The sequence below is a fragment of the Arachis hypogaea genome, chromosome 12 (genome assembly GCF_003086295.3).
Source record: "Arachis hypogaea cultivar Tifrunner chromosome 12, arahy.Tifrunner.gnm2.J5K5, whole genome shotgun sequence".
In the NCBI taxonomy this organism is placed as follows: Eukaryota; Viridiplantae; Streptophyta; class Magnoliopsida; order Fabales; family Fabaceae; genus Arachis; species Arachis hypogaea.
In genome coordinates, this window is record NC_092047.1 from 25409119 (window position 1) to 25481207 (window position 72089).

Below are 72089 nucleotides of genomic sequence, written 5' to 3' on the forward strand. Positions count from 1 at the left end.
ATGGCACCTAAGGCTAGAGAAGCCTCTAGAAAGAGGAAAGGGAAGACAAAAGCTTCCATCAAGGGTCTATAGCTCAGTGGTAGAACATGTGACTGCAAATCAAGAGATCCCTGAGATACCTCAGGGGATACATTTTCTTCCACACAATTATTGGAAGCAACTAAGGGTGGAACATCAAGAGCACTCCATCATCCTTCATGAAATCAGAGAAGATCTAAAAGCAATGAAGGAGGAGCAGCAAAGACAAGGAAGAGACATAGAAGAGCTCAAGGACATCACTAAGGTGGACTCATTCCTTGTTCTTACTTTCTCTGTTTTTCATTTTCTATGTTATGTGCTTATCTATGTTTGTGTCTTCATTACATGATCATTAGTAGTTAGTAACTTTGTCTTAAAGACATGAATGTCCTATGAATCCATCACCTCTCTTAAAAGAAAAATGTTTTAATTCAAAAGAACAAGGAGTACATGAGTTTCGAATTTATCCTTGAACTTAGTTTAATTATATTGATGTGGTGACAATGCTTCTTGTTTTCTGAATGTATGCTTGAACAGTGCATATGTCTTTTGAAGTTGTTGTTTAAGAATGTTAAATATGTTGGCTCTTGAAAGAATGATGACTAGGAGACATGTTATTTGATAATCTGAAAAATCATAAAAATGATTCTTGAAGCAAGAAAAAGCAGCAAAGAACAAAGCTTGCAGAAAAAAAAAATAGGCGAAAAAAAAAATAGAAAGAAAAAGAAAAAGCAAGCAGAAAAAGGCAAAAGCTCTTAAAACCAAGAGGCAAGAGCAAAAAGCCAATAACCCTTAAAACCAAAAGGCAAGGGAAATAAAAAGGATCCCAAGGCTTTGAGCATCAGTGGATAGGAGGGCCTAAAGGAATAAAATCCTGGTCTAAGCGGCTAAACCAAGTTGTCCCTAACCATGTGCTTGTGGCGTGTAGGTGTCAAGTGAAAACTTGAGACTGAGCGGTTAAAGTCAAGGTCCAAAGCAAAAAAGAGTGTGCTTAAGAACCCTGGACACCTCTAATTGGGGACTTTAGCAAAGCTGAGTCACAATCTGAAAAGGTTCACCCAATTATGTGTCTGTGGCATTTATGTATCCGGTGGTAATACTGGAAAACAAAGTGCTTAGGGCCACGGCCAAGACTCATAAAATAGCTGTGTTCAAGAATCATCATACTGAACTAGGAGAATCAATAACACTATCTGAACTCTGAGTTCCTATAGATGCCAATCATTCTGAACCTCAATGGATAAAGTGAGATGCCAAAACTATTCAAGAGGCAAAAAGCTATAAGTCCCGCTCATTTGATTGGAGCTATGTTTCATTGATAGTTTGGAATTTATAGTATATTCTATTCTTTTTATCCTATTTTGATTTTCAGTTGCTTGGGGACAAGCAACAATTTAAGTTTGGTGTTGTGATGAGCGGATAATTTATACGCTTTTTGGCATTGTTTTTAGTATGTTTTTAGTAGGATCTAGTTACTTTTAGGGATGTTTTCATTAGTTTTTATGTTAAATTCACATTTCTGGACTTTACTATGAGTTTGTGTGTTTTTCTGTAATTTCAGGTATTTTCTGGCTGAAATTGAGGGACTTGAGCAAAAATCTGATTCAGAGGTTGAAAAAGGGCTGCTGATGCTGTTGGATTCTGACCTCCCTGCACTCAAAGTGGATTTTCTGGAGCTACAGAACTCGAAATGGCGCGCTTCCAATTGCGTTGGAAAGTAGACATCCAGGGCTTTCCAGAAATATATAATAGTCCATACTTTGACCAAGAATTGACAACGTAAACTGGCGTTCAACGCCAGCCTTCTGCCCAAATCTGGCGTCCAGCGCCAGAAAAGGATCCAAAACCAGAGTTGAACGCCCAAACTGGCACAGAAACTGGCGTTCAACTCCACAAATGGCCTCTGCACGTGCAACACTCAGGCTCAGCCCAAGCACACACCAAGTGGGCCCCGAAAGTGGATTTATGCATCAATTACTTACTCATGTAAACCCTAGTAGCTAGTTTATTATAAATAGGACCTTTTACTAGTGTATTAGGCATCTTTGGACGCCTGGTTCTTAGATCAGAGGGGCTGGCCATCTCGGCCATGCCTGGACCTTCACTTATGTATTTTCATACGGTAGAGTTTCTACACTCCATAGATTAAGGTGTGGAGCTCTGCTGTTCCTCAAAGATTAATGCAAAGTACTACTGTTTTCTATTCAATTCTTCTTATTTCGCTTCTAAGATATCCATTCGCACCCAAGAACGTGATGAAGGTGATGATTATGTGTGACGCTCATCATCCTTCTCCCTTATGAATGCGTGCCTGACAAACACTTCTGTTCTACATGAATTAAGCTAGAATAAATATCTCTTAGATCTCCTAACCAGAATCTTCGTGGCGTACGCTAGAATGATGGCGGCATTCAAGAGAATCCGGAAGGTCTAAACCTTGTCTGTGGTATTCTGAGTAGGATTCAATGATTGAATGACTGTGACGAGCTTCAAACTCGCGATTGTTGGGCGTTAGTGACAGACGCAAAAGGAGGGTGAATCCTATTCCAGCATGATCGAGAACCGACAGATGAATAGCCGTGCCGTGACAGGGTGCGTGAGCATATGATTCACTGAGAGGAGGGGATGTAGCCACTGACAACGGTGATGCCCTTGCATACAGCCAGCCATGGAAAGGAGTAAGACTGATTGGATGAAGATAGCAGGAAAGTAGAGGTTCAGAGGAACGAAAAGCATCTCCATTCGCTTATCTGAAATCCCTGCCAATAAATCTACATAAGTATCTCTATCCCTTTTATTGTTTATTTTAATCTAATAAAGTATCATGTTTAAATCCGCCTGACTGAGATTTGCAAGGTGACCATAGCTTGCTTCATACCAACAATCTCCGTGGGATTCGACCCTTACTCACGTAAGGTATTACTTGGACGACCCAGTGCACTTGCTGGTTAGTTGTATCGAAGTTGTGACAATTATGAATTAAGATCAGAGCACCAAGCTTTGGAGCCATTACCAGGATTTGTTAGAACCTGGAGATCACAATTTCGTGCACCAGTTTCCTTCTATTTTCCAGGTTCGATTTTTCCTCCTCTGTCATTTTTTATGTCTGAGTTTGATTTTGCTTGGAGAAAGTTTGGATCTTTCTGCTTTTACTGCGCCTGATTGTTGCGTGTTCTGGAGTTTCTTCGTCTTTTGTATGAATTTTTTCGTCTTTCCTGTTGCTTGATGCTTTTAGGGCTTTTGCATATTATCACTGTTTTTGCTTGTGCTTTCGATGATGGTTTTTGTTTGATTCTGGAGAAAAGGCTGTGTCTTTGACGATTCTCTGCTTGGCATGTTTGGTGTTGTCGAAGCTTTTTGTAAAAAGATAGTGGCTTTGATGAATTTTTGTACTTTTTGTGTTTTTTTGGGGGATGCTGAGACGTAAGCTGTAGATTTTTCCTGAAACCTTGCTTTGTCACTGCCTCCAAAGGATGCCCCAGGACTTTGGTTTGAGTCATGGGATTTTCCTTTTCTGTTTGTTCGTCTGTATCATATTAGTCGAGTTGCTTTGCCCCTCCTTCGAGATGTTTTTTAGTAATCCAATCTTCTTTTCTTTTTGTAGGATTAGTTGGCCTCATGTCTTCTCGCAATAACGTTGCAGATATGTCTTCCAAAGTTCCTGAGGGGATGTCCGATTGGCTGGACTCCCTTGTCCTAATGTGTGTCTCTGTCGAGGATGCTGAATTTTGTGTAGAGCTAAGGAAACGTCATAGGATTTGTGGTACCAGTGCTCGGGAGAGGGATTATGAGCTTGTAGCTCCTGACTCTGATGAGAGGGCTTGTTTTCCTACTTTCGTCAAGGGGGAGCGTCCCTTCTTCTACGCCTATGAATATTTCTTCAGCCAGTTGGACGTTACTTTTCCTTTTACTGCTTTCGAGACCGACTTGTTGTGGTCATGTAACATTGCTCCATCCCAGCTTCATCCGAATTCCTGGGGTTTTATCAAGATATTTCAACTGCTTTGCCAACAGTTAGGCATAACACCTTCTCAAACTCTTTTCCTCTATCTTTTTGTCTCGGCCAAGCCTGGAGGTTCTTCCAAAAAGAAAGCTTCCTGGGTTTCTTTCAGATCGGCCCAGGGGCATAAAGTTTTTGCCATGTATGATGAGTCTTTTAAAGATTTTAAGAATTATTTCTTCCGAGTCCGCGCTGTTGAAGGGGTCCGCCCCTTTTTTTTTTATGAGAATGACGAGCCTGCTTTTCCTCTAGAGTGGCAAAGGAATGTGAGAGTGCCACGTTATACATGGGAGATGCTTAGTGAGGTTGAGCGGGCTTTTGTAGTTGTTCTTGAAGATTTGTGGGGAGAACCACCCCATCTGGATACAAAAAGATTCTTGAGTGATCCATCTTTGGTTCGAACTGCTTTGGGTACTGTCTGACTTGTTTCTATACTTGTTTCTTAGTTTTTCTTCTCCTATGTTGTAACTCGTCATTATGGTTGATTCTGTATTTTCAGAGATGTCGAAAAAAAATGATTCCATGAAGGCCTACAAGAAGGCGAAGAAGGCTGCTGCTGCTCAAAACATCTCGGCCAAGGCGGCCGGAGAGGGATCTTCTCAAGTTCCAGTGAAGCAGCCCGTGCCGAGTTCTCCTGGGCCAAGGAAGGTGATCCCCACTCCTCGAGTTCGTCTGACTGATCCTCCACAGACTTCTGCCATTGCTTCTGGTGCTCCTCCCAATAAGAAACAGAAAACAATTGAGGCCTTTAACCTTGACGCCCCTGATTTTAATGCAATCGAGTTCGTAGATCAGCAAATCGGTCCCTACGGTACCCTCCCCATGGATGATGTGTCAATCCTTCGCCATCTGGATTTTATGACTCGAAACAGTGTTAAAATGGCATATATGGGGGCTGCCCTGTATCGAACTGCTCAGAATCTTCCTCTCCATGCCACCAAAGAATTTATAGAGGAGGCTAAACAGGAGTTCGACCGGATGAAGGGCCTGAAGGAAGAGCTTGAGGTAAAGTTAGCCAAGTTTGAGAATGATCTGGAGAACGAAAAGGTGAGTTCCCTTGCTTTGGCGGCTTCTGTGCGGTTGGCCGAGGACACGGCATTGAGGCATAAGGACAGTTATGTTACGTCTTATCGGGAGGTGGTGCGCCTGAGGGAGGAGTTGGAGAATGCCCGAGCTGATTACTCCGAGCTCCAAGGTCATCTTGTTGGCAGCGTAACTGCTGCCTATGAGAACCTGAAGGAGCAGGTTCAGATTATTGCTCCCGAGGCCGACTTTACTCTTTTCAGCCTGGATAATGTTGTGAGGGATGGTAAAATTGTCCCTGATGACCAGGATGATGATGATGTTGAACCTCCCCCTGTGTCTTTTGCCAAAGTGTCAACCTCTTCAGTTCCTCCAGTTGTGTCTGATCCGGATTGCCAGATTCTGAACCGGGATGATGGAACCGTGGATGCTGTGCCTATTCAGACTCGTCTTCCTTCTCCTTGTACTGATGCTGCCGAAAAGGCTCCCGATCTTTGCTGATTTCTCTTGGATATTTTGTGTGAATAGCCCGGCTTGTGGGCTTCTGAACTCTTGTTTTGTAGTTTGAATATTTTACTCGACTGTGGATATTCTTTTGGGTTGCTTGTTTAGCAACTTTTATTTTTGAAAAACAACAAGTAGTTTTCAAGCTTTTGGGGCTGACCCTGAAGCTCGTTATAATATTGTACTTTATATCCTGCTCGTTTGCGCTTGTCTTAGCACTTTTTGGAGATGTTGGAGCCTTGCTTCTCAGCCTCTTTGGATCGCTTTGCACCTGTTGCTTGCGGGTTGACTCCTTTGTGATCGTGAATGGGCGGGTCCAACTTGTTTCTCGATTTTCTTGCTCTTGCTTGTATTTCTAGCAATCCATAGCCGATTTCTTTATGTTGGTCCTCGTCTTAGCTAGCTTTGTAGTCCTCTTTCTTGGACCTTTGCTAGGTCTCTTTCAGGGACTACTTTTATAGCATTTTTGTGGGAGGTCGACTTCTTTACGTCATCTTTTTCTAAGTTATTTTTGTAATCCTCTTTCTTGGACCTTTGTCAGGTCTCTTTCAGGGATTACTTTTATAACTTTGTTAATTGCAGGAGATCGACTTCTTTGCGTCGTCTTTTTCCAAGTTATTTTTGTATTCTTCTTTCTTGGACCTTTGTTGGGTCTCTTTCAGGGATTACTTATATAACTCGTTTTTGTAGGAGACCGACTTTGTTAGGTCGATCTCTTCTAAGTTATTTTGTAATCCTCTTTCTTGAAACTTTGTCAGGTCTCTTTCAGGGATTACTTATATAACTTATTTTTGTAGGAGACCAACTTCGTTAGGTCAATCTCTTCTAAGTTATTTTGTAATCCTCTTTCTTGGACCTTTGTCAGGTCTCTTTCAGGGATTACTTATATAACTTATTTTTGTAGGAGACCGACTTCGTTAGGTCGATCTCTTCTAAGTTATAGCAATTCCTCTTTTATAGGGTTGGCCAGACCTCTTTCTAGGGATTTGCTGATAACTTGGGTTGACTTGGTCTGACTTCTCAACGTCGGCCAGTCTTTAAGTTATTATTTAGCAATCCATAAGACCTCGTCGGGTTCTTTTTTCGGATCACTTTCGATAACTTCTTGCATTATTCTGTGTTCATCTTTGCCGATTTGTAGAAGGTGGTTTCTGTCTTTCTTTGGTCGACCTTTAGATGAATCGCGTTTTCATCTTTATTGGTCTTTTATCGTGATCGTGCAGTGAATCTGTTTTTCACTTTCTGCCGATCTGTCGCTTTATAATTGGACGATGAATGCTTCAGATTAATGCGTCTTGAGAATTTGTAGAATATCTAAAATATTTTTTATTCAAAAGAAAGCACAAAAATATACATGTTGGAGTTTTTCATCCTTTTAAGTCGGATAATATCTGGATCTCAACTTGGTGCCTCATTTAAAAACCTTTTCAGGAAAAAGAGTGCATCCTATGATGAGATCTTTTACCTTTTCTAGCTATAGTACCTTCTTAGGTTGCAGGCGTGCCACGATCTGGGAAGCTCTCATCCATCGAGTTCGGACAGTCTGTAGTAGCCCTTCCTAAGTACTTCTATGACTCGGTAGGGTCCTTTCCAGTTTGCTGCCAACTTTCCTTCTCCGGGTCGAGTTGTTCCAATATCATTTCGGATTAGGATGAGATCATTCTCCGCGAAACCTCTTGGCACTACCTTTTGATTATATCTTGAAGCCATTCGGCGCTTTAGCGCTTCTTCCCTGATCTGAGATCTTTCTTGGATTTCCGGAAGTAGGTCGAGTTCTTCTCTTTGAAGTTGAGAGTTGGCTTCTTCATTGTAGTGGACTACTCTAGGCGACCCTTCTTCGACCTCTACTGGGATTATTGCCTCCACTCCGTATGCTAATCAGAACGGTGATTCGTTTGTGGTGGAATATGGCGTAGTTCGATATGCCCATAGGACATGTGGAAGTTCTTCAGCCCAAGCTCCCTTCGCATCTTGCAATCTCTGTTTCAACCCAGCCAATAAGACTTTGTTGGCAGCTTCGGCTTGCCCATTGGCTTGAGGATGTTCGACGGAGGTAAACTGGTGCTTTATGTTCAAGTCGGCTACTAATTTCCTGAAGCCTGCATCTGTGAATTGAGTGCTATTGTCTGTGGTGATGGAGTATGGAACCCCGAACCTTGTGACAATATTCCTATATAGGAATTTCTGGCTTCTTTGAGCAGTGGCATTGGCTAGGGGCTCTGCCTCAATCCACTTTGTGAAATAGTCTACTCCAACTATGAGGAATTTGACTTGTCCTGATCCCTGGGGAAAGGGTCCGAGAAGATCGAGTCCCCATTTCGCAAATGGCCAAGGCGAAGTTACGCTGATGAGCTCTTCTGGCGGGGCGATGTGAAAGTTGGCATGTTTCTGGCATGGGGGACATGTCTTTACAAATTCTGTAGCTTCCTTTTGTAGAGTTGGCCAGTAAAATCCCGCCCGAAGTACCTTTTTGGTGAGAGCTTGTGCTCCGAGATGATTGCCACAAATACCACTGTGTACTTCCTCTAAAACTTCCCTTGTGTTAGAGGTCAGCACACATTTTAACAATGGTATTGAAATCCCTCTTTTGTATAGGGTGTTGTTTATGATGGTGTAGTACTGAGCCTCCCGTTTTAACCTCTTTGCTTCCTTCTCATTTGTGGGGAGTGTTTCTTTTTTGAGGTAATTAATTATGGGGGTCATCCATCCTTGATCCTGACTTGTTATAGCTAGGACTTTTTCTGCTTCCGAGATTGACGGGTTCTGTAGCATTTCCTGGATGAGGCTTCTATTGTTGCCCCATAGTTTGGTGCTGGCTAGCTTTGAGAGTGCATCAGCTCGGGCGTTTTGTTCGCAGGGTATGTGGCAGATCTTATATTCCCTAAGTTGTCCGAGCTGTTCTTTGGTTATATCCAAATACTTTTTCATGGTGGGATCTTTGGCTTGGTAACTCCCTATTATCTGTGAGGTGACTACTTGTGAGTCGCTGAAGATGTTGAGTTTTTGAGCTCCAACCTCCTTAGCCAGCTTCAAACCAGCTAGTAACGCTTCATATTCTGCCTGGTTGTTTGAGGCTGGGAACCCAAATTTGAGGGAAAGCTCAACTTGGGTTCCTTGGTTGCTTTCTATTATTACACCTGTGCCACTTCCAGTCTTATTTAAAGATCCATCCACGTAGAGATTTCATTCTGTGGGGGTTTCCAGGGTATCTGTGAATTCTGCAATGAAGTCGGCCAAGTATTGTGATTTGATGGCTGTCCGAGCTTCATATTGGAGGTCAAACTCGGATAACTCGACTGCCCATTGTAAAATTCTGCATGCTAGATCTATTTTCTGCAGTATCCCTTTTGAATAAGATGTCGGCAGAACTCCCTTGGTCTATTAATGTGCGGTGGAGATTGGCGTTTACCAGTATGATGGTGATGACCATGGGATCGTCGTGTCCTGAGATGATACCGGATGCTTCTTTGGTGAACGTGATTGCAGGGATGTCAGGTGCTTCCTCCTTCCCTTCGACATGATATACTTCTTTGAGGTATCTTTTGCGGGATGATTTGGAGATTCCACCTCCTGCAAATCCTCCGTGTATCATATGGACATGTCTTTCTGGCGTACGAGGTGATCGCTCAGCTCGTCCGACGTCTTCATCTCTTCGTCTTTTTCTTTGTTCATCATCTCGGGTGGCTAGATACCGATTTAGTTTTCCTTCCCTTACTAACTTTTCAATGATGTTTTTTAAGTCGAAGCACTCGTTGGTGGAATGTCCTCGGACCCGATGATATTCACAGTATTCGTTCCGATTTCCTCTTCCTTTTTTTCCTTTGAGTGGTCGAGCTGGGGGTATCTTTTCTGTGTTACAGACTTTTTTGTAAATATCCACAAGGGACACCCGAAGAGGGGTGTAATTATGATACTTTTTGATTTTTTCGCCCGTTCGATCTTCCTTCTTCTTGGATTCTTTATCTTTATCTCGGTAGGTGAAACCGGATTTTGAGGCTTCTCCAAGTCGAGAATTTTCTTCCATGTTGATGTACTTCTCTGCCCACTCTTGTACCTCATCTAGGGATGTGGGATATTTCTTTGATATAGATTGGCTAAAGGGTCCTTCTTATAGGCCGTTGATGAGGCCCATGATGGCGGCCTCTGTTGGTAAGCTTTGTATGTCTAGGCACGTTTTGTTGAATCTTTCCATGTAGTTGCGAAGACTTTCCCGATCTCCTTACTTGATACCTAGTAGACTGGGGGCGTGCTTAGCCTTGTATTTTTGGATGGAGAATCTGGCCAGGAATTTTTTGGCCAGGTCGTCAAAGTTGGAGATGGACTTTGGAGGTAGGTTGTCGAACCATCTAATTGCTATCTTCGTGAGAGTCGTTGGAAAAGCTTTGCAGCGAACGGCGTCTGAGGCGTCGGTGAGGTACATTCTGCTTCTGAAGTTGCTGAGTTGATGGTTGGGATCTGTAGTGCCATCATACAAAGTCATATCCAGAAGTTTTTAGGGATTTTAGTCTTCATGATTTCCCTAGTGAATGGATCCTGATCTTTGCGAGAGTTGTCTTCAGAGGTTGTCCGGGTAGTCTTTGCTTTGAGATCGGCTTCAAGTTGTAGAAGTTTATCTTCTAATTCATGACGTCGCCTTACCTCTCTTTGTAGATCCTTGCCGACTTCTTGCTGGTACTGGCTTTCTTTTTCGAGTTGCTTTAGGCGATCTTGAAGTGCTTCTATTACTCCCGGATGTGATGAGTTTTTGTCTCCGTTAGATTCCGGAGTGTCCTTTGGTGTGGCAACCGTGTTTTTGTGCGGCGTTCTGTCCTCTAAATCTGAGTTGTAGTCGTTATCCTGTTCGTCCGCCATGGTGATGAGATGACTTTCAGGTTCCCCGGCAACGGCGTCAATGTTCCGAGGGTTACCTGAAACTGTAGGTCAATCTCGGATGAGATCTTCTGTATTGGTCGGAGATGACGTATCCGGCTGGCTGGTGGCGGTCGGAGCTGTTGTATCCGACTTGTTGGCTGACTTCTGATCCTTGGTCACCGGAGGGTGGGGGGTACCTGCAAGAACTCCGATGCTTAAGTTAGCAGGGGTATTAAGCATGTTTATTGTAGAATCAGAGTATGAGTTATACCTAGGTGCTCCAATATATTTATAGTAGTGTGGGCTGACCTTTCAGATAAGATAAGTTAGTTATCTTATCTTATCTTATCTTTGGGTGGGGTCAGCTTATCTTCAAGGGAACCACCTTTATCTCTTTAGGCTTTGGACTGCCTTTGGATTTAGGTCGTGTTCCTCTATTTGGGCCCTTTATTGGGCTTTCCTGTCGATTTGGCCGACCTCTTTGAGAAGAGGTCGGGTAGCCTGACCTGAAGAGGTCGGTCGCTTTGTCGCCAATCATCTCAGGTCGGATAGCTCGACCCAGGGTGTGAACAAGAGCCAAAGTGAAACCCTTCAGGATTCCAAAAGTATTTTAATTAAACACACTTTACCCAACTCTTTCGATTCCACTGCCCTCAATCAATCAGTTACATAAAAAAATGTGAAGGATATTGGAACCATGCACGTACATTTAATTCTGTCTCTCTCCTACTCACACCACCATTTACCATTATTAACTATTTAATAAAGCAATTTGAACTGGGGGCTACAAGGTCTAACCCAATTGGCCGAGTTACTCGCTCAATAACTGACTTATGTTTCATTAATAAGCTCAACCTGCTTTATTAAACACATTCCCAGGCTAAACTTGGGGGCTATGATCTGACTGCTACAATCAAGTCATAACTCGGTAAAATGCAGCATAGTTCGGCGTTACGTGTTACAACCGAGCTCAACGGCCTACATCCTAGAATCAAAACGTCCAACTAGACATCATCACTCATTAAACCTTATTATTACTCTTCAATTCAGACAATAAAGCAGAAATATAACCGACCTGTTTCATTCCACTTATAAAAAGGTATGATCTTCTATCTTAAGGGACACATTGAATTCTCAATACTAACTTAAGTTTCAGATTGCCTTTGCAGGTACACTCCCCCCTTGTTTCTTGTTCACACTCTGCACGATTGGACATCTCCCCAGGCGTGAAGCTCGGACATTCTCAAGACTCATAGATCGGCACCAAAGATAACAACTCGGCGCTGACTCCCAGAAGCCGAGCTACCCTCCAGGTATCCACACAGGAATAGGACTAAATTGGATCAACTCAATTGACCTAAACTAACTACCAGACTAGATCGGTTTGGGAGGAAAATTATTTGGTATCAAATCGATCAAAAATCTGAAAACTTGGTCAATACTTGTTTAATAGTAGAATCAGTCCAATTTTTTAGTGGTTAACAAATTTAAATAAATAACAAAAAATCAATTTTAAAAATATATAACATTATTTTATTATACTAGTTCAACTTTAATTAAACTTTGGTTAAACTTTTAAACTTCTAACTCTATCAATTTGATATCCAATTCAGTTTTTAAAACATTGTAAATTACTACGCTCTTATTTATAACCAAGGTTCTAAAAATCAAATCTATCATTAAATTAGTATAACAAAAATTTAAAAGTTCAACCAAGGTTCAATCGCCATTAAACCAATAGAATTAATGTTTAAAGATTTAAAGATTCAAATGAAATTTAATAAAAATTGAATCGAATATAATTAGACATAATTTTTATAGAAAAAGGTATTTTTTATAATTTATTATATTAAATCAATTAATTGCTAAAACATTGTATCAGTTCGATCGGTTAACTGATTTTTTCAATTCTTTAATCGATTCATTACCAATCCGATTTTTATATTTGTATAAAGAGTGTTTAGTATGTGAATAATATTCTTCAAACAAAAATACACAATTTCTATCGCTCGTCTAAATTATTATGACAACCTTCAACTAATATTGTACTGTCAATTTAAATTTATATCTTCAACTTGAAAATAAGAATAAAGAGTGGAAATCACTCTATAAAAATGGAGATAGACATAAAATTTCTTCATTGAAAAAAGAGTTGTCACTAGGGACGAAACTATGTTGTAGCCAAAGGGGGTAAAGCCCCCTGTTCATACCCTGGGTCGAGCTGTCCAAACCGGGATGTTCAGTAGCAAAGCGACCGACCTGTTCAGGTCAAGTGGACCGACCTCTTTACGAAGAACTCGGCCAAATCGACAGGAAAGTCCAGTAAAGGGCCCAAATAGAGGAACACAGCCCAATCTAAAGGCAGCCAAAGCCTAGAAGGATAAAGGCGGTTCCCCAGAAGATAAGATGACCTCACTTAAAGATAAGATAAGATAAGATAACTATCTTATCCCCAGAAAGGTCACTCCACACTACTATAAATACACTGGAGCACCCAGGTATAACTCATACTCTGATTCTACATAAAACCTGCTTAATACCCGTGCTAACTTAAGCATCAGAATCTCTTGCAGGTACCCCCCACCCTCCGGTGGCCAAGGATCAGCAGTGCAGCAAGTCCAACAAGTCAGACACAACAGCTCCGGCCGCCATCAGCCAGCTGGACACACCATCTCCGACCAGCATAGAAGATCTCGTCCGAGATCGACCTACAGTTTCAGGTAACCCTCGGAACATTGGCGCCGTTGCCGGGGAACCTGGAAGTCATCCCAAAACCATGGCGGACGGCCATGACAACGACAACGATTCAAATCTGGAAAACAGAACACCGTACAAGAACGCGGACACTACGCTAAAGGATACCCCGGAATCCAACAGGGACAAAAACTCGCCAAATCCGGGAGCCATGGAAGCACTCCAAGATCGTTTAAAGCAACTTGAGAAAGAAACCCAGCAACAATGGGAGATCGGAAAAGATCTACAGAGAGAGGTACGGCGACGCCGAGAACTAGAAGAAAAACTACAGCAATTAGAGGCCGACCTCAAAACAAAAGCCCCTCGGACCACTCCTGAGGAAAATTCACACAAAGAACAGGACCCATTCACCAGGAAAATCATGAAGACCAAAATTCCAAAAGATTTCAAGCTCCTGGATATGGTTCTGTATGATGGCACTACAGCTCCCAACCACCATCTTAGCAATTTCAGAAGCAGGATGTACCTTACCGATGCCTCAGATGCCGTTCGCTGCAAAGCTTTCCCAACAACTCTCACAAAAACGGCGATCAGATGGTTCAACAACCTACATCTCAAACTTCGACGACCTGGCCAAAAAGTTCCTGGCCAGATTCTCCATCCAGAAAGATAAGGCCAAGCACGCACCCAGCTTACTAGGGATCAAGCAAGGAGATCGGGAGAGCCTCCGCAACTACATGGAAAGATTCAACAAAACATGCATGGACATACAAAGTTTACCAACAGAGGCCGCCATCATGGGGCTTATCAATGGCTTACGAGAAGGATCTTTCAGCCAATCCATATCAAAAAAGTATCCTACCTCCTTAGATGAAGTACAAGAGCGAGCAGAAAAATACATCAACATGGAAGAGAACGCTCGGTTGGGAGAAACCTCAAAATCTGGAGCCTCTTACCGAGACAAAGACAAGGACTCCAAAAGAAAAGAAGATCGACAGGGTGAGAAAATCAAAAAGTACCACAACTACACTCCTCTCAAAGCATCCCTGGTCGATGTGTACAAAGAAGTCTGCCATACAGAAAAAATCCCCCCAGCGCGACCACTCAAAGGCAAAAGGGGGGGAGGAAATTGGATGGAATATTGCGAATACCATCGAATTCGAGGGCACTCTACCAAGGAATGCTTCGACTTGAAAAATATCATAGAAAAATTGATAAGAGAAGGAAAATTAGATCGATTTCTGGCCACCCGGGATGACGACCAAAGAAAAAGACGGAGAGACGAAGATGATGGACGAACTGAACGGTCACCTCGGACACCAGAAAGACACGTCCACATGATACATGGCGGATTCGCAGGAGGTGGGATCTCCAAATCGTCCCGAAAGAGATATCTCAAAGAAGTATACCACGTTGAGGGAAAGAAGGAAGCACCCGACATCCCGGCGATAACATTTACTAAAGAGGACGCATCCGGCATCATCCCGGGACACGACGATCCCATGGTCATCACAATTATACTGGAAAACGCCAATCTACACCGCACACTAATAGACCAAGGGAGTTCTGCCGACATCTTGTTCAAAACAGCTTTCGACAAACTCGGCTTAGACAAAAGTGAACTTAGAGCATACCCGAACAATCTATTTGGACTAGGAGATACTCCGATACAACCCTTGGGATACGTATCGCTACATACTACTTTTGAAAAGGGAACCAATCTAGGACCCTCAAAATAGACTACATTGTGGTCGACGTAAGTTCAGCCTACAATGCTCTCATAGGTCGGACAACACTCAATCAACTCGGCGCAATAGTGTCAACTCCACATCTATGCATGAAATTCCCAACTACAGAGGGGATAGCCACGGTAAAAGCAGATCAAAAGATGGCATGTCACTGTTATAATGAGCTTAAACCTCAAAGGCAGAGGAGAAGAGTGTCATACAATTGAGCTTGGTGGAGCTCAGCATCGAGAAGAACTCCGTCCGCACCCAAAAGGCGAGATAGAGAAGGTTTAGATTGGAGACACCTCGGATAAAACGACTAATATCGGCACGGTCCTAAGAGGAGACTCAAAAGAATCACTGATACAATTCCTGCGAGATAATGTCGACCTCTTTGCATGGAAAGCCGCAGACATGCCAGGCATAGACCCTAAGTTAATGTGCCACAAGTTGGCGGTCTATCCAGGATCTCGGCCGGTGCAGCAAAAGCGAAGAAAACTCGGACCAGAACGATCCCAAGCTGTGGAAGAACAAGTACAAACGCTACTGGAGGCAGGATTCATAAGAGAAGTCAAGTACCCGCTATGGCTAGCCAACGTCGTTTTGGTGAAAAAATCAAACGGGAAGTGGCGCATGTGTATCGATTACACCGATCTCAACAAAGCCTGCCCAAAAGATCCATACCCACTTCCAAGTATTGACGCTCTGGTAGATGCTTCCTTCGGATACAGATACCTCTCGTTTATGGATGCGTACTCAGGATATAATCAAATTCCCATGTATCCACCAGATCAGGAAAAAACCTCGTTCTTAACGCCAAAGGCAAACTACTGCTACATCGTGATGCCTTTCGGTCTCAAGAACGCAGGAGCTACTTATCAAAGGCTAATGAATAAAGTCTTCTCAGATCATATCGGAAAAATCATGGAAGTATATGTGGACGACATGCTGATAAAGACACAAAGCAAAGATACACTACTGTCCGACCTGGCTCAAGTATTTGGCACTATAAGGAAGCAAAACATGCGACTCAACCCCGCAAAATGCACCTTCGCAGTTGAAGCAGGCAAATTCTTAGGCTTCATGCTCACACAAAGGGGAATTGAAGCAAATCCAGACAAATGTCAAGCCATACTTAACATGAAGAGCCCAACCTGTGTCAAAGAGGTACAGCAACTCAATGGGAGATTGGCCGCCCTATCCCGATTCTTAGCAGGAGCTGCGATAAGATCTCTCCCCTTCTATGCTACTTTAAGAAAGGGAAAACAGTTCGAATGGACGACAAAATGTGAGCAAGCTTTCCGAGACTTCAAGGAGTTCTTAGGACGGCCACCTATCCTATCTCGACCACGAGAAGGAGAACCACTTATATTATATCTCGCAGTAGGAAGCCGGGCAATAGCCTCAGCACTAGTCAGAGAAGACGAAAATGGGTAACAACCCGTCTACTTCATTAGCAAAGCACTACAGGGATCCGAGCTGAACTACCAGAAAATAGAAAAATTTGCCTATACTCTCATCCTAACATCTCGACGACTCCGCCCATACTTCCAGGCTCACACCATTAAGGTTAGAACCAACCAGCCCATAAAAGGAATACTGCAGAAAACAGATTTAGCAGGCAGAATTCTACAGTGGGCAGTCGAGTTATCAGAATTCGACCTCCAATATGAAGCTCGAACGGCCATCAAATCACAGTATCTGGCCGAATTCATCGCAGAATTCACAGATACCCCAGAAACTCCCACAGAATGGAATCTCTACGTGGACGGTTCCTCAAATAAAACTGGAAGCGGCGCAGGCGTGATAATAGAAAGCAACCAAGGAACCCAAATTGAGCTATCCCTCATGTTCGGGTTCTCGGCCTCCAATAACCAAGCGGAATATGAAGCATTATTAGCTGGTTTGAAGCTGGCTAAAGAGGTCGGAGCTCAAAAACTCAACATTCACAGCGATTCACAAGTGGTCACATCACAAATAACAGGGAGTTACCAAGCCAAAGACCCCACCATGAAAAAATATTTGGACAAAACCAAGTAATTACTCGGACAAATCGGGGAATATAAGATCTGCCACATACCCCGAGAACAAAACGCCCGAGCTGATGCACTTTCAAAACTAGCCAGCACCAAACCCGGGGGCAACAATAAAAGCCTCATCCAGGAAATGTTGCAAAACCCGTCAATCTCGGAAGAAGAAAAGGTCCTGGCCATAACAAGTCAGGACCAAGGATGGATAAACCCCATAATCAGCTACCTCAAAGAAGGAACACTCCCCGCAGAAGAAAAAGAGGCAAAAAAGTTAAAAAGGGAGGCACAGTACTACACCATCATAAACAATATCCTGTACAAAAGAGGAATCTCAATACCCTTACTAAAATACGTGCCGACCTCCAACACAAGGGAAGTGCTAGAAGAAATACATAGCGGCATTTGTGGTAATCATCTCGGAGCGCGAGCTCTCGCCAAAAAAGTACTTCGGGCAGGATTGTATTGGCCAACTCTACAGAAAGAAGCCACAGAATTTGTAAAGACATGTCCACCATGTCAAAAACATGCCAACTTTCACATCGCCCCCCCAGAAGAGCTCATCAGCGTGACCTCGCCTTGGCCATTCGCAAAATGGGGACTCGATCTTCTCGGCCCCTTCCCACAGGGATCAGGACAAGTTAAATTTCTCATAGTAGGAGTAGATTACTTTACGAAGTGGATCGAAGCAGAGCCCCTAGCCAATGCCACCGCTCAAAGAAGTCAAAAATTCTTATATAGAAATATTGTCACAAGATTCGGGATTCCATATTCGATAACTACAGACAATGGCACTCAATTCACAGATGCAGGCTTCAGAAAACTAGTAACCGACTTGAATATAAAGCACCAATACACCTCCGTTGAGCATCCACAAGCCAATGGACAGGCCGAGGCGGCTAACAAAGTCATATTAGCTGGACTAAAATGGAGATTACAAAATGCAAAGGGAGCCTGGGCAGAAGAGCTTCCACAGGTCCTATGGGCATATCGAACAACTCCACATTCCACCACGAAGGAATCCCCCTTTCGATTAGCATATGGAACAGAGGCGATGATTCCAGTAGAAATTGAGGAAGGATCGCCAAGAGTAGTTCACTACAATGAAGGAGCAAACTCCCAGCTTCAAAGAGAAGAGCTCGACTTGTTACCCGAAATCCAAGAAAGAGCTCGGATCAAGGAAGAAGCCTTAAAGCGCCGCATGGCTTCCAGATACAATTAAAAGGTAGTGCCAAGAAGTTTTGCAGAGAATGATCTCATCATAATCCGAAATGATATTGGAACAACTCGACCAGGGGAAAGGAAGCTGGCGGCAAACTGGAAAGGACCCTACCGAGTTATAGAAGTACTTGGAAAGGGCTACTACAGACTGTCTGAACTCGACGGACGAGAGCTTCCCAGGTCATGGCACGCCTGCAACCTCCGAAGGTACTACAGTTAGAAAAAAGGATATAAAAATCTCATCATTGGATGTACTCTTTTTCCTGAAAAGGTTTTTTAATGAGACACCAAGTTGAGACTCAGACAATCCCATATGTATATATTTCTACCTTTTTTTTAAAAATATATTTGAGATACTCTACAAAGATTTCAAGACGCATTAATCTGAAGCATTCATCGTCCGATTATAAAGCGACAGATCGGCAGAAAGTGAAAAATAATTTCACTGCACGATCACGGTAAAGACAAACCGTCCGATAAAGGTGAAAACGCGATTCACCCAAAGGACGATCTAGAGATGACAACCACTTTCTACAAATCGGCAAAGATGAACACAGAATAATGTAAGAAGTTATCGAAAGTGATCTAAAAAAGAACCTGACGAGGTCTTACGGATCACTAAAATAATAACTTTAAGACTGGCCGACGTTGAGAAGTCAGACCAAGTCAACCCAAGTTATAAGTAAACCCTGGAAAGAGGTCTGGCCAACCCTATTAAAGAGGATTACTTTAACTTAGAAGGGCTTGTCATGACAAAGTCAGCCCAAGATAAAAGTTATCAAAGTAGTCCTTGAAAGAGATCTGACAAAGATCCAAGAAAGAGGACTACAAATAACTTAAAGGAGACCGATATAACCAAGTCGGACTCCTACTACTTAAAAGTTATCAAAGTAGTCCCTGAAAGAGATCTGACAAAGATCCAAGAAAGAGGACTACAAATAACTTAAAGGAGACCGATATAACCAAGTCGGACTCCTACTACTTAAAAGTTATCAAAGTAGTCCCTAAAAGAGATCTGACAAAGATCCAAGAAAGAGGACTACAAATAACTTAAAGGAGACCGATATAATCAAGTCGGACTCCTACTACTTAAAAGTTATCAAAGTAGTCCCTGAAAGAGATCTGGATCCAAGAAAGAGGACTACAAATAACTTAAAGGAGACCGATATAACCAAGTCGGACTCCTACTACTTAAAAGTTATCAAAGTAGTCCCTGAAAGAGATCTGACAAAGATCCAAGAAAGAGGACTACAAATAACTTAAAGGAGACCGATATAACCAAGACGGACTCCTACTACTTAAAAGTTATCAAAGTAGTCCCTGAAAGAGATCTGACAAAGATCCAAGAAAGAGGACTACAAATAACTTAAAGGAGACTGATATAACCAAGACGGACTCCTACCACTTAAAAGTTATCAAAGTAGTCCCTGAAAGAGATCTGACAAAGATCCAAGAAAGAGGACTACAAATAACTTAAAGGAGACCAATATAACCAAGTCGGACTCCTACAACAAACAAAGAGATCTGACAAAGATTCAGGAAAGGGATTACAAATATAACTTGAAAATGGACTGCGAAAACAACTCGGAGACCAACTTGAAGGAATCGGTTACGAATCGTCAGAAATAAACCAGAGCGAGAACGAACCAAAAAATCAAGTTAGACCTACCTAGCCACAACCACAAAGGATTCAAAATACAAAATACAAAAGCAATCCAGAAAAGGTTAAGCTGTAGGGTTCCAACATTCACAGAAAAAGAAATACCAAGTCAAGCACAAAAGACAAAGTTATCATCCATAAGGTTAAAAGGCCTCGGAGGCAACCAAAACCCACCGCAAAGAAGCTAAAGCATGCTACCATTTGTTTTTATAAAAAACAAAAGTTGCTAGGCAAGCAACAGGAAAAGTGTCAGCAAAACATAAAGAGTTTAAAAAAGCCCACAAGCCGGGCCAACTACATGTCCAGAATAAAAATAAAAAGCTAAGAGTCAGAAGATTTTTTAGCAGCATCAGGCCGAGGAGATGGAGGCCGAGTCTGGAGAGGAACGACATCTACAGTACCGTCATCCTGATTCAAAATCTGGCAGTCGGGATCAGAAGCGGGAGGACCAACCTCGGCAGGGGCAGCAGAAGTCGACACCTTGGTAGAGGTTACAGGGGGAGGCTCGACATCATCCTCATCCTCGTCATCAGGGACAACCTTGCCATCCCTGACAACGTTCTCCAAGCTAAAGAGGGTCAGGTCGGCCTCGAGAGCAATAACCCGAACTTGTTCCTTCAGGTTCTCATAGGCAGCAGTTACACTGCCAACAAGGTGACCTTGGAGTTCGGAATAATTCTCCCGGACATTCTCCAATTCTTCTCTCAGATGCAACACCTCCCGGTAAGACGTCAAATAACTATCCTTATGCCGCATAGCCGTGTCCTCGGCCAGTTTCAGAGAACCAGCCAGGGAAGTAGAAATAGCCTTTTCATTTTCCAAATCTTTCTCCAACCTGGCCACCCTTACTTCAAGCTCCCCCTTCAAGTCCTTCATCCGATCAAACTCCTGTTTGGCCTCCTCCATAAAAGCTTTAGTGGCATGGAGAGGAAGACTTTGAGCAGTTCGATATAGGGCCACCCCCATGTGTGCCAACTTGATACCACTCCGGGTGAGATAATCAAAATGGTGAAGAATCGACACGTCGTCCATAGGAAGAACACCATAAGGGCCGATTTGTTGATCTACAAACTCAACTGCATCAAAATCAGGAGCATCGAGGTTGAAAGGTTCAGTTGTTCTTTGCTTCTTACTAGGAGGGGGACCGAAAGCGGCAACGGAAGATTGTGGAGGATCAACCAGACGGACCCGAGGAGTAGGAATTGCTCTCCTCGGCCTGGGAGAGCTCGGTATAGGAGGTTTAACCAGAGGCTGAGAAGACCCCTCTCCGGCCGCTTTGGCCGAGATGTTTAGTGCTGGGATTGCCTTCTTCGCCTTCTTATAGGCTCTCATAGAATCATTATTCTTCGACATCTCTGAAAAACACAAAAAACAAAGACAAGTTACAACACAGGAGAAACAAAGCTCGGGAGCAAGTATAAAAACAAATCAGGTAGTACCAGCAGCCCGGACCAAAGATGGATCACTCAAAAATCTCTTCGTGTCCAGGTGGGGTGGCTTCCCCCACAAATCTTCAAGAACAACCACAAAGGCCCGCTCAACCTCACTAAGCATTTCCCATGTGTAACGTGGCACTCTTACATTCTTTTGCCACTCCAGAGGAAAAGCAGGTTCATCATTTTCATCAAGAAAAAAGGGGCGAACCCCCTCAATGGCACGAACTCGGAAGAAATAGTTCTTAAAATCTTTAAACGACTCATCATACATGACAAAAACTTTATGCCCCTGGGCCGACCTGAAAGAAACCCAGGAAGCTTTCTTTTTAGAGGAACCTCCAGGTTTGGCCGAGACAAAAAGATAAAGGAAAAGATTTTCAGAAGGTGTTATATACAACTCCTGACAAAGAAGTTGAAATATTTTGATAAAACCCCAGGAGTTTGGATGCAACTGAGATGGAGCAATATTACAGGACCACAACAAGTCAGTTTCAAAAGCAGTAAAAGGGAAAGTAACGTTTAATTGGCTGAAGAAGTATTCATAAGCAAAGAAAGACGGACGCTCCCCCTCAACGGAAGTCGGAAAACAAACTCTCTCATTAGAATCGGGAGCAACAAGCTCGTAATCCCCCTCACGGGCACTGTTATAACAAATCCTATGGCGCTTCCTCAGCTCTGTGCAAAATTCAGCATCCACAATAGAAACACACAACAAAACAAGGGAGTCCAGCCAATCGGACATCCCCTCGGGAACTCTGGAAGTCATCTCAACAATGTTATTGCGAGAAGACATGAGGCCAACTAATCCTACAAGTAAGAAAAGAAGATGGGATTACTAAAAACATCTCGGATAAGGGAGAAAAACAACTCAAACACGATACAGGCCAACACACAAAAAAGGAAACCCCAAGACTCAAACCAAAGTCCTGGGGCATCCTTTGGAGGCAATAATCAAGTAAGGTTTCTGGTAGAAATCTACAGCTCTCACCCCAGCATCTTTCGAATAAGAAAAAGACCTCAAACAAGCAGGCATTTCCAGAAGCATAAATCATCACAGTCAACCAAGCAAAAGCATTCCCAAAACATCAAAACACGCCAAGTAGAAATCATCAAAGGTACGAACTTTTGAGAAATCAGACAAAAAGTAATCAAGCAAAGCAAGAAACGGATGCAGAGTTTCTATCAGATAGTAAAAAATCAGAAGCAACAAAAACCGTATAAAAGCCTCGACGAAAATACCAGAGGAGCGCACGAAAGAAAATCAAAGAAACAAATACAAGATCATGAAAAGGTTCAAACTTTCAAACATGCAAAGGCAAAAGTTTCACCAAAAAAGTAAAATGAAGCCGTAAAAGAAGTGAGAAAGTTAGTACCAACCTGAAAAAGCAGCAGGCTTCAGGGAAGGTGAAAAGGAACGGCGAAATCTGGAATCGCTACCTCGAAGTAAAAGAAAAGACATGAGCAAAAAGCAAACGTCGCTCGGCTGAAACGCGAAACTACGAGCTCCAGACAGAGGATTCAGAAAAATCAAACAACGCCGCAACACAGAGAAAATTGAAAGCCAGAGAATAAAGGGAAAAATGCGAAGAAGTTACGAAAAAAGGCGAAAGAAGAGAAACCGTTTCTGGGTTTTCAAAATCAAAATAAAGAGCCAAAATAAAACGGGGCAATTAATGTTAAAATTAAAAGGCATTAAACCCTCGCATATTTCCAAAGCGCCGATATAAAAGCGCGCGCTTTTAGAGGAAAACGTTCTACATTCAAAAGCTTCTACAAAGGAATCGACAAAATGCTTGAGTTCGGCTTCACTAGAGAAGGACCGAAGTCAAGAACTCGACCTCAAAAAGAAGATCGAGCTCAAGCAGGGGCACTGTTCATACCCTGGGTCGAGCTGTCCGAACCGGGATGTTCAGTAGCAAAGTGACCGACCTGTTCAGGTCAAGTAGACCGACTTCTTTACGAAGAACTCGGGCAAATCGACAGGAAAGTCCAGTAAAGGGCCCAAATAGGGGAACACAGCCCAATCTAAAGGCAGCCAAAGCCTAGAAGGATAAAGGCGGTTCCCCAGAAGATAAGATGACCTCACTTAAAGATAAGATAAGATAAGATAACTATCTTATCCCTAGAAAGGTCACTCCACACTACTATAAATACACTGGAGCACCCAGGTATAACTCATACTCTGATTCTATATAAAACCTGCTTAATACCCGTGCTAACTTAAGCATCGGAGTCTCTTGCAGGTACCCCCTACCCTCCGGTGACCAAGGATCAGCAGTGCAGCAAGTCCAACAAGTCGGACACAACAGCTCCAGCCGCCATCAGCCAGCCGGACACGCCATCTCCGACCAGCATAGAAGATCTCGTCCGAGATCGACCTACAGTTTCAGGTAACCCTCGGAACACCCCCTACTCTCCTCATCTAAAAATTTTGTAATAAAATTTTAGTTATTTCTAATTTAATTCTTCTCAAATTTTATATTTTAGATGTCTCTTATTTAAAAAAAACAACTTTATAATTTTTTTATGTTTAATTAAGGATTGAAAATAAAAATAGAAATATTTAGTAATAATTTTTATATGTATTCTTATATATTAAATTTATCTATAATTTTCTTCTAAATAACTTAATCCTTATATTTATTAAACAAATATAAGCGTATAGAGTAATAAAATGATGTGTATAATAATATACGTAAAATGCTTAAATTCGAACAATGCATATCATAAAAAATATTGGCATCCTTATAAAATAATGAAAATATATAAAAATATATCATAAAATAATTAATTATCAATTTTTTGTAAAAAAAATTTGGTCCTCAAATAGTCTACTATGCCCCTTGGTTATCTCACAATAAGGTCCAAATAGTTACCACAATTTTTTGTGGTAAGGATACTAATATTTGAATATTAGAAAGAATTTCAAATTGAAATTGTTCAACATCTACAATATTTTTTATTTTAAAATTGTACTATATACTTTATTTAAGTATACTTATTGAATTGAACAATTTTATAGAAATCTGTGGAACTATAATTTTTTGCGGAGAGTGGAGATGGAGCTGAAAGAGTTTTCAATGAAACAAAGAGCTGAAATGAATTGTTGATTTATCATTGAGTAATTGGATGTGTTACAATAGATGAGGTAATTCTGCTATATATAGCAAGCTACCATAAAATTCTGTTGAAACAGAAAACAGAATAACAGAATTGAAAATAAGCTAGGCTTGACTATCACTTAACAACTGTGTCTTAATCTTCTTGATCTTGATCTATTATGTTACAAACTCTATCTCTATTACCCTTCCTCAAACTCATGGCAATTTTGGAAATAACCTTGAGTTTGAAATGAAACTTCTCAAAAGTAGAAGCTGATAAGGCTTCCGTGAAAATGTCAGCAACCTGTTCTATAGAGGGTATGTACACAACCTTCAATTGATTCTAATTAACCTTCTCATGGACAAAATGTAGATCCAAGTCAAAGTATTTTGTCCTGCTATGAAGAACAGGATTTTCAGCAAGCAACACAGCACTAATGTTGTCACAGAAAAGAGTGGGGGTTCCAGAGATTGAAATGCACAGTTCCTACAATAAATTTTGTAGCCAGATGATTTCAGAGTCTGCGGCAGCTAATCCGCGATATTCAGCTTCTGTGCTAGACCGGCTCACTGAAGATTGTTTCTTGCTGGACTATGAAACAAGATTTGATCCCAAATAGATTCCATATCCACAAGTAGATCTTCGGTCATCAATATCTAACCCCCAATCCGAATCTGTAAAACTAAATAGCCTTAAATCAGTAGAGGCATGAAATAATAGACCTTGATCAATAGTGCCAGTTAAGTATCGCAAAATTCTCTTTACACATTTCCAGTGTGTAAGAAGCGGGAATTGCATATACTGGATAACCTTATTTACCAAAAAGGAAATCTCAGGCCTAAGAGTTGCATATTGCAATGATCCTACTATAGATCTATATAGATATGGATTGTCAAATTCATCATCTCCCTGACCTGAGAGTTTTAAATTTGTGACCATAGGAGTAGGAACTCCTTTGGAGTTTAGCATGTTATCCATTTTTAACAGGGAGTGAATATATTTTGATTGAGACAAATGGAAAGAATCTTAGGATAATTTAGTAGCTTCTATCCTTAAGAAGTAGCTAAATTCTCCAAGATCCTTTAAAGAGAAGGCATTGTTTAATTGAGTAATGGTGGTTTGAATGACATTGTGATCATTACCAGTAATAAGAAGATCATCAACATAAACTAAAATGTAAAAAATAATGTTACCAGAGGATTTAAAAAATAAGGAAGGATCTGACCTTGTTTTATAGAAACCAAAAGTAGCAAGAGTTGAGGTCAATTTTAGAAACCAAGCTTGAGGAGCTTGTTTAAGACCATAGATGAACTTATTTAACTTACATACATATAAAGAATCACCTTGCTGAAAGCCTGGTGGCTGAGACATGTAGACAAGTTCCTTAAGATCCCATTCAAAAAGGCATTATTGAAGTCCAGCTGCCTAATTGTCCAATAAAAACTCAGGACCAAAGAGAGCACCACCCGAATTGTAGAAGGTTTAATCACAAGAGCAAATTTCTGATCATAATTGATTCCTTCAAGTTGATGATTACCTTTGGCCACCAAACGAGCCTTATACTTAATGATTTGGCCATTGGAATGTCTTTTGATGGCAAAAATCCAACGACAGCCAATAACTTTGTCTGTTGTTGTTGAATTGACTAGTGTCCATGTATTAGTCTTGTATAAGGCTTATAATTCTTCCAACATAGCATTCTTTCAGTGTTTTGATTTTAGGGCAGCAGCAACAAATGAGGGTATATTATTAACAAGATCACATGAGGTGGAGAGTGAGGCAGTAAGGGCTTTCGATTTAAATATGCCAGACTTAGATCTAGTTTGCATAGGGTGAGTGTTAGAAGAAATTCTGGTAGGAGGGGAGTTTCCAAATTGAATGATAGTATTATTGATTGGGATGTTGTGAGGATGCAGAGATTGGTATGGCTAAGCTGATTTAACTTGTGATGTTGGAAGGGGAGTTGTTCACACCCTGGGTCGAGCTATCAGACCTGAGATGATTAGCGACAAAGCGACCGACCTCTTCAGGTCAGGCTACCCGACCTCTTCTCAAAAAGGTCAGCCAAATCGACAGGAAAGCCAAATAAAGGGCCCAAATAGAGGAACACGACCCAAATCCAAAGGCAGTCCAAAGCCTAAAGAGATAAAGGCGGTTCCCATGAAAATAAACTGACCCCACCCAAAGATAAGATAAGATAAGATAACTGGTGCATGAAATTGTGATCATCAAAAATGGCGCCAAAGGACTTGGAGCTCTCAAATGTGAATCACACTTTGTCACAATTCCGCACAACTAACCAGCAAGTGCACTGGGTCGTCCAAGTAATAAACTTTACGTGAGTAAGGGTCGATCCCATGGAGATTGTCGGCTTGAAGCAAGCTATGGTCATTTTGTAAATCTCAGTCAGGCAGATTCAAATGGTTATGGAGTTTAAGGTGATGAAAATAAACATAAAATAAAGATAGAGATACTTATGTAATTCATAGGTGGATTTCAGATAAGCGTATGAAGATGCTTTGTTCCCCTTGAACCTCTGCTTTCCTATTGCCTTCTTCCAATCATTCATACTCCTTTCCATGGAAAGCTTTATGTTGGGCATCACCGTTGTCAATGGCTACATCCCGTCCTCTCAGTGAAAATGGTCCTGATGCTCTGTCACAACATCGGCTAATCAGCTGTCGGTTCCCGATCATGTCGGAATAGGATCCATTGATCCTTTTGCATCTGTCACACGCCCCACAATCACGAGTTTGAAGCTCGTCACAGTCATCCCTTCCCAGATCCTACTCGGAATACCACAGTCAAGGTTTAGACTTTCCAGATCTCAGGAATGGCCACCAATAATTCTAGCCTATACCACGAAGGTTCCAATCTTAGATTAGAAACCCAAGAGAAACGCACTCAAGCCATTGCTAGTAGAACAGAGGTGGTTGTCAGGCACATGTTCATAGGTGAGAATGATGATGAGTGTCACAGATCATCACATTCATCAAGTTGAAGAACGAATGAATATCTTGGAGAAGAAATAGACTTGAGTTGAATAGAAAAACAATAGTACTTTGTATTAATTCATGAAGAACAGCAGAGCTCCACACCTTAATCTATGGTGTGTAGAAACTCCACTGTTGAAAATACATAAGAACAAGGTTCAGGCATGGCCGTGAGGCCAGCCTCCCAAAACGTGATCAAGTGTATGAAAAGTATGAATAAAAGATGAAAATACAATAGCAAAGGGTCCTATTTATAGAAAACTAGTAGCCTAGGGTTACAGAAATAGGTAATTAATGCATAAATCTTCTTCCGGGCCCACTTGGTGTGTGCTTGGGCTGAGCGTTGAAGCATTTTTGTGTAGAGACTTTTCTTGGAGTTAAACGCCAGCTTTTGTGCCAGTTTGGGCGTTTAACTCCAACTTTTGTGCCAGTTTTGGAGTTAAACGCCAGAATTCTTGAGCTGACTTGGAACGCCTGTTTGGGCCATCAAATCTCGGGAAAAGTATGAACTATTATATATTTCTGGAAATCCCAGGATGTTTACTTTTCAACGCAATTGAAAGCGCGCCAATTAAGTATCTGTAGCTCCAGAAAATCCACTTTGAGAGCAGGGAGGTCAGAATCCAACAGCATCTGCAGTCCTTTTTCAGCCTCTGAATCAGATTTTCGCTCAAGTCCCTCAATTTCAGCCAGAAAATACCTGAAATCACAGAAAAACACACAAACTCATAGTAAAGTCCAGAAGAGTGATTTTTATTTAAAAACTAATAAAAATATAATAAAAACTAACTAAAATATACTAAAAACATACTAAAAGTAATGCCAAAAAGCGTATAAATCATCCACTCATCACAACACCAAACTTAAATTGTTGCTTGTCCCCAAGCAACTGAAAATCAAATAGAATAAAAATAAGAGAATATACAATGAATTCCAAAAACATCTATGAAGATCAGTATTAATTAGATGAGCGGGGCTTTTAGCTTTTTGCTTCTGAACAGTTTTGGCATCTCACTTTATCCTTTGAAGTTCACAATGATTGGCATCTATAGGAACTCAGAATCCAGATAGTGTTATTGATTCTCCTAGTTAAGTATGTTGATTCTTGAACACAGCTACTTTATGAGTCTTGCCCGTGGCCCTAAGCACTTTGTTTTCCAGTATTACCACCGGATACATAAATGCCACAGACACATAACTGGGTGAACCTTTTCAGATTGTGACTCAGCTTTGCTAGAGTCCCCAATTAGAGATGTCCAGGGTTCTTAAGCACACTCTTCTTTTTGCTTTGGACCTCGACTTTAACCGCTCAGTCTCAAGTTTTCACTTGACACCTTCACGCCACAAGCACATGGTTAGGGACAGCTTGGTTTAGCCGCTTAGGCCAGGATTTTATTCCTGTGGGCTCTCCTATCCACTGATGCTCAAAGCCTTGAATCCTTTTTATCACCCTTGCCTTTTGGTTTAAAGGGGTATTGGCTTTTTCTGCTTGTTTTTCTTTTTTTTTCTTTTCTCTCTTTTTTTTTTTGCCCTTCTCTTTTTTCTTTTTTCTGCAAGCTTTTCACTGCTTTTTCTTGCTTCAAGAATCAATTTTATGATTTTTCAGATCATCAGATAACATTTCTCCTTTTCCCATCATTCTTTCAAGAGCCAACAATTTTAACATTCATAAACAATCAAATTCAAAAATATGCATTGTTCAAGCATTCATTCAGAAAAATAATAGTATTGCCACCACATCAAAATAATTAAACTGTTTTAAAATTTGAAATTCATGCACTTCTTTATCTTTTTCAATTAAAAATATTTTTCATTTAAGAAAGGTGATGGATTCATTTTCATAGCTTTAAGGCATAGACACTTAGACACTAATGATCATGTAATAAAGACACAAACATAAATAACATAAGCATAAAAATTCCAAAAACAGGAAAATAAAGAACAAGGAAGTTAAAGAACGGGTCCACCTTAGTGATGGCGGCTTATTCTTCCTCTTGAAGATCTTATGGAGTGCTTGAGCTCATCAATGTCTCTTCCTTGCCTTTGTTACTCCTCTCTTATGGTTCTTTGATCTTCTCTAATTTCATGGAGGAGGATGGAATGCTCTTGGTGCTCCACCCTTAGTTGTCCCATGTTGGAACTTAATTCTCCTAGGGAGGTGTTGATTTGCTCCCAATAGTTTTGTGGAGGAAAATGCATCCCTTGAGGCATCTCAGGGATTTCATGATGAGGAGTTTCCACATGCTCTTGGTGAGGTTCTCTCACTTGCTCCATTCTTTTCTTAGTGATGGGTTTGTCCTCATCAATGAGAATGTCTCCCTCTATGTCAATTCCAACCGAATTGCAAAGGTGACAAATGAGATGAGGGAAAGCTAACCTTGCCAAAGGAGAGGACTTGTCCGCCACTTTGTAGAGTTCTTGGGATATAACCTCATGAACTTCCACTTCCTCTCCAATCATGATGCTATGTATCATGATAGCCCGGTCTATAGTAGCTTCGGACCGGTTGCTTGATGCACGGAAAACTTGTCTCTTAACAAATTTCCTTCGGCAAGTGTACCAAATTTTTCGTCAAGTAAAAACTCACAATAGAGTGAGGTCGAATCCCACAGGGATTGATTGATCAAGCAACTTTAATTAAAGGAATGTTCTAGTTGAGCGAATCCAGAATTTGAGTTGAGAATTGCAGAAAATAGTATGGCGGGAAGGTAAATGGTAGAAAAAGTAAATGCTAGAATTAAAGAACTAAAAATAAATGACTGAAAGTAAAATGCAGAATTGTAAATGGGAATGGGGGAATTGCTCATAAGAGTAAATAACAAAAATTAAAGAGAATGGGTAAGATCAGAAATGGGGAGTTCATTGGGCTTGGGAGATGTTGCATTCTCCGGATCAATTTCATTTTCATCTCTTCCTCAATCAATGCACTCATTGATCTCCTTGGTAATCTTAAGTGATCGAATTACAATTTCTTGTAATTCAATCTCTCAAATTTTGATCAATAGCCAATTCCTTGGTCAATTGCTCATGAGAAGAGATGAAGTATAGTCACTGATTATACCACATGCATTTCCCAAATCAAGTGTTGAGAAGATTATAGTCACATATCCATCCAAACCCAATTTGGTCCAGCATGAGAAAGCATTTCTAGCATGATCTTTTCATTCCTCTTTCAAGGTTCAGAAGAGATCCAAGTATGAATAGCTTCTTTTCCAAGATAACTACCCAATTGGATGAAGATCGAAAGCTTTCAAGTAAAATCAAGAGAAAAGATAGAAGAAGAATAATGAAAACTAGTATTGATCCATCAAATTACAACAGAGCTCCCTAACCCAATGAAAGGGGTTTAGTTGTTCATAGCTTTGGAAAATGAAAACAAAGATGGAGAATACATGATGAAACTAGAAGTGTAGAGTAAATACAGAGAGTGGTTCTATGCCTAGAGGCTCCCTATAATTTCCAACTCTTCTTTTAATTCAAAGCTACTCCTATATATACTACTCTTCTGATCTTCTAGTTGGCTCTTCAAGTCTTGGGTATGGGCCTTTAGATTTTGAGTTTGAAGCAGTTATCTTCTTCATTGGCTTTAGTTTTACTTGCAGAGAGAAAGTGTGAAGTGGACAGAGACTTTAGCTCAGGACGTTAGTGGTGTTAACGTTTAAGTGGAAATGTGGGTTCGAGAACGTTAGTGACAATCACCTTTTTCACTAACGTTCCTCACCAAAGTAAGAGCCACGTTAACTCTAACGTTAGTGGCACAAACGTTGTTACTAACGTTGCCTCTTTGTCCTTCGCACACATTATTGGGACTTACCTTTCCCAATAACGTTGAGAAGTCTCCTCCTTCCCTACGTTAGAGTCCACGTTAACTTAGTTAACATGGCTCCTTAACGTAGGCTTGCCAACCTTCGAGAACGTTAGTGACACTTACCTTTGTCACTAACGTTCCAATGTGCCCCTAGCTCCCACGTTAGAGTCCACGTTAACTAGGTTAACGTGGCCTTTAACGTGGCTGTGCTAGCCATCTCCAACGTTAGTGACAAAGGTGAATGTCACTAACGTTGGCTCATCATCTCTCCTCCTCACGTTAGCTTTCACGTTAACTAAGTTAACATGGGAGTTAACGTGGCTCATTGTGGCTTGTGTGGGCTCCTTCCAACGTTAGTGACAATGTTAGGTGTCACTAACGTTGGCGATCACCTTCCTTCTTCACGTTAGCTTCCACGTTAACTAGGTTAACGTCGGAGTTAACGTGGCTTATTGGGGCTTGTGTGGGTTAATCCCAACGTTAGTGACAATGTTTGGTCTCACTAACGTTGTCGATCACCTACTTTCTTCACGTTAGCTTCCACGTTAACTAGGTTAACGTGGAAGTTAACGTGGCTTATTGTGACTTGGCCAACGTTAGTGACAAAGTTGAATGTCACTAACGTTGGCTTCCCCTTTACTTCTTAACGTTAGAGGCCACGTTAACTAAGTTAACGTGGCTCTAAACGTGGCCACTTATGAGCTTGGTCCAACGTTAGTGACAAAGGTAAGTGTCACTAACATTGGCTCCATTTCCTTTCCTCCACATTAGAGTTCACGTTAACTTAGTTAACGTGACTCTTAACGTGGGCAATGATGGCTTCGAGAGCGTTATTGGTGATTACTTTTCTCATTAACTTTGCAAGTTACTCCCATTCCACGTTAGGAGTTACGTTAATTAGATTAACGTGGCTGCTAACGTGGTTCTTCCTTGCTTCCTTTGTCCTGAAATCAAGCAAAAGAGTGCATCAAAGTTCTAGTCCAAGTCATGGGAAATACAACATCCAATTTGTCATTAAATTCATGCAAAATCCTCATGAAATCATGTAAAGTACACAATGTATGCTTGAATCAAGATGTAAGTGAATATCTATCCAAAACTAGCTTATTTTCTAAGGAAATGCATGAAACTACCCTAAAACCAATAAAAAAAGGTCAGTGAAACTGGCCAAAATGCCCTGGCATCATTGCTAGTTGGAATGATTGAGCGTTGGATGAACTCCAACCATCCCCTAGCCATGGGCTTGAGGTCATGCCTTCTTAGTTGAACCGGCTTCCCTCTTGAATCTCTCTTCCATTGAGCGCCCTCTTCACAGATGTCCATGAGGACTTGGTCCAACCTTTGATCAAAGTTGACCATTCTAGTGTATGGGTGTGCATCTCCTTGCATCATGGGCAAGTTGAATGCCAACCTTACATTTTCCGGACTAAAATCTAAGTATTTCCCTTGGACCATTGTAAGCCAATTCTTAGGGTCCGGGTTCACACTTTGATCATGGTTCTTGGTGATCCATGCATTGGCATAGAACTCTTGAACCATTAAGATTCCGACTTGTTGAATGGGGTTGGTGAGAACTTCCCAACCTCTTCTTCGGATCTCATGTCGGATCTCCGGATATTCGCCCTTTTTGAGCTTAAAAGGGACCTCGGGGATCACCTTCTTCTTGGCCACAACTTCATAGAAGTGGTCTTGATGCACCCTTGAGAGGAATTTCTCCATCTCCCATGACTCGGAGGTGGAAGCTTTTGCCTTCCCTTTCCTCTTTCTAGAGGTTTCTCCGGCCTTTGGTGCCATAAATGGTTATGGAAAAACAAAAAGCCTTAGCTTTTACCATACCAAACTTAGAAGGTTGCTCGTCCTCGAGCAAAAGAAGAAAGAAGAGAGTAGAAGAAGAAGAAATAGAGGAGATGGAGTGGGCTTTGTGTTTCGGCCAAGGGGGAGAAGTGGTGTTTAGGGTGTGTGAAAATGAAAGAGTGAAGATGGGTTTATATAGGAGTGAGAGGGGTGTGTATGGTTTGGCCATAGAGGGTGGGTTTGGGAGGGAAAGTGGTTTGAATTTGAATGGTGAGGTAGGTGGGGTTTTATGAAGGATGGATGTGAGTGGTGAAGAGAATGGTAGGATTTGATAGGTGAGGGGTTTTGGGGGAAAAGGGATTAAGGTGATTGGTGAATGGGTGAAGAAGAGAGAGAGTGGTGGGATAGGTGGGGATTCTGTAGGGTCCAAAGATCCTGAGGTGTCAAGGATATCTCATCCCTGCACCAAGTGGCGTGCAAAACGCCCCTTTCTGCCAATCCTGGCGTTAAACGCCAGGCTGCTGCCCATTTCTGGCGTTTAACGCCAGCTTTTTGCCCATTCCTGGCGTTAAACGCCAGTCTGGTTCCCTTTTCTGGCGTTAAACGCCCAGAATGGTGCCAGACTGGGCGTTTAACGGCCGTTCTGCTACCCTTACTGGCGTTTAAACGCCAGTAGGTTTCTCCTCCAGGGTGTTCTGTTTTTCATTCTATTTTTCCTTCTGTTTTTGCTTTATCAATTGTTTTTGTGACTTCACATGATCATCAACCTACAGAAAACATAAAATAACAAAAGAAAATAGAAATTTAACATAGATAAGTAAAAATTGGGTTGCCTCCCAACAAGCGCTTCTTTAATGTCAATAGATTGACAGTGGCTCTCATGGAGCCTCACAGATGTTCAGAGCAATGTTGGAACCTCCCAACACCAAACTTAGAGTTTGAATCTGGGGGTTCAACACCAAACTTAAAGTTTGGTTGTGGCCTCCCAACACCAAACTTAGAGTTTTACTGTGGGGGCTCTGTTTGACTCTGTATTGAGAGAAGCTCTTCGTGCTTCCTCTCCATGGTGACAGAGGGATATCCTTGAGCTTTAAACACAAGGGAGTCTCCATTCACTTGAATGATCAATTCTCCTCTGTCAACATCAATCACAGCTTTTGCTGTGGCTAGGAAGGGTCTGTCAAGGATGATGGATTCATCCATACACTTCCCAGTCTCTAGGACTATGAAATCAGCAGGGATGTAATGGTCTTCAACCTTCACCAAGACATCCTCTACAAGTCCATAAGCCTGTTTCTTTGAATTGCCTGCCATCTCTAGTGAGATTCTTGCAGCTTGTACCTCAATGATCCCTAGCTTCTCCATTACAGAGAGAGGCATAAGGTTTATGCTTGACCCTAGGTCACACAGAGCCTTCTCAAAGGTCATGGTGCCTACGGTACAAGGGATTGAGAACTTTCCAGGGTCCTGTCTCTTTTGAGGTAATCTCTGCCTAGTCAAGTCATCCAGTTCTTTGATGAGCAGTAGAGGTTCATTCTCCCAAGTCTCATTACCAAATAACTTGTCATTTAGCTTCATGATTACTCCAAGGTACTTAGCAACTTGCTCTTCAGTGACATCTTCATCCTCTTCAGAGGAAGAATACTCATCAGAGCTCATGAATGGCAAAAGTAAATTTAATGGAATCTCTATGGTCTCAGAATGAGCCTCAGATTCCCATGCTTCCTCAGTGGGCATACATTGAGGTCTTCCTCAATGGGAATCACTGCCTCTTCCTCCTCTCCATGTTCGGCCATGTGAGATGTGGTTATGGCCTTGCACTCTCTTTTTGGATTCTCTTCTGTATTGCTTGGGAGAGTGCTAGGAGGGAGTTCAGTAATTTTCTTACTCAGCTGACCCAATTGTGCCTCCAAATTTCTAATGGAGGACCTTGTTTCAGTCATGAAACTTTGAGTGGTTTTGATTAGATCAGAGACAATGGTTGTTAAGTCAGAGGGGTTTTGCTTAGAATTCTCTGTCTGTTGCTGAGAAGATGATGGAAAAGGCTTGCTATTGCTAAACCTGTTTCTTCCACCATTATTGTTGTTGAAATCTTGTTGAGGTCTCTATTGATCCTTCCATGAGAGATTTTGATGATTTCTCCATGAAGGATTATAGGTGTTTCCATAGGATTCTCTCATGTAATTCACCTCTTCCATTGCTGGGTTCTCAAGATCATAAGCTTCTTCTTCAGAGGAAGCTTCCTTAGTACTGCCGATTGCTGCTTGCATTTCAGACAGACTCTGAGAAATCATATTGACTTGTTGGGTCAATATTTTATTCTGAGCCAATATGGCATTCAGAGTATCACTCTCAAGAACTCCCTTCTTCTGAGTTGTCCCATTATTCACAGGATTCCTTTCAGAAGTGTACATGAATTAGTTATTTGCAACCATTTCAATGAGTTCATGAGCTTCTGCAGGCGTCCTCTTCAGATGAAGAGATCCTCCAGCAGAGCTATCCAATGACATCTTAGATAGTTTAGACAGACCATCATAGAAGATTCCTATGATGCTCCATTCTGAAAGCATGTTAGAAGGGCACCTTCTGATCAATTGCTTGTATCTCTCCGAAGCTTCATAGAGGGATTCTCCTTCCTTCTGTCTGAAGGTTTGGACTTCCACTCTAAGCTTGCTCAATTTTTGAGGTGGAAAGAACTTTTCCAAGAAGGCGTTAACTAGCTTTTCCCAAGAGTTCAGGCTTTCTTTAGGTTGTGAATCCAACCATGTCCTAGCTCTGTCTCTTACAGCAAAAGGAAAAAGCATGAGTCTATAGACTTCAGGGTCAACCCCGTTGGTCTTGACAGTGTCACAGATTTGCAAGAATTCAGCTAAGAACTAATGAGGATCTTCCAATGGAAGTCCATGAAACTTGCAATTCTGTTGCATTAGAGAAACTAATTGAGGCTTAAGCTCAAAGTTGTTTGCTCCAATGGCAGGGATTGAGATGCTTCTCCCATAGAAGTCGAGAGTAGGTGCAGTAAAGTCACCAAGCACCTTCCTTGCATTGTTGGCATTATTGTTTTCGGCTGCCATGGTTTCTTCTTCCTTGAAAAGCTCTGTTAGGCCCTCTAAAGAGAATTGTTCTTTAGCTTCTCTTAGCTTTCTCTTCAAGGTCCTTTCAGGTTCAGGATCAGCTTGAACAAGTATGCCTTTATCTTTATTCCTGCTCATATGAAAGAGAAGAGAACAAGAAAGTAGGGAATCCTCTATGTCACAGTATAGAGATTCCTTGAGGTGTTAGAGGAAAAGAAGAATAGAAGGAGGAGGTAGATGGAAGAGAATTCGAACATATAAAGAAGGAGGGAGTTTGAATTGTACCTTGAGGAGGAGTGTTAGTCCTTTAAATAGAAGGATGTGAGAAGAGGGGAAGAATTTTCGAAAATTAAAGTAAAAGATTTTGAAATAATTAAAAGAAATTTTGAAAATTTGATTAAGATTTTTGAAAATTAAGATTAGGAAAGAAATTAAGTGATTTTTGAAAAGAGATTTTGAAATCAGAAATTAAAAAGATATGATTGAAAATTAATTTTGAAAAAGGGTGTGATTGAAAAGATATGATTGAGAAGATATGATTGAAAATCAAATTAAAAAGAGAAAGTTTTGAAACTAAAGTTGATTACTTGACTAACAAGAAATTAGAAGATATGATTCTAAAATTTAAAATTTGATCCTTTCTTAATAGGCAAGTAACAACTTGAAAATTTTTGAAGTAAATCTTGAATTGAAGCAAGGATTTTTGAAAATAGTAAAAATAAATATAAAATGGAAAGAAATTGATTTTGAAAGAGATATGATTGAAAAGATATGATTTGAAAAAGATTTGATTTTGAAAAATTATGAAAACTTAAAAAAAATGTGAATTAAAAAAAAATCTTTCCTCTAGTGTCATCCTAGCGTTAAACGCCCAGAATGGTGCCCATTCTGGTGTTTAATGCCCAAATCTCTACCTTTTTGGGCGTTAAACGCCCAGCCAGGTACCCTGGTTGGCGTTTAAACGCCAGTTTTCCTTTTTCACTGGGCGTTTTGAACGCCCAACTTTTTCTGTTTGATTCCTCTGCTGAATGTTCTGAATCTTCAATTTTCTGTATTATTGACTTGAAAAGACATAGTTTTTAAAAAATATTTTTGAATTTTTGATGATGGGAATCAATAAAAAATGCAACTAAGATCAAATAAACAATGCATGCAAGACACCAAACTTAAAAGTTTGTATACTAAGGACTATAACAATGTAAAAATACATGTAAGAAACAACAAAACATACAAAACAAGAGAATTTTAAGATCAAAGCAATGAAATCATCAAGAACAACTTGAAGATCAATGAAGAACATAATGCATATATTCGAAAAATGCAAGAAGAATAAAAAAATGCAATTGACACCAAACTTAAAAATTGATACTAGACTCAAACAAGAAACATAAAATATTTTTTATTTTTATGACTTTATAAAAATTTTTTGTGATTTTCGAAACTTATATGGAAAAGAAAATAAAGAGATTCAAAACTTTTAATAAGAATTCCAGGAATCATGCAATGTTAGTCTAAAGCTTCAGTCTAAAAAGATTAGACATGTTTGGCCAAGCTTCAGCAGGACATTACATTCAATAGCTAAATTGATGAGAATCAATCAGCTTTTGTGATGATAAGAACATCACCTTGAAACTCTAGAATTCATTCTTAAAAATTCTGAAGAAAAAAAATACCTAAGCTAAGCAACAAGGTGAACCGTCAGTTGTCCAAACTCGAACAATCCCCGGTAATGGCGCCAAAAACTTGGTATGCGAAATTGTGATCATCAACAATGGCGCCAAAGGACTTGGAGCTCTCAAACGTGAATCACACTTTGTCACAATTCCGCACAACTAACCAGCAAGTGCACTGGGTCGTCCAAGTAATAAACCTTACGTGAGTAAGGGTCGATCCCACGGAGATTGTCGGCTTGAAGCAAGCTATGGTCATTTTGTAAATCTCAGTCAGGCGGATTCAAATGGTTATGGAGTTTAAGGTGATGAAAATAAACATAAAATAAAGATAGAGATACTTATGTAATTCATTGGTGGATTTCAGATAAGCGTATGAAGATGCTTTGTTCCCCTTGAACCTCTGCTTTCCTATTGCCTTCTTCCAATCATTCATACTCCTTTCCATGGAAAGCTTTATGTTGGGCATCACCGTTGTCAATGGCTACATCCCGTCCTCTCATTGAAAATGGTCCTGATGCTCTGTCACAACATCGGCTAATCAGCTGTCGGTTCCCGATCATGTCGGAATAGGATCCATTGATCCTTTTGCGTCCGTCACACGCCCCACAATCGCGAGTTTGAAGCTCGTCACAGTCATCCCTTCCCAGATCCTACTCGGAATACCACAGACAAGGTTTAGACTTTCCGGATCTCAGGAATGGCCGCCAATAATTCTAGCCTATACCACGAAGGTTCCAATCTTAGATTAGAAACCCAAGAGATACGCACTCAAGCCATTGCTAGTAGAACAGAGGTGGTTGTCAGGCACATATTCATAGGTGAGAATAATGATGAGTGTCACGGATCATCACATTCATCAAGTTGAAGAATGAATGAATATCTTGGAGAAGAAATAGACTTGAGTTGAATAGAAAAATATAGTACTTTGTATTAATTCATGAAGAACAGCAGAGCTCCACACCTTAATCTATGGTGTGTAGAAACTCCACCGTTGAAGATACATAAGAACAAGGTTCAGGCATGGCCGTGAGGCCAGCCTCCCAAAACTTGATCAAGTGTATGAAAAATATGAGTAAAAGATGAAAATACAATAGCAAAGGGTCCTATTTATAAAAAACTAGTAGCCTAGGGTTACAGAAATAGGTAATTAATGCATAAATCTTCTTCCGGGCCCACTTGGTGTGTGCTTGGGCTGAGTGTTGAAGCATTTTCGTGTAGAGACTTTTCTTGGAGTTAAACACCAGCTTTTGTGCCAGTTTTGGAGTTAAACGCCAGAATTCTTGAGCTGAATTGGAACGCCTGTTTGGGCCATCAAATCTCGGGCAAAGTATAGACTATTACACATTGCTTTAAAGCCCAGGATGTCTACTTTCCAACGCAATTGAGAGCGTGCCAATTGGGCTTTTGTAGCTCTAGAAAATCCACTTTGAGTGCAGGGAGGTCAGAATCCAATAGCATCTGCAGTCCTTCTTCAGCCTCTGAATCAGATTTTCACTCAGGTCCCTCAATTTCAGCCAGAAAATACCTGAAATCACAGAAAAATACACAAACTCATAGTAAAGTCCAGAAGAGTGATTTTTATTTAAAAGCTAATAAAAATATAATAAAAACTAACTAAAATATACTAAAAACATACTAAAAACAATGCCAAAAAGCGTATAAATTATCCGCTCATCAATAACTAACTTATCTTATCTGAAAGGTCAACCCACACTACTATAAATACACTGGAGCACCCAAGTATAACTCATACTCTAATTCTATAATAAACCTGCTTAATACCCGTGCTAACTTAAGCATCGGAGTCTCTTGCAGGTACCTCCCCCCCACCCTCCGGTGACCAAGGATCAGATGTCAGCCAACAAGTCAGACACAACAGCTCCGGCCGCCACCAGCCAGCCGGACACATCATCTCCGACCAGTACAGAAGATCTCATCCGAGATCGACCTACAGTTTCAGGTAACCCTCGGAACATTGGCGCTGTTGCCAGGGAACCTGGAAGTCATCTCATCACCATGGCGGACGAACAAGATAACGACCACAACTCAGATTTAGAGGACAGAACGCCGCACAAAAACATGGGTGCCACACCAAAGGACACTCTGGAATTTAACGGAGACAAAAACTCATCACATCCGGGAGTAATAGAAGCACTTCAAGATCGCCTAAAGCAACTCGAAAAAGAAAGCCAATGCCAGCAAGAAGTCGGCAAGGATCTACAAAGAGAGGTAAGGCGACGTCGAGAATTAGAAGATAAACTTCTACAACTTGAAGCCGATCTCAAAGCAAAGACTACCCGGACAACCCCTGAAGACAACTCTCGCAAAGATCAGGATCCATTCACTAGGGAAATCATGAAGACTAAAATCCCTAAAGACTTCAAACTTCTGGATATGACTTTATATGATGGCACTACAGTTCCCAACCATCACCTCAGCAACTTCAGAAGCAGAATGTACCTCACCGACGCCTTAGACGCCGTTCGCTGCAAAGCTTTTCCAACGACTCTCACGAAGACAGCAATTAGATGGTTCGACAACCTACCTCCAAAGTCCATCTCCAACTTTGACGACCTGGCCAAAATATTCCTGGCCAGATTCTCCATCCAAAAAGACAAGGCTAAGCACGCCCCCAGTCTACTAGGTATCAAGCAAGGAGATCGGAAAAGTCTCCGCAACTACATGGAAAGATTCAACAAAATGTGCCTAGACATACAAAGCTTACCAACAGAGGCCGCCGTCATGGGCCTCATCAACGGCCTACGAGAAGGACCCTTCAGCCAATCTATATCAAAGAAATATCCCACATCCCTAGATGAGGTACAAGAGCGGGTAGAGAAGTACATCAACATGGAAGAAAATTCTCGACTTGGAGAAGCCTCGAAATCCGGTTTCACCTACCAAGATAAAGATAAAGAATCCAAGAAGAAGGAAGATCGAATGGGCAAAAAAATCAAAAAGTATCATAATTACACCCCTCTTCGGGTCTCCCTTGTGGATATTTACAAAGAAGTCTGTAACACAGAAAAGATACCCCCAGCTCGACCACTCAAAGGCAAAAAAGGAGGAGAAAATTGGAACGAATACTGTGAGTATCATCGGGTCTGAGGACATTCCACCAACGAGTGCTTCGACTTAAAAAACATCATAGAAAAGTTAGTAAGGGAAGGAAAACTAAATCGGTATCTAGCCACCCGAGATGATGAACAAAGAAAAAGACGAAGAGATGAAGACGTCGGACGAGCTGAGCGATCACTTCGTACGCCAGAAAGACATGTCCATATGATACACGGAGGATTTTCAGGAGGTGGAATCTCCAAATCATCCCGCAAAAGATACCTCAAAGAAGTATATCATGTCGAAGGAAAGGAGGAAGCACCTGACATCCCTGCAATCACGTTCACCAAAGAAGACGCATCAGGTATCATCTCAGGACACGACGATCTCATGGTCAACATCATCATACTGGCAAACGCCAATCTCCACCGCACATTAATAGACCAAGGGAGTTCTGCCGACATCTTATTTAAAACTGCCTTCGACAAACTCGACTTAGAAGAAAAGGAGCTTAGAGCATACCCGAACAGCCTATTTGGACTGGGAGATACCCCAGTACAACCACTGGGATACGTGTCGCTACATACAACCTTTGGAAAAGGGAACCAATCCAGAACACTCAAGATAGACTACATTGTGGTCGACGTGAGTTCAGCCTACAATGCCCTAATAGGTCGGACAATACTAAATCAACTCGGCGCAATAGTCTCGACTCCACATCTATGCATGAAATTCCCAACTACAGAAGGGATAGATACGATAAAAGCAGATCAAAAGATGGCACGCCGCTGTTATAACGAAAGTCTAAACCTTAGAGGTAGAGGAGAAGAGTTCCATACAATTGAGCTTGGTGGAGTTCAGAGACGTGAAGAACTCCGTCCACAACCCGAAGGAGAAATAGAGAAAGTTCAGATCGGGGATACCTCGGACAAAACAACTAATATTGGGACGATCCTGAAGGGAGACGCAAAAGAATTACTAGTACAGTTCTTACGAGATAATGTCGATCTCTTCGCATGGAAAGCCGCAGACATGCCAGGCATAGACCCCAAGTTAATGAGTCACAAGTTGGCGGTCTATCCAGGATCTCGGCCGGTACAGCAGAGACGAAGAAAACTTGGACCAGAACGATCCCAAGCTATGGAAGAACAAGTACAAGCACTATTGGAGGTAGGATTCATAAGAGAAGTCAAGTACCCACTATGGCTAGCTAACATCGTCTTGGTGAAAAAATCAAATGGGAAGTGGCGAATGTGCACCGACTACACCGACCTCAACAAAGCCTGCCCAAAAGATCCTTAACCACTCCCAAGTACCGACGCCCTGGTAGATGCTTCCTCTGGATATAGATACCTCTCGTTTATGGATGCATATTCCGGATACAACCAAATTCCCATGTATCCATCGGATCAAGAAAAGACCTCGTTTTTTATGCCAAAAGCAAATTATTGCTACATTGTGATGCCTTTCGGTCTCAAAAATGCGGGAGATACTAATCAAAGGCTAATGAATAAAGTCTTTTCAGATCATATCGGAAAAATCATGGAAGTCTATGTGGACGACATGTTAATAAAGACACAAAGCGAAGAAACATTATTGTCCGACCTGGCCCAAGTGTTCGACACTATAAGGAAGCATGACATGCGACTCAATCCCACAAAATGCACCTTTGCAGTAGAAGCGAGCAAATTCTTAGGTTTCATGCTCACACAAAGAGGAATTGAAGCAAATCCAGACAAATGCCAGGCTATACTCAACATGAAGAGTCCGACTTGTGTCAGAGAGGTACAACAACTCAACGGGAGATTGGCAGCCTTATCCAGATTCTTAGCAGGATCAGCGATAAGATCTCTCCCCTTCTATGCCACTTTAAGGAAAAGAAAGAAGTTCGAATGGACAACAGAATACGAGCAAGCCTTCCAAGATTTCAAAAACTTCCTGGGACGACCACCTATCCTAGCTCGACCACGAGAGGAAGAACCACTCGTATTATACCTTGCAGTAGGAAGTCAGGCAGTAGCCTCAGCACTGGTTTGAGAGGACGACAAAGGGCAACAACCTGTATACTTCATTAGTAAAGCGCTGCAGGGATCTGAGCTGAACTACCAAAAAATAGAAAAGTTTGCCTATGCTCTCATACTGACATCTCGACGACTACGTCCGTACTTCCAAGCTCACACCATTAAGATCCGGACCGACCAGCCCATAAAAGGGATACTACAGAAAACAGATCTAGCAGGCAGAATTTTACAATGGGTAGTCGAGTTATCCGAGTTCGACCTCCAATATGAAGCTCGGACAGCCATCAAATCACAATACTTGGCCGACTTCATTGCAGAATTCACAGATACCCTGGAAACCCCCACAGAATGGAATCTCTATGTGGGCGGGTCTTCAAATAAGACTGGAAGCGACACAGGTGTGATAATAGAAAGCAACCAAGGAACCCAAGTTGAGCTTTCCCTCAAATTTGGGTTCCCGGCCTCAAACAACCAGGAAGAATATGAAGCGTTACTAGCTAGTTTGAAGCTGGCTAAGGAGGTTGGAGCTCAAAAACTCAACATCTTCAGCGACTCACAAGTAGTCACCTCACAGATAACAGGGGGTTACCAAGCCAAAGATCTCACCATGAAAAAGTATTTGGATATAACCAAAGAACAGCTCGGACAACTTATGGAATATAAGATCTGCCACATACCCCGCGAACACAACGCCCGAGCTGATGCACTCTCAAAGCTAGCCAGCACCAAACCAGGGGGCAACAATAGAAGCCTCATCCAGGAAATGCTACAGAACCCGTCAATCTCGGAAGCAGAAAAAGTCCTAGCTATAACAAGTTAGGATCAAGGATGGATGACCCCCATAATTAATTACCTCAAAAAAGAAACACTCCCCACAAATGAGAAGGAAGCAAAGAGGTTAAAACGGGAGGCTCAGTACTACACCATCATAAACAACACCCTATACAAAAGAAGGATTTCAATACCATTGTTAAAATGTGTGCCGACCTCTAACACAAGGGAAGTTTTAGAGGAAGTACACAGCGGTATTTGTGGCAATCATCTCGGAGCACAAGCTCTCATCAAAAAGGTACTTCGGGCGGGATTTTACTAGCCAACTCTACAAAAAGAAGCTACAGAATTTGTAAAGACATGTCCCCCATGCCAGAAACATGCCAACTTTCACATCGCCCCGCCAGAAGAGCTCATCAGCGTAACTTCGCCTTGGCCATTTGCGAAATGGGGACTCGATCTTCTCGGACCCTTTCCCCAGAGATCAGGACAAGTCAAATTCCTCATAGTCGGAGTAGACTATTTCACAAAGTGGATTGAGGCAGAGCCCCTAGCCAATGCCACTGCTCAAAGAAGCCGGAAATTCCTATATAGGAACATTGTCACAAGGTTCGGGGTTCCATACTCCATCACCACAGACAATGGCACTCAATTCATAGATGCAGGCTTCAGGAAATTAGTAGCCGACTTGAACATAAAGCACCAGTTCACCTCCGTCGAACATCCTCAAGCCAATGGGCAAGCCGAAGCTGCCAACAAAGTCATATTGCCTGGGTTGAAACGGAGACTGCAAGATGCGAAAGGAGCTTGGGCTGAAGAACTTCCACAGGTCCTATGGGCATATCGAACTACGCCACATTCCACCATAAACAAATCACCGTTCCGATTAGCGTATGGAGTGGAGGCAATAATCCCAGTAGAGGTCGAAGAAGGGTCGCCTAGAGTAGTCCACTACAATGAAGAAGCCAACTCTCAACTTCAAAGAGAAGAACTCAACCTACTTCCAGAAATCCAAGAAAGAGCTCGGATCAGGGAAGAAGCGCTAAAGCGCCGAATGGCTTCAAGATATAATCAAAAGGTAGTGCCAAGAGGTTTCACGGAGAATGATCTCATCCTAATCCGAAATGATATTGGAACAACTCGACTCGAAGAAGGAAAGTTGGCAGCAAACTGGAAAGGACCCTACCGGGTCATAGAAGTACTTGGGAAGGGCTACTACAGACTGTCCGAACTCGATGGACGAGAGCTTCCCAGATCGTGGCACGCCTGCAACCTAAGAAGGTACTATAGCTAGAAAAGGTAAAAGATCTCATCATAGGATGCACTCTTTTTCCTGAAAAGGTTTTTTAATGAGGCACCAAGTTGAGATCCAGATATTATCCGACTTAAAAGGATGAAAAACTCCAACATGTATATATTTGCGCTTTCTTTTGAATAAAAAAATATTTTAGATATTCTACAAATTCTCAAGACGCATTAATATGAAGCATTCATCGTCCGATTATAAAGCAACAGATCGGCAGAAAGTGAAAAACAGATTCACTGCACGATCACGATAAAAGACCAATAAAGATGAAAACGCGATTCATCTAAAGGTCGACCAAAGAAAGACAGAAACCACCTTCTACAAATCGGCAAAGATGAAGACAGAATAATGCAAGAAGTTATCGAAAGTGATCCGAAAAAAGAACCTGACGAGGTCTTATGGATTGCTAAATAATAACTTAAAGACTGGCCGACGTTGAGAAGTCGGACCAAGTCAACCCAAGTTATCAGCAAATCCCTGGAAAGAGGTCTGGCCAACCCTATAAAAGAGGAATTGCTATAACTTAGAAGAGATCGACCTAACGAAGTCGGTCTCCTACAAAAATAAGTTATATAAGTAATCCCTGAAAGAGACCTGACAAAGGTCCAAGAAAGAGGATTACAAAATAACTTAGAAGAGATCGACCTAACGAAGTCGGTCTCCTACAAAAATAAGTTATATAAGTAATCCCTGAAAGAGACCTGACAAAGGTCCAAGAAAGAGGAATATAAAAATAACTTGGAAAAAGACGACGCAAAGAAGTCGATCTCCTGCAATTAACAGAGTTATAAAAGTAATCCCTGAAAGAGACCTGACAAAGGTCCAAGAAAGAGGATTACAAAAATAACTTAGAAAAAGATGACGTAAAGAAGTCGACCTCCCACAAACATGTTATAAAAGTAGTCCCTGAAAGAGACCTAGCAAAGGTCCAAGAAAGAGGACTACAAAGCTAGCTAAGACGAGGACCAACATAAAGAAATCGGCTATGGATTGCTAGAAATACAAGCAAGAGCAAGAAAACCGAGAAACAAGTTGGACCCACCCATTCATGACCCCAAAGAAGTCAACCCGCAAGCAACAGGTGCAAAGCGATCCAAAGAGGCCGAGAAGCAAGGCTCTAATATCTCCAAAAAGTGCTAAGACAAGCGCAAACGAGCAGGATATAAAGTACAATATTATAACGAGTTTCAAGGTCAGCCCCAAAAGCTTGAAAACTACTTGTTGTTTTTCAAAAATAAAAGTTGCTAAACAAGCAACCCAAAAGAATATCCACAGTCGAGCAAAATATTCAAACTACAAAAAAAGAGTTCAGAAGCCCACAAGCCAGGGCTATTCATACAAAATATCCAAGAGAAATCAACAAAGATCGGGAGCCTTTTTGGCAGCATCAGTACAAGGAGAAGGAAGACGAGTCTGAATAGGCACAGCATCCACGGATCCATCATCCCGGTTCAGAATCTGGCAATCCAGATCAGACACAACTGGAGGAACTGAAGAGGTTGACACTTTGGCAAAAGACACAGGGGGAGGTTCAACATCATCATCATCCTGGTCATCAGGGACAATCTTACCATCCCTCACAACATTATCCAGGCTGAAAAGAGTAAGGTCGGCCTCGGGAGCAATAATTTGAACCTGCTCCTTCAGGTTCTCATAGGTAGCAGTTATGCTGCCAACAAGATGACCTTGGAGCTCGGAGTAATCAGCTCGGGCATTCTCCAACTCCTCCCTCAGGTGCACCACCTCCCGATAAGACGTAACATAACTGTCCTTATGCCTCAATGCCCTGTCCTCGGCCAACCGCATAGAAGCCGCCAGAGCAAGGGAACTCGCCTTTTCGTTCTCCAGATCCTTCTCCAACTTGGCTACCTTTACCTCAAGCTCTTCCTTCAGGCCCTTCATCCGGTCGAACTCCTGTTTAGCCTCCTCCATAAATTCTTTGGTGGCATGGAGAGGAAGATTCTGAGCAGTTCGATACAGGGCAGCCCCCATATATGCCATTTTAACACTGTTTTGAGTCATAAAATCCAGATGGCGAAGGATTGACACATCATCCATGGGAGGGTACCGTAAGGACCGATTTGCTTATCTACGAACTCGATTGCATTAAAATCAGGGGCGTCAAGGTTAAAGGCCTCAATTGTTTTCTGTTTCTTGTTGGGAGGAGCACCAGAAGCAATAGCAGAAGTCTGTGGAGGATCAGTCAGACGAACTCGAGGAGTGGGGATCACCTTCCTTGGCCTAGAAGAACTCGGCACGGGCGGCTTCACTGGAACTTGAGAAGATCCCTCTCTGGTCGCCTTGGCCGAGATGTTTTGAGCAGCAGCAGCCTTCTTCGCCTTCTTGTAGGCCTTCATGGAATCATTATTTTTCGACATCTCTGAAAATACAGAATCAACCATAATGACGAGTTACAACATAGGAGAAGAAAAACTAAGAAACAAGTATAGAAACAAGTCAGACAGTACCCAAAGCAGTTCGAACCAAAGATAGATCACTCAAGAATCTTTTTGTATCCAGATGGGGTGGTTCCCCCCACAAATCTTCAAGAACAACTACAAAAGCCCGCTCAACCTCACTAAGCATCTCCCATGTATAACGTGGCACTCTCACATTCCTTTGCCACTCTAGAGGAAAAGCAGGCTCGTCATTCTCATCAAGAAAAAAGGGGCGGACCCCCTCAACAGCACAGACTCGGAAGAAATAATTCTTAAAATCTTTAAAAGACTCATCATACATGGCAAAAACTGTATGCCCCTGGGCTGATCTGAAAGAAACCCAGGAAGCTTTCTTTTTGGAAGAACCTCCAGGCTTGGCCGAGACAAAAAGATAGAGGAAAAGAGTTTGAGAAGGTGTTATGCCTAACTCTTGGCAAAGCAGTTGAAATATCTTGATAAAACCCTAGGAATTCGGATGAAGCTGGGATGCAGCAATGTTACATGACCACAATAAGTCTGTCTCGAAAGCAGTAAAAGAAAAAGTAACGTCCAACTGACTGAAGAAATATTCATAAGCGTAGAAGAAGGGACGCTCCCCCTCGACGAAAGTAGGAAAACAAGCCCTCTCATCAGAGTCAGGAGCCACAAGCTCATAATCCCTCTCCCGAGCACTAGTACCACAAATCCTATGACGTTTCCTCAGCTCTACACAAAATTCAGCATCCACGACAGAGACACACATTAGGACAAGGGAGTCCAGCCAATCGGACATCCCCTCAGGAACTTTGGAAGACATCTCTACAACGTTATTGCGAGAAGACATGAGGTCAACTAATCCTACAAAAAGAAAAGAAGATTGGATTACTAAAAAACATCTCGAAGGAGGGGCAAAGCAACTCGACTAATATGATACAGACGAGCAAACAGAAAAGGAAAACCCCAAGACTCAAACCAAAGTCCTGGGGCATCCTTTGGAGGCAGTGACAAAGCAAGGTTTCAGAAAAAATCTACAGCTTACGTCTCGGCATCCCCCAAACAAAACACAAAAAGTACAAAAAGTCATCAAAGCCACTATCTTTTTACAAAAAGCTTCGACAACACCAAATATGCCAAGCAGAGAATCATCAAAGACACAACCTTTTCTCCAGAATCAAACAAAAACCATCATCGAAAGCACAAGCAAAAACAGTGATAACATGCAAAAGCCCTAAAAGCATCAAGCAACAGGAAAGACGAAAAAATTCATACAAAAGACGAAGAAACTCCAGAACACGCAACAATCAGGCGCAGTAAAAGCAGAAAGATCCAAACTTTCTCCAAGCAAAATCAAACTCAGACATAAAAAATGACAGAGGAGAAAAAATCAAACCTGGAAAATAGAAGGAAACCTCGAAAGAAAGCTGAAGAGCAAGAAGCAACAGAGCCACCCCTCGAACAGAAAAATTTGCCGGAAGAAAACGGAGGGAGAAATCCAGAATCACTCCTTTTCCGCAGAAAGTAGTAGTAGAGCAGGCGTCGCAGGAAGAAACTGTGAAACTCTAGGGAAGAACAGAAAACGAAAGAGTAAAGAGAGAAGTTACGAAGAGGAACGAAGAAGAGAAACCGTTTCTGATTGCAAAGTTCAAAATAAAATCCAAGGGAAACGGGGCATTTGAAGCCAATTAATGAGGGTATTAAACCCTCGCACGTTCCCAAAGCGCCGAAATAAAAGTGCGCACTTTTAAAGGAAAACGTTCCACATTCAAAAAGGCTCTACAAAGAAAGGAATCGACAAAATGCTTGAGTTCGGCTTTGCTAGAGAAGGACCGAAGTCAAGAACTCGACCTCAACAAAAAAGACCAAGCTCAAGCAGGGGCACTATTCACACCCTAGGTCGAGCTATTCGACCTGAGATGATTGGCGACAAAGCGACCGACCTCTTCAGGTCAGGCTACCCGACCTCTTCTCAAAGAGGTCGGCCAAATCGACAGAAAAGCCCAATAAAAGGCCCAAATAGAGGAACACAACCCAAATCCAAAGGCAGTCCAAAGCTTAAAGAGATAAAGGCGGTTCCCTTGAAGATAAGCTGACTCCACCCAAAGATAAGATAAGATAAGATAACTAACTTATCTTATCTGAAAGGTCAGCCCACACTACTATAAATACACTGAAGCACCCAGGTATAACTCATACTCTGATTCTACAATAAACCTGCTTAATACCCATGCTAACTTAAGCATCGGAGTCTCTTGCAGGTACCCCCCACCCATGCGCATAAACTTGTTACGCTACGATTTAGGAAATTGCACGATCGGCAAAATTCCTTCCGGCAAGTGCACCGGTTATCGTCAAGTAAAAACTCACAATAGAGTGAGGTCGAATCCCACAAGGATTGGTTGAGTGAGCAATTCGGATTAGAAGTGTGTTCTAGTTGAGCGGAATCAAGATTTAGATGAGAATTGCGGAATGTAAAATTGGCGGGAAACGTAAATGACAAGAAATTTAAATGGCGGAATCTTAAATTGCATGAATTAAAGAGCAGAAGCTAAATTGCTGAAATTAAAAGGGAATGGGGGTGATTGCATGAATTGAGTTGCAGAATGTAAAGAGAAAGTGGAAATCAGAAATGGGGAATTCATTGGGTTATAGGAGATATTGAGATCTCCGAATCAAAACATGTTTATCTCTTCCTCAACCAATGCGTTCATTAAATTTTGCTTGGCAATCTTATATGATTGGATCCCAATCCCTTGGCTCACCAATTCTCTCTAAAAACAAACAAATTCCCAATCCCTTGGTTTAAATGTTCATAAGAAGAGATGATGCTCGATCACTGATTTTACCACACAGTTTCATGAACCACAATTTGGTAGGATTACATGTCACAATATCCATCCAAACCCCAATCCAATTCACTGTGAGAAAGCTTCTCTAGCATGAATCCTCCATTCCTTTCCCAAGGTTCCGAAGGATTCCAATTATGGGTAGTTTCTTTCCCAAGACAACTACCCAATGGAATTAGATCGAGAAGCTTTCTAACAAAATTCAAGAGAAAAGATTGAAGAAGAAGATAAACTATTATTGATTCATTGAATTACAATAGAGCTCCCTAACCCAATGAAAGGGGGTTTAGTGAGTCATAGCTCTGAATTCAATTACAAAGATATGAAAACTAGCTAAATGAAAAGGTAAAGGTTCCCCCTCAGGGGCTGGATTCCCCCTCAATCCCCCCGTATCTCTCAAATGCAGAAACTAAGGCCTTTAAATAGGCTCCCTAAATTATAAAATGAAAATGAAATTCAAAGCAAATTACAACCAAATGAAAATAAACTATTCTAGATTATTCTTGTGGCCTTGATTTGGTGTTGTTGATGGGCCTTCCTTGCTTGAAGGGTAAAGTGACATAATTGATCCAAAAAGGATAATGATCCATTAAACTACACTCAAACGTTGCACCCCCTTTCTTGAGTCGTCACTTTGTTCTCTTGTCAACCTTGCCAATTTGATGCCAAATATAGACTATTATACCTCGTTGGAAAGCTATGGATGTCAGCTTTCTAACGCAATTGGAAGCACCTCAATTGGATTTCTACAACTCGAGTTATACTCCATGGAAGGTGAAGAGGTCAGCTGGCTTGATTGCATGTTGGTACTATGCTCTTCTATGCACATTACGGGGCTGTTTTCTCCCTCAATTTTTAGTATCCACCATGCATGCCATATATGCTTGGAAAGCTCTAGATGTCTTCTTTCCAATGCATTTTGAATCACCTCATTTGGAGTTTTGTAGCTCAAGTTATTTATGTTTGAAGAAGGCATGGTCAAGCTGTTCCATATAACACGTTTAAGCTCCAGTTTAAGCTTAAACTGGAGCTTAAACGCTGGCATTCCCTGGAGGCACAAGCTCGAGCACGTTTAAGCTTCAGTTTAAGGTTAAACTGAAGCTTAAACGTGGAAATGAGAAAGCAACCCTGGAGGAGAAAAATAGTCGAACACGTTTAAGCTCCAGTTTAAGGTTAAACTGGAGCTTAAACGTGGAATGCTCCTGGTGCCTTTCTTTCTTCTGGCGTTTAACCTCCAGTTTAAGGTTAAACTGGAGGTTAAACGTGGAAATGCTCCCCTGGTGAGATTCTCACTTCTGGCGTTTAACCTCCAGTTTAAGGTTAAACTGGAGGTTAAACTTCAATTCCAGCATTATATGGCTTGGTAGTTTAAGTTCCAGTTTAAGCTTAAACTGGAACTTAAACTCCACATGTGATATTCAAGCTTCCTTTATTGATTTTGTTGCTTCCTTGCCTAGCCTCTTCTTCCCTGAAATCATCCAAACAATTGCATCAAAGTCTTGCAAAATTTCATGAGAATTCTTCCATTCATAGCATTCAAGGAATATAACTAAAAACTCATGGAATTTGCATCAAAATCTTCATGTTGAATGATTTAAGACAAGCATGACTATTTGGCCCAAATGATTACTTAAGGCTCAAGAAAATGCATAAAACAACTAAAAATAAAAGAAAAAGGCTAGTGAAACTAGCCTAAGATGCCTTGGCATCACAACACCAAACTTAATCCTTGCTTGTCCCCAAGCAAGTTCTGAATTATTGAGAAGAAAGAATGAAACAGAAGTAAATTCATTAGCCATATCAGTAAGTAATTGACATTGATTAATGGCGTGTTCATGCAGAAAGTTGTTGCAGCATCACTTTATTGTTTCTTAGGTAAGAATGTCACTTTTTATGTTTCCACTAAAACACTGCTATGGCCTCTTGTTATTCACATATCCTTGGCAAGTTTCTTTTCTTTGTTTTTCTTTTTCTTTGAGCTTATTTGCTCCTTGTTGCTCAGTGTCATGTGTTGCACAAGCCTTTGGCATTTTCTTTTTCTTATCAGTGCACTACACATATCCACTACAGGCATTTTAGTTCACATTTCTTCTTGAGACATTGGTACCCAGCACCTCTTTGTGTGACTAAATGTTTTGTATTTAGGTTGCTCTTGATAATGGACTTTTGGTTGATAATCCCGGGTTAGTTAACCCAAGTTACCAAGTGTTGAAACACTCCTCAGAACCTATTCATCCAAGCATATCCTTAATACATAAACACCACAGGCATTTGTCTCAGAAGTTCAAACCATTGGTGCCTAGCTTATTTTCTCAATTTTTTTTGCTTTTTGGTTGCCCTTTTTCAGTGGCTTTTTCTTCTTCTTCTTCTTTCTTTTTCATGGCCAAAGACATTTATTCATCAAGATCCATAGACAGCATCCTAAATTCCACTAAAAGTGACAATTCTAACTTTATTTCTTAGTGAGCTGACTATTCAATCAAACATGCATACCACCACTTAATCTTATTTGATTTCTTACTAAATGGAATTGAGTTACTTTTGTTCAAACTTTTCTTTTATTTTTGGAAACAGAACAAGCATGGCAAGCATACATTTAAGCAAGTGAAGTTTATCCAAACACTTAGACTATCACTTATTTGGAAATTAAACAAACAGACAAACAAAAACTGCAATGACTCAAACTTAAAGCAGGGGTGCATGCAAACTTCCAATATCAGCAATTCAAAGTACAAGCAATTAAGTGACAATACAACCTTTTATCATCTTCTTTGTTGTTCATCATCCTTCCTAGCCTTGGTGTTCTCTTTGATGATGATGTATATTCCTTCCATGAGATTGATTGTCTTCCTGCAAAGCTATTAGAAGTTGCTTGTTCCCCAAGCACTTTGAGAGTTGGTTAGCATGCATGTATGTTTGTAGGCCTCTGAACTTAGATTGGTGTGTGAACACCAAACTTAGTTCCTTGCCATATGCAGCAATTGGGATCATATGCAGAAAACCTCATGTGCTTTTATTAAGAAAATAACTATGAACTAGAAAAAGAAACTATGAACTAGAAATTAAACTATTGTTTAAGTAGTTTCCCTGATTGGTTGGAGCTAGTGACTAGTCATGCTGAGGTAGAAATGTGCTTTTAATGAAGTTTTTGGTGGAACACCAAACTTAGAATCTCACATTCACCCTTGAATTATTTTGGTGTGCAACACCAAACTTAGCTCCTTGCAATACAGATAAATCTACTTAACTCTTTTATTGAAATAACTAGAAAAGAAAAACTACCTTTGGTTGGGTTGCCTCCCAACAAGCGCTTCTTTAACGTCATTAGCTTGACATGCTGTTCCTGACTTTCTTCCTCTTCCTCCAGTTTGTTAAGAGGAATGACTTCAAGTGGATAAAGGAGCTAGTTAGTGCCCCTTGTTGTGAATGCTTCTTTCCGGCAAGCTTTCCCTTGTGATTGGCTTGAGTGAACTTGCTTGTTGGCTCAGGAGTTGGATTGTTCTTCGACCTTCTCTTCTTCATGGATATGGTCCTTTGTTTCTCGGTCACAATCCTTATTTTGGTGCTTGTTTCTACTGCCTTCACATCCTTGATCTCAGAACTTGGTTGTTGTTGGACAGTTGGAGTATCCTGTTCATCAAAAGCTTCCTGAATTTGTGGTTCAATGAACCCTTCCTCTTTGCAACTCTCTGTTTCATTGGAGTGTGATCTCCCTTGATTGACTTTCTCCATTTCTTGTTCTTCTGATTCCTCCCTTGGGTTTGCCATGGTATCACTAGAAGAATTGTGGGTAGGGATTTGCTTTGATAGATATCCAATTTGTGCTTCTAGCTTTTGAATAGCAGCACCTTGATTTTGTAAGTTGGATATCACTTCTTCCTTAAAGCCTTTCAAATCGGCCATATCTCTGCCCATAGTTGCAATCATTCCTTCTATCCTGTTTAATTGATCTTGAAATTGTTGGCTCGGATTAGGTTGGTGGGGTTGATTATCTTGGCTGTGATATGGTGGCTGGGAGTATGTGTTTTGTGTGGGCTGATAGAGTCTTTGGTTGGAGTGTTGGTAGTGGTATGACTCTTGTGTGTAGTGGAATGAGTCTTGTGGATAGTGAAATGAATTGTATGAATTTGAGAAGGAATTTTGTGCTGAGAAATGCTCAAGTGATGAAGAATTTGGATATGTAAAACTAGGAGGTGAGGTTGGATAATTCAGAGGTGATGGCTCTTGATGAATGGGGTGTGAATAAGTGAAATCTCTTTGGTTTTGATCTTCCCAGCCACAACTTGAGTAGTGATCAAATTCACCAAAACATGGACCATTTTGTGGCTCTGGGAAGTACCCCGTTTCCTGTTCCTGATACTCCCACCCACCATGAGCATAATAACATGAATCATTCTGTGGTGGTGGAGAGTTTCTCATGAATTTTGATTGACCAAAAGATGATGGATACTCCTTTCTTTTTTGCAATGTGCTCAGTCTCAAACAATACTCATCCAAAGATAGTGGAAATTCCATAGTGAGGCAATATCACAAACAGCTAGTGGTTAGTATGCTAACAAGTGAATAAGCAAAGAAAACAAATTAAAATTTGCAGAAATTAGCAGTAATAAACTGAAACAAAAACTATTAACAAAAGAAAAGAAAAATTGCTCAATCTAGTTAACTTCCAATTTGAGAATTGTCAATCGAAAACCAATCCCCGGCAACGGCGCCATAAACTTGATGCGCATAAACTTGTTATGCTACGATTTAGGAAATTGCACGATCGGCAAAATTCCTTCCGGCAAGTGCACCGGTTATCGTCAAGTAAAAACTCACAATAGAGTGAGGTCGAATCCCACAAGGATTGGTTGAGTGAGCAATTCGGATTAGAAGTGTGTTCTAGTTGAGCGGAATCAAGATTTAGATGAGAATTGCGGAATGTAAAATTGGCGGGAAACGTAAATGACAAGAAATTTAAATGGCGGAATCTTAAATTGCATGAATTAAAGAGCAGAAGCTAAATTGCTGAAATTAAAAGGGAATGGGGGTGATTGCATGAATTGAGTTGCAGAATGTAAAGAGAAAGTGGAAATCAGAAATGGGGAATTCATTGGGTTATAGGAGATATTGAGATCTCCGAATCAAAACATGTTTATCTCTTCCTCAACCAATGCGTTCATTAAATTTTGCTTGGCAATCTTATATGATTGGATCCCAATCACTTGGCTCACCAATTCTCTCTAAAAACAAACAAATTCCCAATCCCTTGGTTTAAATGTTCATAAGAAGAGATGATGCTCGATCACTGATTTTACCACACAGTTTCATGAACCACAATTTGGTAGGATTACATGTCACAATATCCATCCAAACCCCAATCCAATTCACTGTGAGAAAGCTTCTCTAGCATGAATCCTCCATTCCTTTCCCAAGGTTCCGAAGGATTCCAATTATGGGTAGTTTCTTTCCCAAGACAACTACCCAATGGAATTAGATCGAGAAGCTTTCTAACAAAATTCAAGAGAAAAGATTGAAGAAGAAGATAAACTATTATTGATTCATTGAATTACAATAGAGCTCCCTAACCCAATGAAAGGGGGTTTAGTGAGTCATAGCTCTGAATTCAATTACAAAGATATGAAAACTAGCTAAATGAAAAGGTAAAGGTTCCCCCTCAGGGGCTGGATTCCCCCTCAATCCCCCCGTATCTCTCAAATGCAGAAACTAAGGCCTTTAAATAGGCTCCCTAAATTATAAAATAAAAATGAAATTCAAAGCAAATTACAATCAAATGAAAATAAACTATTCTAGATGATTCTTGTGGCCTTGATTTGGTGTTGTTGATGGGCCTTGCTTGCTTGAAGGGTAAAGTGACATAATTGATCCAAAAAGGATAATGATCCATTAAACTACACTCAAACGTTGCACCCCCTTTCTTGAGTCGTCACTTTGTTCTCTTGTCAACCTTGCCAATTTGATGCCAAATATAGACTATTATACCTCGTTGGAAAGCTATGGATGTCAGCTTTCTAACGCAATTGGAAGCACCTCAATTGGATTTCTACAACTCGAGTTATACTCCATGGAAGGTGAAGAGGTCAGCTGGCTTGATTGCATGTTGGTACTATGCTCTTCTATGCACATTACGGGGCTGTTTTCTCCCTCAATTTTTAGTATCCACCATGCATGCCATGTATGCTTGGAAAGCTCTAGATGTCTTCTTTCCAATGCATTTTGAATCACCTCATTTAGAGTTTTGTAGCTCAAGTTATTTATGTTTGAAGAAGGCATGGTCAAGCTGTTCCATATAACACGTTTAAGCTCCAGTTTAAGCTTAAACTGGAGCTTAAACGCTGGCATTCCCTGGAGGCACAAGCTCGAGCACGTTTAAGCTTCAGTTTAAGGTTAAACTGAAGCTTAAACGTGGAAATGAGAAAGCAACCCTGGAGGAGAAAAATAGTCGAACACGTTTAAGCTCCAGTTTAAGGTTAAACTGGAGCTTAAACGTGGAATGCTCCTGGTGCCTTTCTTTCTTCTGGCGTTTAACCTCCAGTTTAAGGTTAAACTGGAGGTTAAACGTGGAAATGCTCCCCTGGTGAGATTCTCACTTCTGGCGTTTAACCTCCAGTTTAAGGTTAAACTGGAGGTTAAACTTCAATTCCAGCATTATATGGCTTGGTAGTTTAAGTTCCAGTTTAAGCTTAAACTGGAACTTAAACTCCACATGTGATATTCAAGCTTCCTTTATTGATTTTGTTGCTTCCTTGCCTAGTCTCTTCTTCCCTGAAATCATCCAAACAATTGCATCAAAGTCTTGCAAAATTTCATGAGAATTCTTCCATTCATAGCATTCAAGGAATATAACTAAAAACTCATGGAATTTGCATCAAAATCTTCATGTTGAATGATTTAAGACAAGCATGACTATTTGGCCCAAATGATTACTTAAGGCTCAAGAAAATGCATAAAACAACTAAAAATAAAAGAAAAAGGCTAGTGAAACTAGCCTAAGATGCCTTGGCATCATTAACCAGCCCAAGCCTAGGAGGAGAAAGGTTGTTCTGAAGAAGAGGAAACATGATGTGTTGATTTGTCTGATGAGTCTGAGGATATTTAGGACGAGGTTCCAGCGGAGGAGCTTCAATGGTTTTTTGAAAATCAAAAGAAATTGCATGATGTGGCCGAGCAAAGTAATGGGTCGTCGCTGTGGGGGAAGGATTTTCCATATATGGTGGTGACGGACGAGGTGTGTCAAGGGACGTCAGATGTCACATTGGCTGGTGAAGTCGGTGATGTGGCCATTGATCAATATATGCAGGTATGTATTGATTTAGTTTTGTCAATTATGTTTTGGGTGGATATCTATGTATCAGTTGCTATGTCTCTGAAGGTTATTGGACTTCGGCTTGCGAGCTTGGGGCGCAGCTAAGAGAAAAAACATCGGCAAGTTGCCAAACAGAAGCCAAATGTGAGTTTGGAGGAACTGTTGAATTTGAAGAATGCTAGGGTTACAGAACTGGAGAGTAAATTATCTAAGGTTGAGAAAGAGCTAAAGTTGACCAAAGAAAATTATGCAAAGGAAGTGGAGGATGTGAGAAAGAAAGAGGCTGATCTCTTGAGTATGAGTACTCGGATGGTAGAGTTGACTGCTGAGTTGAAAAATATAGAGAAGAGCAAGGAGACAACAATCTTAGATTCTTTTATTGAAGGGTTTGAGCGAGCTTCTCTTCAAGCCAGGTTCCTAGCTCATAACGTGGATTTTGGTCTGATGGATCCGGGCAAAATTGTTCAGGATGGAGCCATGGTTTAAGATGATGGTGCTGAAGAGAAGGGAGGTGAAAATGTTGGGCAGTAACCCTAGTTTCAGACATCTGTATGTTTTGTTTAAACTTTGTAATAGTTGTTTGGTAAAAATTGTTTGCTCTTAGAATGAGCACTTTGACTATTTATATTTTGGATGTTTTTGCTGCCAGTTTGAAGTGGGCAGTTTATTTTTCATATGGCAAAATGTTGTGTTGCATCTTTTGATTTATAAGTAGGATTATCTGCAAGGTACCCTGTAATAGGTGTAGGATAGGATATGTCAGAAAAAGTAGATGCAAGTTGGGTACAGTGAGTTTGTTTTTGTGCTTGCTTTGTCTGTTGATCGATTTGATGGGTTAGGTTTGGCCAATTTACGTTGATGGGTAAAGATCGGTAGGCTATGTATGAATAGTTATTGGATATTTGTTTGATTGGAATAGTCCGAATGATCGGACTCAGAATATAGATCTGCTATCTGGTAAAGTCTGATTAGTTGGATTCGGAGTATTGGTAGTATATTTGGTTAAATCTAAATGATCATCTGTTTGTTTGATCGTTAAAGTCCGAATTGAACAGAGCTCGGCTGTTTGTTTGGTCGGTGAAGTCCGAATAGAACAGAGCTCAGCTGTTCATTTGGCCGGTGAGGTCCAAATAGAACAGAGCTCGGCTGTTCGTTTGACTGGTTAAGTCCGAATAGAACAGAGCTCGGCTGTTCATTTGGCCAATGAGGTCCGAATAGAACAGAGCTCGGCTGTTTGTTTGACTGGTGAAGTCCGAATAGTCGGATTCGAAATTGAGTTTGGAAGGATAATAGTATAAATTCGGATATAAAAAAAAGTACTTAATATGATAATTAATCTTATGAAAATAGGAAACTTATATATGTTAACAAACCTTTGGTTACAAAGTTGCAGGTAGGCGAACCTCGTTAAAACCTCTCCAAGCAAAATCCGTTTTGGGAAAAATCTTGGTAGTAGGAAAAAGAATACTCGCCTGTCCCTGACTTTTAAATGTAATATAACTTTAAAGATGATACATTTTCAAGTGTTAGGCAAATCATTACCATCTAAGGTTTGTAATTGGTAAGCTCCATTGCCGATGACTTTTATTATTCGATAAGGGCCCTCCCAGTTAGCTGCTAGTTTGCTATGGCTTGATGGTTTTCTAGCCTGTTCAGTTCTTCTGAGCACAAGGTCATTTACTTGAAAAGACCTTGGGTGAAGTCTTTGATTATATCTTCGAGCTATGCGCTGTTGCATAACTAGGTGTTTAATTGCTGTGGAAGATCTGACTTCTTCAAGGAGGTCCAGTTCGGATTGCCGAGCAGCGTCTTTTGTAGTATGGCCGGCCATTTCAATGCGCAGTGAGGATTAGGAGATCTCCATGGGTATCATTGCATTAGAACCGTAGGCTAGCCGAAAAGGTGTTTCCTTTGTTGTTGAGTAGATGGTGGTATTGTATCCCCATATGATCTCTGGGATGAGTTCAGCCCAAAGCCCTTTGGCGTCGTCGAGTTTCTTCCTTAAGGCATGTAAGTTTACCTTATTCGCGGCCTCTGCTAGCCCATTTGTTTGTGGGTGCTCTACTGATGAAAAATGCTGGTTGACCTTTAGATTCTGCAAAAAGGAGATGAATTTTTGATCAACAAACTGGCGTCCATTATCAGTGATAATGTGCCGGGGTATGCCGAATCGACAGATAATATGCTTCCATACAAAGGATATCATTTGTTGTGAGGCGATTTTTGCTAAGGGTTGTGCCTCTATCCATTTTGAGAAGTAATCAATTGCTACTATTAAAAATTTTACCTAGCCGGCCGCTAGAGGGAAAGGACCGAGGATGTCGAGCCCCATTGGTTGAACGGCCAGCTTACCTCGGAACAGTGTAGTAGTTCGGCTGGAAAGTGGGTGATCGGACTGTGTTTCTGGTAGTTGTCACAGCTTTTGACTTTTGTTTTACAATCTTGTTGCAACGTCGGCCAATAGAAATCAACTCGGAGGATCTTTGAAGACAGGCTTCGAGCTCCGAGGTGTGTACCACAGATACCTTCATGTGCTTCGGCAAGTACAAGATCGGCTTCTGATCTGCAAAGACATTTTAGTAAAGGACGAGAGAATCCTTGTTTACATAGGTAATTGTTATAAATTGTAAAGAATGAGGCTTGTCGGCGAAAGTGCCGAATTTTTTCGGCTTCGCCTGGCAAGATTCTTGTCCGAAGATAGTTTATGTTTGGTGTTCTCCAATCTGCATCCTACGTTACACTTAGAACTTCTGTTAATTCTATACTGAGTTTAAGTAAGATAGATCGGTGAAGAGATGAATTATTTGTTTGGGTGCTGACGAGCTTAGAGAGAATGTCAGCTCGGCTATTGTTCTCCCGAAGTATATGTTCAATGTAAGATTTATGAAATTTTGAAAGTAAAGTTTGAACAATTGCTAGGTATTTGGATAATATAGGGTCTTTTACCTGGTACAGCTCGTTTACCTGCTGAACAATGAGCAGAGAATCACAGTATACCTTAAGCTCGGCTATATTGAGATCGAAAGCTAGTCTGAGGCCGGCAATAAGAGCTTCATACTCACTCTGGTTGTTGCTCGCCTTAAAGGAAAAGTGTAGCGATTGCTCAATGACATTACCATTTCCATCATCGAGTATGATCCCGGCGCCACACCCGTGTGGGTTAGAGGAGCCGTCTACAAACAAAGACCATTCTGGTGGACTTTCGGCGATGTCCGGTACTGTGAATTCGGCAATGAAATCAGCCAAGAATTGAGATTTGATAGATGATCATCCTTGGTATCTTATGTCGAACTCGGAAAGTTTGACCGACCATTTTACTAGTCGGCCAGCCAGTTCTGGTTTCTGAAGGACTTGTCACAAAGGTTGATCCGTCCGAACATGGATGACATGACTCTAGAAGTATGGCCGTAGTCTTCTTGCTAAGAAGACTAGAGCCAAAGCTAGCTTCTCAATGCTCGGGTAGTGAAGTTTAGCATTTTGTAGTGTTTTGCTGGTGAAATAGATCGGCAACCGCTGCTTTTGCCTTTCTGCAATAAGAGCGGAGCTTACAGCTCAGTTAGTCACAGATAAATATAAGAATAATGGTTTCCCTTGAAGGGGGGTTTGTAAAATTGGTGGTTTTGAAAGAGTTTCTTTGATGGTTGTGAATGCTTGTTCACATTCATTGGTCCATTGGAAATCCTTTTTATTTTTTAAAGTTTGGAAGAAACATAAAGACTTAGAAGCTAGGCAAAGTAAGAATCTAGAGAGTGCAGTAAGTCTTCCTGTCAACTGCTGGACTTCTTTGATAGTTTGTGGGCTTGTCATATCCAAAACGGCTCGGCACTTTTCTTGATTGGCTTCAATACCTTGGCTAGTGAGCATGAAGCCAAGGAATTTGCCACTTTGTACGCCAAATGTGCACTCTCGGGGTTTAACCGCGTGTTATATTTTCTGATTTGACCGAAGATTTCTGCGAGGTCATCAAGGTGGTTATTGCCGATCTTGGTTTTGGTGACCATATCCTCAACGTAGACCTCAATGTTCCTACCGATCTTTTGGGCGAATACTTTGTCCATTTGGCGTTGATATGTTGCACCTGCATTCTTAAGGTCAAATGGCATTACTTTATAACAGTAGTTTCCATATTCAGTAATAAAGGCTGTCTTGCTTTGATCGGATGGATGCATTTGAATCTGGTTATAGCCAGAGTATGCATCCATAAAACTGAGTTTTTCATAACCAGAAGCATTATCAACTAAACAGTCAATAGAGGGTAAAGGATAGGAGCCTTTTAGGCATGCTTTGTTGAGATCGGTGAAAGCAACACACATGCGCCATTTACCATTATGTTTTTTCACCATGACGACATTCGCCAACCATGTTGTGAATCTGATTTCCTGAATGAAGCCGGCATTGATGAGCTTCTTGGTTTCTTCCAGAGAGGTTTGTTTGCGGTCATGGCTGAGGTTGCGCTTTTTCTGTGCTATAGGTCGGACAGAAGGATCTAATGCCAGTTTGTGGGATATAAGAGATGGGTCAATTCCTGGCATGTCAGCTGGGGTCCAAGCAAACAAGTCGGCATTTTGTTGTAGGAATGTTCGGAATAAGGCCTTCTCTTCCGAGTTTAGTGTGGATCCAACATAAGTGAACTTTTCCGGGCTATCTGTGAAATAGATTTTATGCAGATCTTCGGTCGGGGTTGGTCAATCTAGACTTTCTGTCCTGGGATCAAGGTCGGCCAGTACTGATAGCTCGGCTTGGTTACCGATACTGTTCACGCGGGCTTGCGTACTCTGATTAGGTTTTTTTAAACCGTTGTTGTAGCATTCTCTGGCCTCTCGGGCATCGCTGTGAATGGTTGCAATTGTATTATCCTACAAAGGGAACTTAACACAGAGATGAATTGTAGACACAATAGCACCAAACCTATTTAAAACAGGTCGGCCAAGTATCAAATTGTAAATACTAAAACAATCAACGACTAAGTATTGAATATCTAAGGTTTTTGATAAGGGAACCTCACCAAGTGTGGTTTGGAACCACACAGAGCCCATAACCTGGACCCTCTTACCTAAGAAACCGACCAGGACTCCAGTTGAAGGTTGGAGGATGTTGTTGCTCAGTTTCATCTTCTGAAATGTTGAGTAAAAGAGAACATCGGCACTGCTCCCAGGGTCTAGTAAAATCTTTTTGACTAAGAGATCTCCGAGTTGTAGGGAAATCACAACCGGGTCGTCTAGATTTGGTACGTTGGTGTTAAGGTCGGATGTCTGGAATGTTATGTGAGGAAAGTGTGGAGGTGTCTGCTGTTGATGTTGATTGGCTTCTATGGAGAGCATAGCTCGATAAGACTGCTTTCTTGCCGAGCTTGTGGCCACTCCACCTGCAAAACCTCCAGAAATACAGTTAATAATACGTCTTGGTTGGTCGGGAGGATTGGTGTTCGGTCGATCTTTATCTCGGCCATGGTGTGTTGCCGAGCTTTGGTCACCAGGGAGAGGTGCGCGTCGTTGTATGTGGCTGCCGATGTACTTGTCGAGATGACCTTACCGAGCTAACTGCTCCAGGAGGTCTTTGGCGATGACACAATCGTCAGTAGTGTGTCCATGCTTTTGATGAAAAGAACAGTATTTTGATCTATCCGCGCCTTTTGAATCTGGATAGCTGTCAGCTTTTCTTGGTAGCTTGATCAACTTTGAATTCAAGATCTCCTTGATGATGTCGTCCCACTTGGTGTTGAACTGAGTATAAGATTCATATTGGGGAGTTGGTTTGAAGTTTTTCTAGCTATCTCGTGCTTTGTCATCATCTCTGTATTGTGGTTTCTCTGTTTTTCGAGCTTGTCGGAGTTCTTCGATGTCAATCTGACCTTTCGCTTTTTCATAGAACTCGGCCATGATTTTAGGTTTGGCCACGACAATGGTCTCCTGGAATTTTCCTGGTTGGAGTCTGCTTTTTATTGCGTGTAGTTCCACCTCGGGGTGGAGATCACGTATACTCATGTCTATCTTTGTGAAGCGCGTCATGTAGTCTCTGAGGCTTTCATGCTGGCCTTGTTTGATTGTATTTAAGTAATCGGAGTCATGTAGATAGATGGCTGATCCAGCAAAATGCTCCTCGAAAGTCTTTGATAGGTCTCGAAAACGAGAAATAGAACCTGCAGGCAAAGAACAAAACCAATCAAGTGCAGGACCGTCTAGGTAAGATGAAAAACAACGACATAAAACTTTATCAGATGCACCGTTTACTATCATTATGGAGGTGAACTTTTTATGTATTTCTTTGGATCACCTAGCCCATCATAGAGGGTTAGGGTGGTTGGCAGAGTGAACCTCCTGGGCAACACGAAGTTCATCACCTCGGCCGTGAATGGCCTAAGGGAGTTTTCTAGGTTGTCATCCTCGTCTTCTGGCTGAGCATCCTCATTGTGCTCAGGTTGCTCTTCTTCCTACCAAGCAGTTTCGGAGACAGGCGTCGACCCTGATTGATGCTCGGCTTCTTTTGTTCGTTCTTGTCGATCATTGTTATTTTCAATTCGGATATTATTCAGATTAGCAATCTGATTTGCCATTCTTTGGTTCTCTTCGGCCATGCGCTGGTTGGTTTGTCGTAACTCGGTCACCATCTGAAGGAGTTCAGATGGCGTGGGTGGAAGTTTCTCAGCCATGGCTTCAGGCGAGGACGTCAAGGCCGATGATATAAAGAAAGAATTATATTCTTGGGCACGGTGGGCGCCAATTGTTCCTGTGGGGATACCTGGAGAGGAGCTCGGCTTCTGGGAGTCAGCGCCTAGTTGTTATCTTCGGTGCCGATCTATGAGCCTTGAGAAAGTCCGAGCTTCACGCTTGGGGAGATGTCCAATCATGCAGAGTGTGAACAAGAAATAAGGGGGGAGTGTACCTGCAAAGGCACTCTTTGTATCGGAAAATGCATCAGGCAATTCATTTGCTATTCTTTGCAAATGTATAATCTTTTGAACTTCTAGTTCACATTGCCCTGATCGAGGATCTAAATGCATCAAGGATGATGCATTCCAATTAAGTTCCTTTTCAGGAAGCTTATTCTCTCCCCCTAATGTTGGAAACTTTGATTCATCAAAATAACAATCCGCAAATTGGGCTTTAAATACATCTCCAGTTTGTATCTCAAGATACCTCACTATAGATGGAGAATCATATCCAATATATATCCCCAATTTTCTTTGGGGTCCCATTTTGGTGCGATTAGGTGGTGCAATGGGAACATATATCGTACACCCAAATATTCTTAAATGGAAAACATTTGGCTGCTAGCCAAAAGCTAATTGCATAGGAGAGAACTGATGGTAACTTGTTGGCCTTAATCGAATAAGTGCTGCAACATGTAAAATAGCATGCTCCCAAACCAAAGTTGGGAGATTTTTTCTCATAAGTAAGGGTCTAACAATTAATTAGAGGTGCTTAATAAGTGATTCTGCTAACCCATTTTGTGTGTGAACATAAGCTATTGGATGTTCAACACTTATTCCATTAGCCATACAATAAGCATCAAAAGCTTGGGAAGTAAATTTACTAGCATTATCAAGACGAATTGCTTTGATTGGATTTTTTGGAAATTGTTCTTTTAATCGAATAATTTGAGGCAGTAATCTCGCAAACGCCAGGTTGCGAGAAGACAATAAGCACACATGTGACCATCTCAAAGATGCGTCTATCAGGACCATAAAATTTCTAAAAGATCCACATGGTGGATGAATAGGTCCACATATATCACCTTGAATCCTTTCTAGGAATTCAGGGGACTCAAATCCAATCTTTACTGGTGATGGCCTTAAAATTAACTTTCCCTGAGAACATGCAGCACAACAAAATTCACTAGTTTTAAGAATCTTCTGGTTCTTTAGTGAATGTCCATGGGAGTTTTCAATAATTCTCCGCATCATGGTTGTTCCCGGATGACCCAATCGGTCATGCTAAGTTATGGATTCATTTGGGCTAGTAAACTTCTGGTTTACAATGGCATGTGATTCAATTGCACTAATCTTGGTATAATACAACCCAGATGAAAATGAGGATAATTTTTCTAATATAACTTTCTTATTTGAATCATGAGTTGTGATACATAAATACTCATGATTTCCCTCATTCATGGTCTCAACATGATATCCATTTCAGCAAATATCTTTGAAACTCAACAAGTTCCTCAGGGACTTGGTAGAAAATAGTGCAATATTTATTATAAATTTTGTTCCTCCAGGAAACAAAATTATAACTCTTTCGGAGCTTTCTATCACATTGCCTGAGCCAATAATAGTATTAACATATTCCTCTTTTGGCACAAGATGGGTAAAATATATATCACTTTTGAGAATGGTGTGCGAACTTGCACTATTCGCAAGGCATACATCTTCATTATATATCCTTGTCATTTTCTTCAAAGACAAATAATAATAATAAAATGAGTAGTATGCACAGTTAAATTGAATACTTGATCGGAATTATTTTTCTAAGAAACACTGTACATAAAAATAATGTCATATACTAAAATTTTATTTTAAAACCTGACACATTTAATGATTTCAAAATTCATAAACATTAATATTTCATTATTTATATACATCACATTTGAAACTTAAATACATAGAAAATAAAACTTAACAATAAGTTCTTTACATTATTTATTTACATAGATACTTAACAATCCCACATATTAAACTATTTCATCATTGATCAAATGACCAATATTTCCTTCAGGGTCCTCAAAGAAATCAGATACATCATAATGAGTGGTGGAGTTTTCAGCAACATCATTTGAAACGAAATTCGTCTCCTTTCCTTTGTCGTCTTTTTTCAAAGATGCTTGATAAAGATCGACTAGGTGCCTTGGGGTACGACAGGTACGCGACCAATGGCCCTTTCCACCACAACGGAAACACTTATCCTCTGTTGATTTATTTTGCCCAATATTTCTTTCTTTATCCCACTTCTGGTGAGATCCTCTCTTTTGAATATAATTCATTTTCCTTCCATAATTTTTCTTGTTATTAAAACCTTGCCATTTACCTCTTCTGGGGTAATTTGTCGCATTTACTTCAGGACATGGGGCAGCGCCAGTTGGGCGCGCTTCATGATTTTTGAAGAGCAATTTATTGTGCGTTCAGCAACAAGAATGCAAGAAATTAACTCAGAATATTTTTTAAACCCTTTTTCTCGATACTGCTGCTGCAGGAGCACATTCGAGGCATGGAAGGTTGAGAAAGTTTTCTCCAACATATCATGATCAGTTATCTTTTTCCCACATAATTTCATTCGTGAGGTGATTCGAAACATTGCAGAATTATTCATTTATGGATTTAAAACCCTGTAGACGCAAGTGCGTCCATTCATATTAGTTTTGAGGAAGTATCACCGTTTTTTTATGATTGTACCTTTCTTCAAGGTATTTCCAAAGATCTCCAGGATTTTTTAATGTGAGATATTCACTTATCAATCCTTCGTCAAGATGACGACGGAGAAAAATCATGACTTTGGCTTTATCCTTCTGGGATGCATTATTTTCAGCCTTAATGGTATCTCCAAGATCCATTGAATCAAGATGGATTTCAGCATCTAATATCCATGATAAATAATTGTTTCCAGATATATCAAGAGCATTGAATTTAAGATGAGAGAGTTTCGACATATTGAAAATTTGTTGCCTGAATCTTCCTAAAAATTTTATCAGAGTGTCGCGCTGATAACGTGTTGTGGAATAAATAAATAAGAAAGAGATAACAAATATAAAATAAAAGGTATAATTATATAATCCTAATAATAATGTCTATCACAATTATTACAATATAATTGATATATTTACTAATACGGTAGTAAAGAATATAAGAGAGAGAGAATAGTATAAGAGAGAGAGTGAAGAATGTTTTATTATTATCAGTTGTGTGTATTTTACGTGAGGATATGCCCTCTGTTTATACATACAAAATTCAAACATTCAACCTTCATTAATTCTCAATTTGTATTGAGAAGTTAAGTTTTGAAAAGCACAGCGGCCCAATTGATAAATGAGCATTCATTCCATTCTTATCACAACATGAAGAATATTATTCACATACTAAACACTCTTTATACAAGTATAAAAATCGGATTGGTAATGAACCGATTAAAGAATTGAAAAAATCAGTTAACCGATCGAACTATACAATGTTTTAGCGATTAATTGATTTAATATAATAAATTATAAAAAATACCTTTCTCTATAAAAATGATGTCTAATTATATTCCATTCAACTCTTACTAAATCTCAGTTGAATCTTTAAATCTTTAAACATTAACTCTATTAGTTTAATGGCCATTGAATTTTGGTTGAACTTTTAAACTTTTGAACCTTTAACTATACTAATTTAATGATTGATTTGATTTTTTAAACCTTGGTTATAAATAAGAGCCTAATTATTTACAATATTTTAAAAACCGAATTGGATATCAAATCGATAGAATTAGAAGTTCAAAAGTTTAACCGAAGTTTAATTAAAGTTGAACTAGTATAATAAAATAATATTATATATATTTTTAAAATTGATTTTTTGTTATTTATTATTTTAAATTTGTTAACCACTAAAAACTTGGACTGATTCTACTGTTAATCAAGTATTGACAAATTTTTCAGATTTTTGATCGATTTGATACCAAATAATTTTCCTCCAATAATTTTCCTCCCAAACCGATCTAGTCTGGTAGTTAGTTTAGGTCAATTGAGTTGATCCAATTTAGTCCGATTATGAGAATCATGGTAATTTGTGTCGTATGTAAAAAAATTAAAGTTAATGATATAAATTATATAATTAATATGTAAAATAAAAGTATACATTATGCAAATTAAAAAGCAAAATGATACATTATATTTTAGAGTAAAATATTAAAATTGACCATAAAAAAATTATGATATTGATAAATCTAACCATAGAAAAAATAAAATTAACTTGTAATTATAAAAGATGAACTCTAATAAATAAAATTATCTAAACCCAAAAACCTATAAAAAAAATTGTAAATTACCCCACTAATCTAACCTAACTATTTCCAATAAACTCTAACCATATATCATCATTAATCTCCAATACTCTTTAGCACTATGCTCTCAATCTCTCAAACCCTCTCCTCCCTTATCCACTCTATTCCCAGAGAGAACCCATTAATTTGTCACTTGCAAATTAAGATTCTATACTTATAAAATATATCCTACAAAACCAGCAATAGCCATTACTAGAATAATAACCTATATGATAAAGTTTTCACTGTTCACTGAAGACGCATATTTCCCATTAGTTAATTAAGCAAAGTGAAATAATTGTACAATCTCAAATCTCTATAGATGTGCAACAAGATAAGAGTTATACAAACTTAAAAAGGCCTCACCTATACACATATCATTGTCTCGCATGTGGTGCAAACTTCTATCTCATCTACATTTATAACTTCCCCAGGTATTCTTGCAATTGCACTCTACTATTGGTAGGCCAATTTCTCATTGCACTCGTCCATATCTACATCGTAATGAAAAATCCTATATCAAGATTTGAAGCACTATTGACTATTAATAATAACACATTCAAATTGAAGAACTTAATAGGTTTTGTGTGGGAATGGAGTGGATGAGACATACATGAGAGAGTTTGAGAAAGGGATTGAGAAATTGGTGACGAGCGAAAAATAAAACTTACAGATACCGGCAAATATACTAGATCGTTCAAGTAATATCACGATAAGTAAATATCATTTCTACGAGAATTAAAAATTTGAGCAAGTAAATATTGAGTTAAATTTTTAATTAGATCAAATAAATCTTAATTGATGAATGCTGAAACTTAGAATGCTTGAATGTTGAATGCTAGAAAGAGAACAGTAAACGTATGCTTGATTGAGAGAGAATAATAATGGACAAAATCAAGGGTATCAAAGATGTTTAAGCTCTAGGAAAATCAAATTTTGTTTGCCTATTTTAAAACATGCAGAGATTTTTTCACGATAAACCTTATTAACTGATGATTTACAATGTCTTGACTTCTCAATTTCTCTTCAATTAACTAACTACTAATGTCTTGATCAATCAATTAATTGAAGAGGTTAAGTACAAATCCGATTCAGTTCCTCATAAGATTCAAAAGTAGTCCTTAACTCGGATTATATATCATGTATCCAAGTTAGTCCTGTCCGATTGAATCTTATGAGAAAACACAATTTTCAAAAGTTGTTCTAATCTAAATTATATGTCACGTATTTAAAATTAGAGTGATTGAAAATTATGTATTGTCACACACTGATTGAAACACTATGTCTAGTCGAATTCAAAAAATTATTTGAAAGAGTTTTCAAGCATAATTTGGATATCAGTTCTGTCGAAACAATAAACAAATTCAAAACGGGATTAGTAGGAATGAAGAACGAATAACTCAATAATAAAACAGATCAATGTCATATTTTAAAATAAAAGAAAACTTAGATTTATAATCCATAGAAAATATAAATAGAGCTCCTAACCCTTTGACAGAGGAATTAGTTACTCATGAAAGAATGAAAAAAACAACAATGAAAAATAGAAGTGTGCCAAGGAAGCTAGATGTGGGATCCGAAGATCCTCCCCTTCTCTGTGAATCATATTCACTTATTTATATTCTAGGTTTACTTAAAATTCAAATTCAAAACTAAATCTTATCTTATCTTTTAGGAAGAATACGATAATGAATAACAATAATTCAAATCCTAAAACTAAAACTAAATCAAATCAAATCAAAATCAAATCCTAATAGAATCATCTCAGTCTTAAACCGAAATTACATCTATGGAAGAATGGGTTTCAATTGGCATGACACTTGCGCTCTTGGATGTGTAACTTGAGTTTCGAATTGAACTTGGGCGTTTAATGCCAAAGTTGGTGTTAAATGCCACTTTCATTTTGGGCATTAGCGTTACACGCCATACATGTGGTGTTACCCGTCACTTCTAAACCTCTCCAGGGCATTGCATGCCACTTCAATCTTGGCTTCCAGGGGCGTGGCGTTGCACACTTGATATTGGCGTTAAACGCCACTTCTTGTAGCTCCAAGGGAGTTGCATTTGAGTCCTGGGCATTAAACGCCAGCCCTTAAGCGTTAAACACTAAGTTTGGGCATTTAACTTGCGAATTTGGGCGACTAACTTGAAGCAAGCCCTTGGACGCTGTTTTTGCGAGCTGAAAGATGAGGGTTGTGTGCGGCTCAAACTAAATGTTCAGTATAGATATATGCATATCGTTTCAAAACTCTGGATGTTAGCTTTCCAATACCATTTGAACTATCTCAGTTGGACTTCTATAGCTCAAGTTATGATGACTTGAGTATGAAGAGGTTAAAATTGACAGCATTTGCAAATTCTCTTCGAAGGCGTTAAACGCCACTGCATGGTTGCATGGCTTTGATTGCTACGTACTTTGATTTTGCATGTTTCTCTATATGCTTGCCCTTTGAATATGCTTCTCTTGTTCCTTGGATTTCTTTTCTTTATCCTATATTTTTTTGGAAACACTTAAAAACACCTTAGTAGCAAATAATACTTAAAAATAATTAGTTTAAAAGAAAAAACTATAATTAATCCTATGAAAATATGAAATTAATGCAAGAAAAAGTACTAAAGATGCGAACGCATCAATTGGGAGTGGTGATGCAGACTATTGAAGATTGGGGATGTGATAGGATTAGAGTTTGGGAGTAGTTAAGTTGGGCTAAAGTGGTAATTTAAAAAATTTTGATAGTTTTTTAAGATTTGAGTTTTGTATATCAAAGCCTCTCTTTCATGGTTACAAATTAGTTTTAATTCATCTATAATTAAAATTGTCAGCGTCATAATCTTTTATGATTGTTTTAGTATTTTACTCTGAATATCAAATCTTTACAAAAAAAATATGACACTTTTATCTATCAAAAATAATTTTTGAAATGTACGTTTATATTTATGAATCTTTGGTGTATATTTTTTGTCCATTTTAAATTCTTTCATATGTACTTTTATTCATTTACTTTTCTAAAAAAAAGGGTAATCATTGGCGAGTTTTTATTTTCTGTATTTTAGCTTCTAAAATTTAGAAATCATTGGTAACTGTTTGTTGAAATTTACCTATATAAAGAGGATATGTTTTCCTTTGTATTTGCTACCTTTTTTTTTTTTTTTTTGCTTGTTGCTAAATATTCATTCTTCTTCTTTATTATTTTTTTTTTCCTTCTTCTTATGTGCTAGTTTAAGAGTTTATTATTATAATAATTAGATTTTATCACAAATACATGATAATGTAATATTTGTGTGTGATAATCCATGTGTATTGCATGACTGACGTATAGCAATGAGGCGAGAAATCGTATTTTCCAAAGCCATCTCAGCCGTTGATTTCGAATACAAACAATTCTAGTTGCACATAACAAAAGTATAATTCATGATTTGTTCCAATAATTCGAGTCATTGACGATTGAATCATAAACGATTATCCCGCTAAGTTCGTTTCATTGAAATCGTGATCCACATTTTTTTAGTGCACAGTAATTTTGTAGAAATTATGAATAATAATTTTTATTAAACCTAAATTTAAAGTATAGTATTTAGAGTCATATATGTGTATTATATTACACCCCCCTCTAAACCAATATATTAATATTACACCAACTGTGGGATATATTAAAAATAATTAGCGGCAATGTGAAGGTCTAACAAATAATAGAATAGAAGTATTGTTGAAGGATTTATGAGACAGTGCTTTCTTTTCGGTTATATCTGTTAGTAC

The 72089-nt window shown here is 40.3% G+C and overlaps 1 protein-coding gene and 1 non-coding gene across 2 annotated transcripts; one reads left to right on the forward strand and one right to left on the reverse strand.

The window, feature by feature from the left end:
- Window positions 1-24854: 24854 nt before the first annotated feature.
- Window positions 24855-25241, reverse strand: LOC140176673 (uncharacterized mitochondrial protein AtMg00810-like). Its single transcript, XM_072208208.1, has one exon. The coding sequence runs from the start codon at window positions 25239-25241 to the stop codon at window positions 24855-24857; it is 387 nt and encodes a 128-aa protein (XP_072064309.1).
- Window positions 25242-35422: 10181 nt separating this feature from the next.
- Window positions 35423-35530, forward strand: LOC112731658 (small nucleolar RNA R71). The gene has a single exon (XR_003167427.1). It is a non-coding gene; the product is annotated as a small nucleolar RNA R71 (small nucleolar RNA).
- Window positions 35531-72089: the final 36559 nt, after the last annotated feature.

Excerpts from the sequence above, each read along its gene's own strand:
- LOC140176673 (XM_072208208.1), bottom strand. The coding sequence starts at position 25,241 with ATGGATAACATGCTAAACTCCAAAGGAGTTCCTACTCCTATGGTCACA.